General features: G+C 43.6%; 1 protein-coding gene across 2 annotated transcripts; it reads right to left on the minus strand.

Moving 5' to 3' along the window:
- Positions 1-9697: 9697 nt before the first annotated feature.
- On the minus strand, positions 9698-28455 carry Ceacam1 (CEA cell adhesion molecule 1). 2 transcript variants are annotated; one of them, XM_052712438.1, is made up of 9 exons: positions 28321-28455; positions 27144-27503; positions 25366-25644; positions 24639-24893; positions 22626-22901; positions 17674-17800; positions 16558-16610; positions 15932-15960; positions 9698-14764 (listed from the first exon to the last, which is right to left on the minus strand). In XM_052712438.1, the coding sequence occupies exons 1-9, from the start codon at positions 28382-28384 to the stop codon at positions 14645-14647; spliced, it is 1563 nt and encodes a 520-aa protein (XP_052568398.1). In that variant the 5' UTR covers positions 28385-28455; the 3' UTR covers positions 9698-14644. The 2 variants fall into 2 exon arrangements, with proteins under 2 accessions (XP_052568398.1, XP_052568399.1); XM_052712439.1 differs by lacking the exons at positions 9698-14764; positions 15932-15960; positions 16558-16610; positions 17674-17800 and having other exon boundaries at positions 22682-22779.
- Positions 28456-72089: the final 43634 nt, after the last annotated feature.

The following is a 72089-nucleotide window of genomic DNA, read 5'->3' on the forward strand; positions in this document are numbered from 1 at the left end:
GGAGACCCCAAAATGTTGGAGATGCCAGAGCCATGGGATACCTGCTGAGAAGAGCTGCTAACAGGGAGTGGAACCAGCTAAGAGAGAGAAGTGTGTTGTGGTCAACAAAGCTGAAAGGAGTTGGAGATCTGAAGAGCAGTTTGACATCAGATATGGAGATGCAGAGTTTGGAGTTTTCTCAGCTGATTTTCAGTCTTGCTTTGGGTCAATTTCCTCACTATGCTCCCTTCCCTATGTTTTGGAATGGTAATGTAAATCCTGTGCCATTATATGTTGAAAGTATGTGATTTGTTTATTTTTATTTTTATAGGTGATTACAGTTAAGAGATTGCATGAATCTCAGAAGAAACTTTGAACTTTGGACTTTAAAACATTGTTGAGTCTGTGATAGAGTTTTGAAGTTTGACTAAATGCATTTTGCATTATGATATTGTTACAAGCTTATGGGGCTTATGTGGAGGCCAGGGTGTGGAATGTGGTAGTTTGAATGTTATTAGCCCCCATAAACTCATAGGGAGTGGCACTATTAGGAGGTGTGTCTTTGTTGGGGTAGATATGGCCTTGTTGGGGGAAGTGTGTCACTGTGGGGGTGGGCTTTGAGGTCTCCTGTTGTTTTGGTATTTTACTCTTTTGGGGGGCCTGCTACTCAGCTTCCAAATAAATCACACATGGAGGCTTATTTTTTACTTATTAATGCCTGGCCTTAACTTGACTTAGTTTCTAGCCAGCTTTTCTTAACTTATCCCAGATACCTTTTGCCTCTGGGCTTTTCCCATCCTCTTACTTCTGTAAATCTACTCTTTTTTTTTTTTTTTTAAAGATTTATATATTTATTATGTATACAGTGTTCTGTTTGCATGTATCCCTGCAGGCCAGAAGACGGAGCCAGATCTCATTACAGATGGTTGTGAGCCACCATGTGGGCGCTGGGAATTGAACTCAGGACCTCTGGAAGAACAGCCAGTGTTCTTAACCTCTGAGCCATCTCTCTTTAATCTGTGGCTTGCTGTGTAGCTGGGTGGCTGGTCCCTGGAGTCCTCCTCCTTTTCTGGCTGCTAGATCTCTTTCTTTCCAGATTTCTCCTCCTATATATTCCCTCTGCCTGCCAGCCCTGCCTATCCTCTCTCCTGCCTTGCTCGCTATTGGCCGGTTCTTTATTAGCCTATCAGGTGTTCCACACAGGCACAAAAGTAACACAGCTTCATGGTGTTAAACAAATGCAGCATAAACAAAAGTAACACACCTTAGAATAATATTCCACAACAGTCTCCTTTGCTTAATCTTCCCTCAGTGTGACACTCAGACCACTTCCTGTTGCCTGCAGGTCAAGATGTAGCACTTTCAACTTCTTCTCCAGCACCATGTCTGCCTGCATGTCACCATGTCACACCATGATGGTAACTGACTAAACCTCTGAAAATGTAAACCACTCCAATTAAATCTTTTCTCTTTATAGGAGTTTCTGTGGTCATGGTGTCTATTCATAGCAATAGAAACCCTAACGAAGACAACAGCTAAATTTATACACCAGCTAGCTGGCACAGCCCTTATATAGACTTTCAGTTTTTTTTCTTTCATGAGTTTTATTGAGATATAGTCCATTTCCCATAGATTCACTCACTGGAAATGTGTGACTTGTAGAGCTTATGTCTAGGGCTCTACAGCTATCACCGCAACTGATTTTAGAACACTTGTGTTTCCTTTACAAGAAACCTCAATGCTCCTTATTGCTCTTCACCCTATCCTGCTCTCCAGACACCCCTGGGATTACTAACCTACCCTCTGTTCTAAGAACCTGTCTCTTTTAAATCCTGGATGCTGTGGCACTGGCTCATCATTCCAGAGGCATGAGCATCTGACATACAAAGTCATTTTCAGCTCCACGAGGAGCTCTGAGGCCAGCCTGGGCTACATAAGACATTGTCTCAAAAATAAATGAACAACAACAAAAAATGTGTACCTGTACACATATGGACACATTTGGACATGCACACATTTACACATCTACATACATCCAATAGCCAAACCTCATAAAAATGTGCCTATTTCTAGTATTTCATATAAATTTGATCATGTAAGATGTGGTCTTTGTGATTGGATTATTTCACACACTGTTGTATTGTAAAGTTCTTCTGTATTGTAGCAGATATCAGCACTTTTTTTTTTTGTCTTGAAATAAAGTCACAGTATATGGTCCAGAATGGCTTTGAACTCATTATACATGTTCCTCAGGCTGGCTTCAAATTCTCCATCCTCTTGCATTAGCTCCTTCTCTTGCTACATGAGACAGTCTCATGTAGCCAAGGTTGGCCTGCAACTCACTCTGTAGTTGAGGATGACCTTCAACTCCTAATCCTCCTGCCTCAGTTCCTCAAGTGCTAGGGTTACAGTCATGCACCATAACACCTAGCTTTATTACCTTGTATGGATGTAGTATATTTTGTTTATGCATTCACCAGACTTCTGGAGGGACCCTATAGGGGGTAGCTACCATAGAGGCAGCTAGGAGCAGTCTGCCTCTCAGAAATCCTGAAAATGTAGTATGCAGCTCAGGGTTGATTTGGCTGTGCTCAGTTCAAGTCCCATCTCTGCAACAAAGCTGAAAACACAAATCCAACAGACAATAGGAAACAACTGAAAAAGACATGCAACGACCTAATCGGGGAATCAAGATGAACTCAGACACGTGGTGGCCACCTTCATTCATACACCCAAACCAGAAGGACAATAGATCCTCCCCTCTCCCCTGGAGACTGGATCTCCCCTGGAGATCGCATCCAATCTCACCTTTTGTCTTACCAAATGTCTGGACTCTGAAACAGAACAGAACTCATTGATTGGCCCAAGTTTCAGAAGCACATTGGTTGGCAATTCTTACTTTCATTTTGTTTTCAATTTACAAATTGGGGAAGTTGCAGTCTGGGGTCTCTGGGCCTGTCAAGTCTGCTTTGGACTTGCTTCCTCTGGACCCTGTCTCCTACTAGCAACCTTTAATTTGTGGTAGCCTTGCTGTCTGGGCTCTCTAGGACCTATCAAGTCCACCTTGGACTTGCTCCCTCTAGGGCCTATCTCAGACCCCTATCCCTGAGTATGAGGTCCCTCAGGGATCTTACTGGGGCCTCCAAATGTTATGGAGTTTGTGACCCTTGGGGAAAGATCATAGACTCAATCCATTTATAATTAAAGATTTATTGACTTGCTGCTAGCAGGATAAACAGTCTCTGAGCCAAATTTGAGATTGCCATGAGACGGGTGTGTGTGTATGTGTGTGTGTGAGAGAGAGAGAGAGAGAGAGAGAGAGAGAGAGAGAGAGAGAGAGAGAGAGAGAGAGAGAGAGAGAGGAGAGAGAGAGAGAGAGAGAGAGAGAGAGAGAGAGAGAGAGAGAGAGAGAGAAGGATTTTTAAAGGCAAAAACTATAGGAAGACCTTCAGTATCTACTCAAGCAAGCAAAAATTGGTCTTTCTGCCAAGTTAAGTGCTTAAGGCAACTCAAAACAATCTTTGGTTATCTATGTAAGCAAGTAGTCATATCCTCACAAGTAGTCACAGCTTTACATTTTTGGATGGGGTTCACTGAGTCATGGTTACTGAGAATGTCTCTTACAGGGACTGAAGTCAGAGACCAATGGCTAGTGGGTACCAAGATGGATGTCTATTATAAAATGGAGTTTCTTTAGTTGTCAAAATGCAAGTAAAGTAGTCAACTGAGGAGCAAGGGTTAAATGTTCTATGTAAGACAGTGAAGGTACAATGGTCTTTTTCATTATTATTATTATTTTTTTGAGACAGGGTTTCTCTGTGCAGTCCTAGCTGTCCTGGAACTCACTCTGTAGCCCAGGCTGGCCTCGAACTCAGAGATCCGCCTGCCTCTGCCTGCCTAGTGTTGGGATTAAAGGCTTGTGCCACCACCGCCCAATGGTCTTTTTCTTTATTAGTGTAGGAAGATTCCGTGTCTTGTTTCTGCCCGTTTCTACTCTTCTCCTTTGAACCAAATAGGGCTTGTGGATGGAGCTATCTAGGAAAGCTCCTACTGGGGGTGCTGGTCTCCTCAAGCGCCTGTCAGTATTGCATTCTTCTTCAGTCCTTGTAAATTAGCATAAGGAAATTAACATAATAAAGTGTGAGGTATAGGAGGGTTCTCATCAGATTCTCTCTACAAATATATCATACCCAGATAAATGTGGGTACCCTAAAAATAGTTTTAGGAATAAATGTATCTATTTAATTTTTTTGTTACATTTATTTACTTACCTATTTGTGTAATGTAGAGATCAGAGGACAGACAACATTCCAGAGTTGGTTCTTTCTCTCTACCATGTGGGTCCCAAGGACCAAACTCAGGTCAAACTTGGTGGCAAGAGCCTTTATTCCCTGAGCCATCTTGTGGGCCTTCTAAACCTATTTAAAGTTCGTTTGTCAGCTGGGTGGTGGTGGCGCACGCCTTTAATCCCAGCACTCGGGAGGCAGAGGCAGGCGGATCTTTGTGAGTTCGAGGCCAGCCTGGTCTACAGAGCGAAATCCAGGAAAGGCGCAAAGCTACACAGAGAAACCGTTTCGATAAAAACAAACAACAACAAAAAAAATTTGTTTGTTGGTACCCAAAGAATTTTGACCATGTACCATGTAGGTTTACTAGTGTGAGATCTATAATAAAGCCAATTTAACTCATTATAATCATGCTTGAGTATTACTCGGGGCCTAATATTCTGTGTTTGTTGGTCTTCTTGATCTTGTTTGCTGCAGCTCCAAGCATGAACATCTCCGTTTTCCTTCTGAGCTCCAACTGTGGGACAAAACGATCACCACACAGCCCAGACTATGAAGGAAGGCTAGCATGCCTCATGAGACTTTGACCTTTAAACAGGCTGCCCTTTGAGTACATTCTCGCTAGCTCCATTTCTGCTTGTGGATTCCTGTCTGCCACCTTTTTCATAGCAAAGAGCTCCTACACTCCAGAGCTGAGGGATATAACCTTGACTTATTATATCAGTGATAACTTGGGGAGAAATGAGTAGAGGAAATTCTTTGGAGATCTGAGCTTCCTGGGCAGTTAGTTAATGATTTCCCAGTAATTCCTACTCTTGCAGAGACCAGGGCCGTGTTCCAGGATGTCTAGAGGCTCAGGCCAGAGGGCATGGTGTACACAGATGAACATGCCTCTGACCTCTTTTGCATCATCTTTAAAGTCTAGCAGTTTGTGGTTTTGTATCTTTCCAGTTCTCAGTCTTTGGGTCCTTATGTTTCTCCATTTCTAGTCTTGGGGGAAAATGAGAGTGTCTACTAGTAGGGAGAAGGAAACCTTGGAGTTTACAAAGCACAATTTCACAGAAAGCTGCCCTCCACCCCGCTCATTGCACTTCCCTCTCCGCAGCCATTTCTCAACTCCCAGAGTACCACAGTGTAGTGTCACCTGATAATCCAAATATATTTTCAGGGTTTCCTCAGGTCTGAAGATCTACAACAGTCTGGCTGACATCCTGCCCACCTTTGTCTTTTTGTAGAGCTGGTTTCATCTCCTGAACGTGTGGGGAGCCAGTGATCTAGAAATCCAGCCTCTCCTCCGACTCCATCGACTGATTTTTCTTTGAGTGTGAGTTTAGGTGTATCACATGTGTGTAGGTGCCTGCAGGGTCCAGAACAGACCATCAGATCCCCTGGAAATGGAGCTACAGGAGCTTCCATAAGTTACCATGTAGGTGCTAGGAACTGAACTCAGTCCTCTGCAAGAGTGAGCCATCTCTTTAGCCCAGATGCAGAAGGTGTTAAAAAAATTAAAAACCTTTTATTTGTTTGACAGCATTGTACCTATGGAGAGCAAGAAACCTTTCAGGGAAGAGAGCAAAGAGTACAGCTAGTCAGTGAGCATCCCTGGTGCACAGTAGCTAGACTAGGAAGGAAGGTAAAGGAAGCCCAAGAATGGCAGGACCCCAGCAGATAGCTGGCAATAAAGAAGTTGTGAGACAGCAGTTGGTGGTCCCTCCCTTGCCAGCTGGAAAGAGAGTTGCCATCAGGGCCTGTTATGGGTATGCACTTAGGCCTAGTTCTGGGGATATAGAGACAAATCAAATGAAAGAGAGCTTGGGGGAGCGGGAGATCCCAGCTGGATCAACAACAGAGAGGGAGAACAAGGAATAGGAGACCATGGTAAATGAAGACCACATGAGAATAGGAAGAAGCAAAGTGCTAGAGAGGCCCACAGAAATCCACAAAGATACCCCCACAACAGACTGCTGGCAATGGTCGAGAGACAGCCCGAACTGACCTACTCTGGTGATGGGATGGCCAAACACCCTAATTGTTGTTCTAGAAACCCCATCCAACTACTGAGGGATCTGGATGCAGAGATCCATGACTAGGCCCCGGGTGGATCTCTGGGAGTCCAATTAGCGAGAATGAGGAGGGTTTATATGAGCGAGAATTGTTGAGACCAAGGTTGGATAAAGCACAGGGACAAATAGCCAAATGAATGGAAACACATGAACTATGAACCAATGGCTGAGGGGCCCCCAACTGGATCAGGCCCTCTGAATGGGTGAGACAGTTGATTGGCTTGATCTGTTTGGGAGGCATCCAGGCAGTGGGACTGGGTCCTGTGATCATTGCATGAGTTGGCTGTTTGAAACCTGGGGCCTATGCAGGATCGCTTGGCTCGGCCTGGGGGGAGGGGACTGGACCTGCCTGGACTGAGTCTACCAGGTTGATCTCAGTCCGCGGGGAAGGCTTTGCCCTGGAGGAGGTGGGAATGGGGGGGGGGGGAGTTGGGGGGAAGGTGAGGGGGACGGGAGGGGGGAGAACAAGGGAATCCGTGGCTGATATGTAGAACTGAATTGTATTGCAAAATAAAAATAAAAATAAATAAAAAAAAGAAAGTAAAAAAAATGTAGTTTCTACAAGTTTTTAGTCTAACAAAGGAAATATGTAACCAATAAATGAGTTGAGGTTTTCGAAACACGTGGCACTGTTCTGGGTAGAAATGTCAGTAGCACAGGTGAAAGTTAACATTTATTATCCACCAACTATCTTCTAAGCACAGTGATTAACTTCTTGACTTTTGACACCACCCACCATAAGTATAAACGGCTGTGGTTCTGCTTCATATACGAATCCGAGGAGCAGAGACGTATAGAACTTGCTTGAGGTCTCTCAGCAGCTGGGTCTCAGGAGCAGGAATCCAGCAAAGGTGGTCGGTTCTGTGACCCATGCAGGTCACCATTGTGGCTGCAAGTAAGTCATGGGAAGGGTGGAGTGGTGGCATTTCTGCCCCAGCCTGTCTGCACTTTGGCTGGGATGCTCTGTGGAAAGGCCCTGGCCAGAGGGGACTTCAGTGATATCTTCTGCTCCATCTGTCCTAGATCACTCCCTGTCCTGAAGACTTGTATAACTTACTTAGTACTTTCATTTGGATGTCTGACTGTGTTGTCCACTTGTAGAGAGCAGGGACTTACAACTGTCTGGAAAAGTCAAGTAGTTCTGAATGACGTTACATTTGCTCATCTCTCCTTCTACAGTCATTGTTTCAGGACAAGCTTGTTTCTTCATTTGTGCTTTCTCTTCCTGTTCCCCTACCACATCTGGATTCTTAAAAAAGAGTTTATATTAATACGCACATGGGTGTTTTGCTTGCACATACTTCTGTGTACCCTGTGTGTGCTCAGTGCCTATGGAGTTCAGGAGAGGGCATCAGATCCCTCAGAACTGGAGTTACAGATGATTTTGAGCATCCATGTGTTGTTGGGAACTGAACCCAGGTCCTCTGCGAGAGCAGCCAGTGCTCTTAACCTCTGAGCCATCTCTCCAGCCCCAAAGATTTGTTTTTATTTGTATGTGCATGCACGTTTCCCCAGCAGGTATGCATGTGTATCATATGCCTGATGCTTGCAGAGGTCAGAACAGGGCATCATATCCCTGAAACTGGAGTTATGATGGTTATGAGCCGGCATGTTGGGCCTGGGAGTCAAACCTGGGTCCTGTGCAAAGTAATAAGTGCTTTTCGTCATGGAGCCATCTCTCCAGCTCCTCTGCCTTATTTTTTTTTTGACAGGGTCTTTCAGTGAACCCAGAAGTCACTGTTTTAGTCAGATTGTCTGACCAGTGGAACCCTCAGATCTGCCTGTCTCTACCTCCTCTCCTCACCTGCCCAGGTTATAGGTGAATGGTATCTGAACTCCGGACCTCATGCTTGCATGGCAGACACTTTACAGATCAAGCTGTCTCTCTCAGAATTGAATGTTGTTACCCTAAAGAAATGCTAACTGTTTGAGAATATGAACATGTTTAATTTCATTTGAATATTGTACAATGTATCAAAACATAATATGGTACTCCATTAATCTGTACAATTTTATGTCTTTGTATCAATTAAAAATAAATTTCATTTAAAAGAGCCCATGAGTTTGGGAGGGCAATGGAGGATTATTTAATTATATTTTAATTTTTAAAAATTGCAAAAAATTCACATGAAAGATATTTATTTATTTGTTTGTTTGTTTGTTTGTTTGTTTGTTTTGAGACAGGGTTTCTCTGTGTAGTTTTTGGTGCCTGTCCTGGATCTATAGACCAGGCTGGCCTCGAACTCACAGAGATCCACCTGGCTCTGCCTCCCAAGTGCTGGGATTAAAGGCGTGCGCCACCACTGCCCGGCTCACATGTAAGATTTAATAAAGAAAGACAAAAGTAATAAAAGTAAGCAACAAAAAAATTGCTGACACTTTGATTTTGTATCTCCTGAGCTCTGATGAGAATAAACTCAGTTGTTAGGATTAAGTTGTAACTCAGTGGTAGAGCACTAACCCATCATGTGTGAGGTCTTGTGTCCCAGCTCTAGCACTGTGAGTGGAACATGCACTCGTATGTACAGACTCTTTGATTCTTAAGTCTGCAGGTTATTTTGTTTGTTTTTGTTTTGAGACAGCATCTTGCCTTGTAGCTCAGGCTGGCTTGGTGTTGACTATGTAGGTCTGGATGGCCTGGTAGTTTTGGTAATACTCCTGCATCAGCCTCTCAAATACTGGGATCATAGATGAATAAAACTACACCCAGCTGTGTGTACGCTGGCATGGCAAAAGGACAGAGTGGTGACCTCCTGTCTCACATTACATCACTCAACTGTTTGGCTTCCTTGCCCTGTGTTTGCAGATCAGGACCCCGAAAGAGCTCCTTCAGAGCAGGGCTGTGCTGAACAGAACCCTCAGCCGGCCCCTCTGCTCAAAACTAGAACGTTGTGCAGATCCCACCTCATGTTCCTGATTAAATCATCTGTGCCAATCAGGATTTGGAAGATGTATTTGGGGTTACAAATTAGTCCATTTTGATTACTCTAGAAGAGATTGTCTGCATGGATACAATCTAATGACATAAGTTCTCCTTTGCTTAAATGGAAGCGACCATAGGTCAAGCAAGACCTTGAATGGGTCTCCAACTGTCATCAGGGCAAAGTCAGCCTCAATCTATCACTGCAAGGAACTGAACTGGTGAACTAACAAGTGTTATGTAAGCATCTACACATGGTCACATAGTGCTGGCTATGTGGCTCAGTGGGTAGAGGGTCAGCCTGGCATACCATAGACCCTGATTTTGATCCCCAGGACTATCTAAAATAAATGATGGAAGCTGAATGATAAGGAATTCAGGCTCATCTAGTTTCTAAATAATAAAAGAAAACATTGATCTAAATATAATAATTTATTACATAGCAATAGAATGTGAGTATTGGTGTTTTGTATCTGATAGATTGAATTAGGTAAATATTTTATCAGTAAAAATTGAGACAGGGGCTGGAGAGATGGCTTAGCCATTAAGTGTACAGGTGTGAACTGTTCTGCCAGAGGACTCCAGTTTGCTTTCCAGGATCCATATGAAGTAGCTCACAACAGCCTGCAACTCCAGATCCAGAAGCATGTGAGATTTCTGATCTCTGAAGGTGCCTGCACTCACATGCACATACTCCCCACCTCCACCACATACATACATAAATAAAATAGAGATAGAGGACCATCGAGCCTGATGACCTGAGTGGATCCCTGGAGCCCACATGCTGGAAGGAGAGTGCTGAGTCTCACAGCTGTTATTTGACCTCCACATTAATGCTATGGCAATGCACCCCACAATGTTTTTCAAATACCCAAGCCTAAGTCTCGTGAACATACTGCCTCTTCTCCCCCAGGAATGGAGTATAGGTTTATGCATGTTGAAATATCCCCACAATGATGTATAACCCTAGCTAAAAGCCATGGCCATCATCTGCCTGCTCCAGCAGGTGGCTTCTGTCTTGTCCACTGCCACAGTTTCTCTTCCTATTGCTGTGCTAACACAGAAAAGCAACTTAAGGGTTCATTCAGGCTCACAGTTCAGGGGCCCAGACCCTGACGGTGGGAGTTAAGGTGGCAGGAGCTTGAAGCCCTGGGTCAAGTCACATCCACGTCAGGAAGCAGAGAGTGATGAATGTACGCTGTTCCTCAGCTCTGTCTCTCCACATACACACTGCACAGGGAACGGGCTCCTCACAAGTAGTTGATCTTCCCACATCAATTCCCGTAGCCAAGACAATCCCTCACAGACATTCTCAAAGGTAGCCTTCTCAGATGATCTTGCAGGTGTGCCTGGAGGCAGTCTCCTAGGTGACTCTAGATTCTCTCAGGTGACAGTTAACCCTGACCACCACAACTGCCCAAAAATAGCATTGGGGAGGTTTAAAGTTATCAGTGTTTGCATTCCCTTGCAGACCAACTCAATTAGAAGTTGCGAATGGGGCCCGAGCATATCTAACAGATTTCTCAATGGTTCCATCATGTAGCCATATGTTCTGTTCTCCATTGGATTTCTCTGTAAACTCCTTCTTCAGTGCAGGGGATCAAACACAGAGCCTCACCCTCCTAGGCAAGTACTGTCACTGAGATGTCCTCTCAGCCCTTATTTCTCTGTCTTCTTGAGGTATTTGTCCCTTTCAAATTTGGTGTTGTTCTTTTTTTCCTGTATCTTCTGTCTTAGGGATTTATGTTCCCTAGAGGAAGGGCCCCATCTGAGAAGATACAGAATTTCTGTACTTTTCATGAATATATAAATTGGTCACCAGGAAAACATTGTCAACCATGCACAGTTGTGTCCTTCCTGAATCTAATGTCTTCACTTGAATGCTCTAGTGTTTGCTCTATGTGAAGTTGCTTTTGATGAAGGGTGATCACAGTGAAAGTAATGGAGAAATCCTGCTGCTTGGTATTCTTTTTTAGGTACAGCGTTGGGACTAAGAGTTATATGTGTACGTAGGGTAGAGGGACAGGCTGTGTAGGGAGACATATCTAATGAGAATTGGGAATTGGGAGTGGCAGAGAATGAGAACATGCTTGACATACAACATACACATGGATGAAAAATTAAAAAATACATTTAGGGAGCCTTTGTGGTGCTCATACATTTAATCTCAGCCCTCAGGAGGCACAGGCAGACAGATCTTTGTGAGTTTAAGGCCAGTCTGGTCTACATAGTGAATTCCAGGTCAGCCAGAGCTACACAGGGAGACTTTGTTTCAAAAACAAACAAACAAACAAACAAACATAAAATAAATGTAAAACCAAGAAATCAGTATGCTGAGGGTGATGAGCCTGTTTACATGAGTATTTATTTGGAGGCAGGTGCCATGAGTTCCAGGAAGAGGTAGGGGCTTGAAATATACATGTAGGAGCCATCTGCAGAGGCCTTTGGAGTTGAGCGAAGTGTGGGATAAGGGACCCACAAAACTCACTGGTGATGGTGCAGTATGTTGGTGGTTGATGCAACAGGAATGACCCAGAAAGAAGAGTTGCCTGTGGTTGTAGATGATGTAAAGCTGAAGTGTGTGGGTGACATATGTTTGAATCCATCCCAGAAGTGACAGTGATTTCATGATGCTTCCAGTGTCTTGGGTATGGAAATGGGATAGGGGAAGGGCAGGCTATACATGCATTTCCATTGCTTGCTAGTGAGGAAAATAAGATGATAGGGTAACACTTAATGGAATTAATACATGGATCTTATTCAGGTCACAGGTTTAAGAGGACAGACAGGGAATTAGTAACAAGGAAGGGACAGGTGGTGCAGGAGAGAGTTCAGTGTGAGGGAACATGCAGAGATTTTTGTGAGCTGAAAGCTGCATTGCTGCCTTTGAGTGTCTGGAGCCACTTGGGTAGGAGGAGCTGTTTACTGTGAGGGAGAGGACCAGAGAAGCCTTTTAATCCTGTAATCTCTCCCCTAGAGGGAGATAACCAGCTCTTTCCAGGCAGGTTAGGGCTTGGTTCTGTTGCTTGCACATATATTCGTTAGTGAATGTGCAAAGCATTTAGCTAATTCCTAGATGACTACATCAGAGAGCTACTGTATACTACTTAGCAGTAGGCTCACTCTGGTCCCCTGATCTAGTAGTTGTTGTCTTCTCCCTGTAAGGAAGACATTGTCTAAAGTGGTGTCAGCAGGGATGTATCTCAACGGTAGAGCACTTGCCTAGTGCATACAAGAAACAAACAAACAGAAAACCCCACAAAGTAGTATCAGGGATATATGATTTTTTAAAATTATGAACATAGGGTAAATTTATAAATAACTCAGATTTGGCTTTAATCAAGAAAAATTAAATAACCCAGAATAGTATGGCTGAAGGAAAATATACACAGGCTATATTTGGGTTGGAAATCCCTAAAAGAAATCCCTGAGTAGGAGAAGTCAAAAATAATTGTCTTAGAAGACCTTACACATGGCATGAGAACAAACTTTTAATATCCAATAAAACCTTTGCTTAACGGGCACAGAGGGGGTGTGCCTCAGAACAGAGGATTCCTGAGACAACATTTGCCTTTCTTTCTCCTGTTGCTGGGACTCATCCCAGGTGGGAAAGGTAGGTTCCAGAAGCTGCAGAAAGCCCAGGGCTGGGTAAGAGCACTCTGCTAATAGCCCACGTTCCCAGTGGGGCACCAGTGCCGAGCATTCTAGGCTGTAAACAATGTCTTTGGCTTGAGTGGCTGTGCTCCTGTAAGGCCACATTTCACATGGACCAAACACACAGTAGCAGAGGCCAAGGTTTCCTGAGAGTGTAGGGTAGACAGGGAATGCACAGGTAGCTGGGCCTGGTGGTCTGTGCTATAATCTCAGCAGGTGGGAGGTTGTAGAAGGTATTATTGTGAGATTGAAGCCTGTGCAGGCTACATGCTAAAACTCTGTCTCAAAAAAAAAGAGTCAAAAAGAAAAAAAAAAGAAAGGGGAAACAAATGCACAGGCAGAAACACGGCAGAAGGGTAGTTGGAGGCTGGTCCTAGATTTCCAGAAACCGAGTTAGGTCTCTTCCTGGTGGGAATGAGGAAAGCCCGTTGTTTTTATTTTTTAGAGCTGAGGACAGTTTTGCTAGAGTTTAAAAGAAAAACGAGGCAGACAAGCTGGAAATCTCAGTATCAGCCTGGGGGAGAGGGATATGGAGTAGAGGAGGAACGACCTTTGAGTCAAGCAAGAGGTCAGCTGGCAGCCTGCACAGGTGGGGGCGGGAGAGCTTCCAGGGAAGACCGAGAAAGCCCAAAGTGTCAGAGAAAGATTGTCTAGGCTCTGGCTGGTCTCCAAAAGAAAAGATGACAACATGGACCAAGGAAAAGTCAGGCTTTTCTGACTAATTCAGGAAAGCAGGAGGCTTGGCCTGACACTCAGCTGTGGCTCTGCGAGTGACTGCCTTGTTATTCATTTATTTATTTTTGGTTTGAACTCTTGATCAGAAGGGCTTGAGAGGCCTTTTGATCCTGGCCAAGGGAGCCAGAGGCTTTAGTGGCTTCTTGCCCCTAAGGTACACTGATCAGGTCACACAGCGAGGTAAGTCAGCAGCTACAGAAATTCAAATCGTTGATTGTCTTAGAAAGAGGAAAGCCCCGGTACCTCCAAATGTGACTTCTTTGAAAACAATTCCAATACTCCATGAAGGGCATCTCTCTGCTCCTTTTTCAAATTCCAGAAGTCTGTCAGTTCAAAGCCACCAGCCCTGCTTTTCTGGACACCTTCTTGGTAGATGTTAGAGACGTTGTCTTTGTGTCTGCACTCTGCTTTGGCAATGACCTGTGGATGCTACCAAAGAGCTTTTCTAGCTGCCTTGAGTGGGTTTTCTGGAAAAAGGCTCAGAGAGGGGCTCAGGTGTAAAGCCACAACGAACAGAGACCCTGATGCCACAGCTGGGCAAACATGACAGTTATCAGGTGTGTAGATTTCCCAGTGAACTACTGGCTCCAGGTGTGATCTTCCTGTGTATGGTGGCTTTACATCGGGTTTTAAAGAGATGGGAATGGCCATTTCCTGCTTTTCCTTTGTTTGACTCTGATAGGGCAGGACTTGGAGTTGGGGGAGGAACAAATGTGCTTTGAATAGATCAATTTAAAACAAGCCACGGTTAGGAAAGAGAATGGGTAGACAGTTTGATGTTTCTCTCTTAGCTAAATTTCAATTCCAAGAAAGGTTGGGTTTCCTGTAGGCTCCAGAACACACTTTTCCTTCTATGGGCACTGAAAGAGTGACTGCAGCCTGGAACTGTGTGTGTGTGTGTGTGTGTGTGTGTGTGTGTTCCCTCATGTCCAGAGTATGGAGATCTCCTAGTGAAAGGAGAGAATCTGGGAATGCATCCTTGGTGTAGCCAGCAGGATAGACTGTGATCACTTCTTTTTTACTTCTGAATAAACTTCCTCTGTGGCTCTTGGAGATGGGGAGGCTGAAGTTGGTGGTTTGGGTTGCTGGGCATGGAAGTCCAGGATGGAATATGTGACTTCATCCACCTGAAAATATGAGTGTTGATGAGTGACATCAGTTCCACAAGTCAGAGCCTCACCTTGCTGGTGATCTGGCACCACTGTGCTGTGGCCTCTGTGCACTGTGGGAGAGGACTCCTGTCACTCCCTGTCTGACAGCCTGATGTGTGATCACTGAGGAGACAGGTTGATACCATGGAACAGGGTGAGACGGCAATGGGAACAGGGCCGGAATCAACAGAGACATCCAGATGGGCTACAGAACAGTGCTGAACAAAAGCCAGATGTGTTGGAGGATTTGCACTGTCCTGACTGCCACCGCTCCTTGTAGGGAAGTGGCAGCAAAGTGTGTTGGGGAGGGTGGTTGTGAAATAACTTAATTTGCCTGCTGCTTACAAGTGTGTTCAACCCGAGAGAGTTCACTGTGAAAGTGTCCTTATGGTTTAAAACACTCCTCAGTCTACGTGCATGCTCTACTGAAAGTGTCCTTATGGTTTAAAACACCCTTCAGTCTACGTGCATGCTCTATCGAAAGGCTGCAATGCTAAGATTTTGGTAAAATTATTATAAAATGAAGGAATAGGTCTCAGACCCATTAAAATGGAACCCATCCTTTTATGGTCAGAGCAGGTTCAGATTGAAGAGTGATGTACTGCTGTCTTTGTGTGGGCAGTGCTGTGCACCTGTTAACTTGTTTAATCCCTTTAGTCTCTTTTGGAGGTAGTCAGAATGTCCATTTCATAGGTGACAAGACTGGGGATCAAAGAGTTCAAGTTCCTTGTCAAGGGCCACAGACTACTAGGAATCACAGCCAGGAATTAAACACAGGGTGGAGATTATTCCAAACACACACTCTTGCATTAGACTCATGGGGCTCATTAACCAATCTTCCTTTGCTGCAGCGCTGAGGAATATAGACCCAAACTGAATTTCACAGTTATGTCTCCAAGAATACCTCATTCTCAGCCTGGTGTGGCGGCATACTTTTGTCATCCCAGCACATTAGAGGCTAAGACAGGAGGATGGTCACAAGTTCAAGGCCAGTGTAGGCTGCATAGCTCAAGGGTAGTCAAGGCTGCATGGTGAGACCCTCTCTCTCGACAAACAAGCACACAAAGCAAAACAATACAGATACCCTACTTTCTTCAGAGACATTTCCATGAGCGAACATCCAGTGAAAGTGACAGTGCTTACCTTAGGAGAGTTGTCAGAGGGGCCCAGATCTAGGGGAGCAAGAGAGAGTTATCAGTGCACAGAAGTGCAAAGCTGACTTAAGGTTTTGTGACTTTTGGCAGGTGGTGGGGGTTGCATGGGAGAGGTGGCCACAGTCAGTTCAGGAATTAGCTTCCCACAGAGGTTGCTCAGACCCACTGAGTTAGTGTCAGAGGAGGAGCATGATTTAGCCATCTGTTTCCTCAGTTCACATGATGACCAGAATTGATTTTCAGCAGCATGCCCCAGTGGCAAGGAGGAACATGAGGCCACAGCACCCAGATATTCCATAAGACAAAGAAAGTCTCCCCCAGGGAGATGTCCACATCTATAACAGAGGCAGGAAGGAGGGATCAGGATGATTCCTGGAACCATGACTTATTTAGGCCTGCCTAGCCTAGGTGGAGTGAGCTTCTCCAGGGCTCTCTCAGGCAACTCCTCTGTAGCTAGGAAGGGTATGATGTATGGGATCCTTAGTGCTGGGAAGTGGAGATCCCTTCTGTAAAAAAATTGAGAAAGGAAGGCATGGTCTGTGAGCCAAGGATCCCCTGGCAGACCAGGAAACGTGGTAGAACACCGATTCTCAGTCTGTGAGTGGCTTTACTTACTGTGGTTGGAGGCTGAGGGTTTGTGCTCTGTGAGATCACGCTGGTCAGTTCTCCTAAATAAATATCAGACACTGTGACTACTATCCCCCCACACAGGGCCTTCACTCCTAGAGTTGGGGAGGATGCAGGGGGCAGCGCATTCCTGGGCTCCTTGCTGTCAATGATGCTCTGTCACATCATGCTTGGCACTGCCTCCCCTCCTGGGGCTTCATGCCCTAATCTAAGTGTGATTGATGCCTGCTAGTGCTCATCCTTTGTCTTCGCTGGACTCCACGTTTGCTCTACCTTGTCCCCTGGTGCTGGGACCACACCCACAGTCGATGCTTTGCTTCTGAGCTGCGTCCCCAGTGCTATAGCTCTCTTATCTTTCATGTTTCTGCACCTGTTCCACTTTATGCCTGTCCTGTTTCGTTTTCCATGGGTGGTTCTGTTTTTTTTTTCTACTCTTTTTCTTTTTCTTTTTTTGAGGGTTGTGGTGGGTTTGGATTGGTTTGTTTGTTTATTTATTTGTTTGTTTATGTTTTTCAGGATGGGGTTTCTCTGTGTAGCCCTGACTGTCCTGGAACTCACTCTATAGACCAGGCTGGCCTCGAACTCACAGAGATCTGCCTATCTCTGCCTTTTGAGTGCTGGGATTAAAGGTATGTGATACCACCATCTGGCTTTTTTTCTACTCATTTCCTTGACCAAGAGGACTTTAATGCTTCTATAGCTCCATCTTAGGGTCTCTTCTCCCCCTGCTGCCTCCCTATCCCTCCTGCTGCTGCTTTGGCCAGCAGTCTATGCCACCTGCATCCTCTTGCTGCTACTTGGAGTCCCTCACTTCTCTGTCATCTTGGATCTGGGCTTCATGACGGGGGTGGGGGTGGTGGTGCGGGGGGATAGAGAGGCATAATTGAATCGGTTCTCTAACTAGGTGGGAATGGACTCCAAGAGACAGGAGTACAGGGAGCATGAAGACAGGGCAGCTGAGCCGACATGGTCAGTGTTGAGAAGCAGAGGTTTAGGGGAGAGGAGGAAGAGATTCAGCTCAGATGCAAAGGGAGAGAAGTCCTTGCCCACTCCCAAACACAACGTTAAGACTTGGAGAACACAAAGGAGGAAAGACCATCCTACCTTCCAGTCTTCCTAAAATAAAGGAAATATGCCAGGGCTGCTACAAGAGTCATCCCAGCCACAGCTCCAACCACGATGCCGGCAATGGCACCTCCCGAGAGGCCAGCAGTTCCTTGGGTTAGGTCAGCTGTCAGGGAAAGAAAAGACAAGAAAGAATGAAGTGAAAGTGTTTTCTGGTGGTGTGTCCATAACATGAAATGATTTCTATTCACCCCTTTGGGGATGTATTTTCTGTGGGGAGACTGATTGGGTGAGTTGAAGTGTGAGGATCTTAGCTAGTGTCCTTTCCACCTCGCAGTGTTTCTAGGTTGGTTCTCCCTCTTCCTTCCAATCCCCGAATTCCATCAATTTCATCCAGGCAATCACGTGAAGCTGTGGGAATGTGAGACAGGGCAATTGTGACTTTGTGTGTTGAATATCCAGTGATCTCATGGCTATATCTTTTCCTCAGGGTCTCAGTTTTGGCAACCATGAATAAGTGGTCTTTTGTGGCTGTGTTCTAAGTGACAGAAGGCCCAGGCTATTGACTCTCAATGGACCAGCTCCTCTGCAGAGACCATGGTTTCTGCAGTGGGGTAGGAAAACAAGGCAGACCCTGTAAGACCCCATTCCCCTCTGCTTGGTTACTGTGGAGAACTCAGCCTCGACCTTGCAGAAACTCTGTTGGAACTGCTCTGCAATCTAAGACATGCCTCCTTCTCTGCCTCCACAGAGATCTGCATGTGTCCTGAGGGCTATCCCAGGCTCACCTTCACAAGTATATCCCTCCACTAATACCTTGCTAGTCTAAGCCCACCAAGGACACATTCTGGAGGATGAAAACTAGTAAATTACCAGGTTTGAAATTTTGCATCAGACCCCACCCTGCTTTTTTCTCTCCCATTTTCATTTAGTAGCCATGTTACAGTGGCTTCACCTTTTGGATAACATGTGTCTCCCCAAGCCCCTTATGTATCAATGCCGTCCTCACCCCTTTACTCCTTGTTGTGACTTTGGGGCTCAAACCTCACCAGTCTGCTCAAGAGTGATTATTAACGCTAATGTTGACCAAGGTGGTATGGTATTTATGATGTGGCTGGCCCTGTATTTGTATCTGGTTTCATCTATATGATGAGTCTGTCACATAGAAATTATTTCCATTCAGATAATGAAAAACTGGAGCTTAAAGTGGTTTTCAAAAAGTACTTAAATCTGTATGGTTAATCAGAGATAGACCTGGCTACCTGGCTTCAAGGCTAACACTAGTAGTAGGAATAATTGCAGCAACATTTTTTCTTCCTGTGTATGTGGTATTTTGCCAAAAAGGTTACCTGATTATTATATTAAGTCTTTAAAAACTACTATGATGCAGGTGAAGGATGTGATATAACCTAGTATCCTAGCATCAGAGGCAGAGACAGGAGGATTGTGAATTTGAGGCAAGTCTGGGTTATATAATGAGACCCTTGCCCCCCTAAAAGTTCCCCCATCCTAGTGGAAGGAGAAAACTAAAGATGAGGATGAAGATGAACAAAACAGAGACTAGAGTAACTGCAAGAAACGGATGCACCAAAAGTTGGTTCTTCAAAAACGGTTAACAACATTAGCAACCTTTTCCCAGATTAACTTTGAAAAAAGGAGATGGATATTAATACAATTTGAGACCTCACCATCCATTCTCAAGAATATGGAGAATTTCAAGAGCACTCAGTAATTATATGCTAACTGTTGGGTGGCCTAGATGCAATGGACAAATTCCTACAAACCTGGATTCCTTAGAGATGGAATCGTGAAAGAAACAAAATCAAATAGCTGTATAACCAATAAGATTGAATCAACACAAAATTGACAAAATTTCACAGACTTTGATGATAAAAACACTGAAACTGGATCGAAGTCCAGCTTAGTGTAGCAAAGGCCACACATGGAAACCCACAGCCAACATCATATGCAGTGGGGAGACTGACAGCTTTCTCTTTAAGATCAGGAAGAACACACAATGCTGCTGTGACCACTTCTGTTCAAGAGACACTTAGGAGTGCTACACAGAGCCATTAGGCTAGACAATGAAATAAAGAGTGCCCAATTACAAGGTCATAAAAGGTATATATCTATACCTGTATATGTATCTGTAGATGACAGGAACTTGTTTATAGAAAATCCTTAACATTATACAGAAAGTCCACAAAACCAAATGAGCAAAACTAGCAAAATTGTTGGCTCGAAAATGAACATGACCAAACGAGCTTTATTTCTGTATACTGGTATTGACCATGAACAATTAGATTTCCTTTTTTTCTAACAGTAGTGGAGCTTGAACCTAGAGCCTCAGGCATGCTAGGTAAGGGTTCAGCCCCTGAGTCTCAGCCTTAACAGTGAACAATTGGAAAGGAAATTAAGAAAGTATTTATTTATGAGAGCACCAAAAGGAATAAAATACTTAGAATTAACTCCACCAAGGAGATAAGAGACTTGCACCCAGCAAACTCCCACATAAGAGATGGTGAAAGAAGACAAGAAATGACAGCCATTGGGGTTGAAGGGGTGGAAGACTTAATCTCATTATTACTGTTGTTCTGCAGTACTGGGATTGAACCCAGGGCTTTGTGCACGGTAAGCAATGCTCTACCATTGAACTATACTCTAAGCTCTGCCTTCTAATTTTTATTTAGGAACAGGATGTCACTAAATCAATCAGCCTGGCCTTGAATTGACTGTGGTAGGCACTCTTCGAACTTTGGTACTCCTGCCTCAGCTTCTTTAGTGGCTGGAATTACAGGCATCAGTCAACTTGCCTGGAAGCCTTTTTTTAAATAGATGACAATGTCACTAAATGTAGTCTATCAGTTCTATGCACATCACATCAAAATCCCAGTGGCAGAAATAGAAAAGTCCATTCTAGCTGTCCTGGACCTCACTATATAGATCAGGTTGGCCTCAAACTCCCAGAGATCCACCTGTCTCTGCTCCCAAGAGCCGGGTTAGAGGCAAGCACCACCATACCTGGCCTTAAAAGTACCTTGAAAATAAAACAAGAATAAAATTGCAGGACATCCCACATGATTTCATAATTTTAGTAGAAAGCTGCAACAATCAAAATAGTCTACCACTGACATAAAGGCAGACATACAGATCAGTGAAATAGAATTAGAAAGCCCAGAACTGCTCATGCACCCTGGCTATGATTAAAGATTAGTGCATACAATAAATATGTGTTTTTATGGGGCACAGTTTTTTGCATATATATTATAATGTGTGTCAGATCTGAGCACTTGGCATATCCACCATTTCATCTGTCACTTTTTATGTTTGTTGAAAACATTCATCTCTGCTGGCTCTTTTGAATAACTTGGTGTGAAACAGAGTTGTCCTATTGAGTTACAGAACTTGGAAGGTCTTCTTACGGTCCATCTGACCCTCTGTGACCAGATGAGCTTTTGATCAGGCTGCTAAGATTGTTCAAGGATGGAGGAATAATCAGTTAAACAAGGGATGTTAGGAAACTGGGATATCCAGGTAAAAGAATGAAGCTAAGCCTTCACCTACCAACATATACAAATCAACTCTAAATGGATCAAAGACCTAAAATGGATCAGAGCTTAAAGCCATCAGACTATTAGGAGACAAGATGAAAGAATCATGAAATTGGATTTCGCATGGTGTCTTTGTTATGATGCCAGATGCATCATATGGGCCTTTTGGTTGCTTATATGTCTCTGCACCACATGCATATTTGGACAGAAATGGATGTTGAATTCTTTGGAACTTAAGTTACTGACAGTAATAAGGTGCCAGGTGAGTGCTGGGAATTGAACCCCCGTCCTTTGGAAGAGCAGCTAGGGCTCTTAACTATTGATTCATACACACACACACACACACACACACACACACACACACACACACACACTACTGCATACCACAAAAAACTAGTTATCAGATAAAAGAGTCTTGTGCAAGGAGGTCATGCTGTAAATGTCAGCATGAGAATAAGAAACTCAGTATATGGGCCACCAAGATGGCTCAGTTGGGAAGAGTGCCTGTCATACTCCCTCCTAGTACCTACCCCCAACTGCCACACAGAAATAAATGCACAAACAATGTGGGCCAGTGAAATGGCTTAGCAGATAACGGGCTTGCTCACCCACCTGAGTTCAATCCCCTGTCCCTGGAGAACTGGCTCCTACAAACTGTCCCCTAAACTCCACACATTGGTGTGGGACATGCACACAAAATGAATAGATATGCAAATGTAGTTAGAAACTCAATACAGGTCCTTTCTATCTATGGATTTTATATTTATGGATCAAAACCTTGGAAACAAACTACTTGGAAAAATATGTCTACAGTGAAATATGTATTGTTTCCTCCTATCCTTGTTCCATACTCAAAACAATAAGACTAGTGTCTATGCAGTATTCATATTAGGTATGGGAAGTAACCTAAAGAAGATTTGAATGTGTGGGAGGGTATGTAGAGCAACATGAATATTTTACTAGATTCTGAGGGTTGACTGTGTGTCTGACTCAGACACTAAACTCTTTGCATTTCTATTTGCTATATTGACATCTATTGTTGTTGTTGTTGTTATTATTGACAGGATCTCACAATGTAATCTGTGCTGACCCTGTACTCCTATTCCTCCTGCTTCGTGCTCTCTCTCTTTTGAGACAGGGTCTCACTATGTAGCTCTGGCTAACCTGGAACTGGCTACAAAGACCAGGGTGGTTGGGAACTCATAGAGATCCAACTGTCTCTGCCTCTGATGTGCTGGGGTTAAAGGCATGCAGCACCTCGCTCAGCTTGCTTGTTGTTTTATCATGAGATTTACATCCATCCATCACCAAGCTGGCTGTATTTGTATCTTGAACCATGTTTTTCTCCTTGTGACTTTTACCCATTCTGCACACTGTTGACAAAGAAACTGCCCCCAACCCCAACAACTACTGAGTAACAAGGGAGGAGAGGTCACTCACGTATTATGTTCAGCTGGATGGGATCACTCTTCTTGGAACTGACTGGATTGGAGACCTCACACTGATAGTCCCCAGAATCCTCTCTTCTGACAGGGTCTATGGTGAGGGTGCTGTTGTTCTGGGACAGCTTCATCCTGTCTGTGATCCTCAGACTCTGGCCATTGAAGAGCCAACTGATGGAGATTCCAGTGTCGTTTGAGTAGCAGGTCAGGAACACAGAGTCCAGTTCTTTGAATGTGGTGTTGATGACTTGGATGAAGGGCAGAGTCACTGGCTCTGTGGATCAACAGTAGAGGGGACCAGCTGATAGTCCTTCACCCTCAGAAATCCCAGCCAGCTCCCAGGACCCAGAGAATGAAGTGATCCTCTGCAAGATCACATGTTTGGGTTCAAGATATGGTTTGTAAGCAGAGAGCTGAATTTTCCTCCTACCCAGATCACCCAGAGTGACCCCTGACTCAGGGTATTTGTGAAGGCACCATACTGGGAGCCTCTTCATTCAGCCCAAGTTTCCAGAAATCTCAAGGGATGGGGGGATATATTTCCCATTGATTTTTATGCAAATTCTTGCTTTCATTTTCTGTGAGTGTGAACAGTCTGTTTCCCCCATTACAAAATGTCTTCTGTTTCTTTTTCATTAAATAATTTGCCATAGGGTTAAGATGGCCCAGCTAATCTTAAAAGTGTTAAAGCCTAAGACCTCAGGACTGGGAGAAATCCCAAACTAAAGAATTTCTGTTTGAAGAAAAATTTTATTTCCTGCCCCATGGATATGGATCAAAAACCACAGAGAAGTGAATAATCACAGTGCTGACCACAGTATGCCACTCTAATCCTCAGTACTGATATTTTTTTGAGACAGGGTCTCACTCTGCAGTCCTGGGTAGCTTGGAACTTGCTATACAGACCAGGCTTTCTACCTAAACTCAACCTGCCTCAGCCTCCTGAGTGCTGAGTGCTAGGACTAGAGGTCCACCATCCTTTGGATCTTACCACAAATGTCCCTTGGCACTTTCCTTGTCCACTCTACTACCTGGAGTCTCAACAGAGGAGTCCCTGGTCTCCAAGTCAGTGTCTTTCACTGTTCTCAGAGATCACCTCATGTTTTGGTGTCCAGAGTTCATATAGGTAGATCTTCAGACCAAGGACACAGTTGAGAGTCAATTAACCTGAAGTTCACCTTTGCACTTTCCCATTCCTGACCTCAAGGACTCTGATGTACATCAGGGACATTTTATTTTATTTTTGAGGAAGGGTCTCATTTACAGCTTTGGCTGACCTGGAGCTTGCTATGTAGACCAGGCTGGCCTCAAACTCACACTATCTACCTGCCTCTCACTCCTTAGTGCTGGCATCAAAGGTGTGTGCCACCACACTCAGCTGACATTTGTTTTTTGGACCTTGAGAAGAGTAAGCAAAAGAACATGATCAACTGTCAGTGACATGGTTCACCCTGATGCAGAACAGAGCTCCCAGGCACCTTCTCTACCCACTCTTCCCATCCTACAGAGTCAGAGCTGAGCCAGCCACCTGTGAGACAGGAGCAGAGCAAGCTGGGAGCAGAGCTCTGGACTGCTGGTCCCCATCTGTGGGGAATTCTCTCCCCCAATTTGGAGAAAAAACATGTGAGCACAGTTGGAAGCCCTGGGTGTTCCTTGTAGGTCATGGAGGTCATAAAAAGAAAATGGAGGGGACAAGAAGGCTTGTGTGAGTCACAAAAAGAAATCTTGACCTTAAGGCTCTCCCACCCCTGGGAAGTCCCTCACACAACCAAAGGCTTTCCAAGACTGGGAGAACCTCCTGCTCACATTCCAAGCTCCATCTCTATCAGCCAGGAGAACTCAGAGAAGCAGGAGATGATTAGACATAGGGTTGGAGCAGGAAGCTTGGGGGAGCATTGAGTTTTGCTTGTTCCCATAGACATGGGCTGGAAATTAAATGCTTCTGCATCTTCCCAGGAAGCTAAAAGACTCTATTCCAAACCTGGTGCTGATATTTCAGAGATTCACTTACCAAGGACTGTAATGTTCTTGACTGTGTTCTTACTGAGGCCAGTGACAGAGTTATAGACGAGGCAGGTATAGGATCCGCTATTATTAGTATTAATGTTGGGGATAAAGAACTCTTGGGAGGATGACTGGAGGTCTCCATTGACAAACCAAGAGTACTGTGGAGGTGGGTTAGCATCTGTGTGGCAGGAGAGGCTGAGGTTTGTCCTTGAATGGAAATAAATATTTGAGGGGGATATGATCGGGGCATCTGGACCATCTGGAGCAAAAAGAATAAAGTCACATGTGATGTCAGCAGAAGGAAGGGGAAATCCTGGTCTGTAGAAGGCCATAGTATCTCTTTGAGCTGTGCTTTAACCTTAGTTGAGCAGGTCCTACTCAGAGCTGGGGTGCAGGTTAGTAGGAGAGTACTCATATAGCATGCACAAGCCCTGATCCATCTCGAGTACAACACACAATCATCCCCACTACACACTCATGTGTGCACTGAGCCTGAGTCTGACATGTCTCCTGTCTTCATCATCCTGAGCCTCTCTAGGCAGGGGAAATCCCTCCAGCCCATTTTAGCTCAATGTTGAGCTGAGTGCATGTGCTTGGGCTGGGCCATGATGCCCTGAATCCTAGGTATCTGTGTGGTGGCTCTGAGTCATGACCCCATGGGGACCGATTATCCTAGCACTAGCCCTCTCTATTTAGGCAGTTAGAGTAAGGATGAAACAGAAAATACTCACAGGTAATGTTTAGAGTGAATGGGTCACTTTGAGAAGTGCTCACTTGGTTCTGGGTTTGACACACATAGGGTCCTGTGTCAGTCCTCAGGACACTGAGTAAAGTGAGAGTCCTGTTGCCCTCAGACAGCTTCAGCCTGTCATCTTCTGAGAGGCTTTGATCATTTATCCTCCACAGGTAGGTTGTATTCTGAGTCTCAGGCTCACACATTAATGCTACTGAGTCCTCATGCTCCATGGGATTGGAATTGTTGGTTGTGATGTTGGGCTTGGGTAGCGGTGCTGTGTGGACAACAGAGAGAAGATTGGATCTCTGATTCTTGCAAAGGCCTCTTTCAACCAGAGACAGTCTCTTAACTCCCCAACAACCCAGATCCTTAGAGAATCAAGATGGAAGCAAATTACAGGCAGATGGAGTGGCTGAGTGCTCAGAGATAATGGGGCCTCCGGTGCTGTGTATGGGAGTAGCAAGAGCTTTCTCATGAGAGAACTGAGCTGCAGTGTTTGGTGATGATCAAACTCAAGACTTGGACCTCATTTTATCTTCTGGTCCTCAGGGACCCATTGCCTGCCTTGAGACACAAGTTTTGAGTCCCTCCAGCTGCACTGACCTCCAATGCTGAGTGTAGACCAGCTCCCTCCAAGCCTTTGCTGTTCAGAGCTGTCCCACAGATGGGTCATGATTAATCTTCCCATTGAGCTTTTCTGAGAAACCTGACAGCTTGTCAGAATTCTCACACAGATCAGGATCAGGTTGGTATTCGGGTCAGGTTGGGTCACAGGTGGACCATTATTGTCAGGTGTTTGATGTTGATTGACATGAATCAGGGAACCCTCAAAGAATCTGAGTCTACAAAATGATCTAGAAGACTGAAGGTCACCTAGTATGGTCTCCATGGTGGGAAGGCTGGAGATGTGGCTGTGAACAGATGGCTTGTGCCACCCATGGCCTGTGTGACCCTGTCTCAGTGACTGTGTTTCCTGTCTCAGTTTCCTTATAATAGGACATATAGTAAATGATCATTGCTATGAGGGCAAGTTAACCTGACATGTGAACAATGACCTGACCTTCCACCAAGCAGTGTCTATTACTATTTGACTGCAGGAAATAATCCCTGGGTGGGAACACTTGAGGGCAAGGATCTGCCATTTGTACACTTTTTTTTTTCTATCTCTTTAGGGCTCTTGACCTTACTGCAAAGTCTCAGAACCATAAGAACTGATTGTCTTTCATATCTCTCCACCTATGCTGAGCACACTGAGTCTCAGGAGGAGATGCCCAGGTGACCTACCTCAGACATGGCTCTCAGAGGCTGACTGTCTTCAGGCTCCCAGCCTACAATTCATCATTGTCCCTTGTCAGTTCCAACATGAGATCAAATTCCAACCCAGTCTACAAGCTTCCCAGGATTCCTGGTCCAGTCTGGAAATGAGGTCTGGGGCAAGGCTTTTTTGGGTGCTCATCTCTCTGTGAGACTCTCATGGTTTCCTCAGCCATGACCGGCCTGAGGGTCTTTTTCAAGGCCATGTTCATGATGAGCATCTAAGACCCTGGACAGATTCTGACATGCCTGGGCTTAGTTACCTCACCCCCTCTTCTCTGAGGGTGGATTCAAGTGAGGCATCCTGATTTATTGCTGTTTTCTTCACTCTGTGTCCTTTACTGGATGCTTGAACCACATTGTGGGGACTGTAACATAGAGTCATCTAGGACTGACAACTCTATGTGTGAAGTAGGATTAGCTCAACCCAGGACCCAGAAGTTACAGTGAATTACTTACGGTGTACACAGAACTGCACAGATGCACTCTCATAATCAAAGTTTTCCATTATCATGTTTAGCATGTAGACTCCTGTGTCATTCTGAGTGACATTCCAGAAGAGCAAGGATCCATTGGGGTATATCATCTCTCTGCCACTGTATGCAGGCCCTGTTTTATTTGTACTACTGGATATTAGAAATCGTGCAATTTCATTACTATCAACCACAGTTTCTCCTTTGTACCAGTAGAAGGCTTGGACTTCTGCTGGCAGATTGTGGACAAGTAGAAGAACATTCTGCCCTTCAGCAACATGGGGTGGAACTGCTTCAACAGTGACTTTGGCAGTGGTGGGAGAGTTCCAGCAGGTTAAAAGAGAGACTAAGAGGGAAGAGAGAAAAAAAAAAAAACTATCATTATTAGGACCTTTGCATTTGGTAGCAATTTGAAATGTGAGTGTTTAACTCTCAGCCTTGGTGTGTGTGTCCTGTTGGGTGAAGTCAGCAGCATCACCCCCATTCATCAGTACCCCTGAATCTTTCCACTGTATGAAACTGGCTTCATAGTGTCTACACAGCTCACCCCTCACTGCCCTCAGATCCCTACTCATACTCAGAATCTTTGGTGAGTTTAGGCATGTCTTGTCTGACCTCCTCCTCTAAAGACTCTGTGCCTTCATTTTCTGACCTTTCCCTGCTCTGTTTCCTCTGAAGTGTTTGTCAACCCCTGGACCACCTTCTAGATGTCCTTGCTGCTCATCTTCCTGCCCAGTAGTAGCAGGGCTTTCTGAGGAGGACTAGTTGGATTTTGGTTTAAACCTCTCTACCTCAAACAGGCTCAGATTCCTGTGAGTAAATCAGTGTCCCAGAGCCTGGGGTTTATTTGCAGATTTCTCAGGGTCCTATGTAATGAGGCTGTGGTTTACTCTCCCCAGTTTGAGTTTTACTTGGAGAGTTACCCTGACAGAGGTGTGAATGTCAGTCTTCAGAATCCAGTGGCCAGTGCTGATAAATCTACAATGGAGAACAACTGAGTTTTTCTTCCCCACTTTCCAATTCCCATCCACTCTGAGCTTCCTGATGGCCTCAGGCTTTAAGCAGAAGCCAGATGTCCCTTCTCAGGCTCTTTCCTTCTCCCAGAAGACCCCATCCAGTCTCTGAACTCCCCAACTCTCTACTCCCGAGGAATGTCTCCTCACCTGTGAGCAGGAGTCCCCTCCAGGAGACCTGTCCTTTGTGCAGAGGGGCTGGGGTGAGCTCCATAGTCTCTACTGTAGGCTAGGCTCTTCCTCTGGAGAGGAGGTTTGTCTCTTAGGCTGCTGCCAAGCTGGACTCCTCTGGTGTCTGCTCTGCTTTTCTTCCCAGACCTCAGCCTCCTCCCAGAGGAGGGCACTTCCTGGAGTCACATGGGCTGGGGGTGGAGTCTCTGTGTGTGCATTGCTCTGTTCTTCTGTGAGTGCTGCCTCCTATCCTTCTATTCCTATGTTGTTCAGTGTTCGAGAACATACTTTGAGCCAAAAGGCTGAGAAGTGTCCTGTGTCCCGAGAGAACAGCAGCTCACCCCAGGGTATAGTCGAGAGTGTATTTCCTTGTGACACAAAACCTAGCAGAGCCCAGTCTGCCCTGTGATCTCAATGCTCAGGGAAGGTGGGGTTTATTCCCAGCAGAGATTGGCAGTCTGCTCTAGGGGCAGGAAAAGGTCCAGCTGAGTGATGCCTGTGGAGGGCCCAGACCTGTCATCACTAGTGTCACCAGTCAGGTGTCTGATCCAGGGATACAAGTTATCTCAGGGGTTCATATCCTAGTGCGCAGGAGGAGGTGACCTGTGTGTCCTAGAAAGAGGACCCTGTGCTCCAGATTCTTAAGGAGGGCATCAGGGAGGCTCCTCCACCCGCAGCTTCCTTCGCTGGCTGAATGTGATTCAGGTCTGCCCATGCCCTCCCTGATCTTCTGGGTTGCCTTTGCTCTCCTTGGTGATTGCCCTGTGATCTCCCTGTCTTTCTTCATGGATGATGAGAGGAGGGAGGGGACTACATAGGGTCTCCTTGCAGAGTGGGGGTCTCAGTGACAAAGGAAATGATCATGTGAGGGAGCTCCAGGTCTGTTGGAACTGGGTGGAAACAAGGCTGCAAGATAGGTTTACGTCTCAAGGAGTTTCCCCTGTTGATTATGTGGTTTATTTTCGCCCCCTGGTGTTCACGAGGAGACCTGCAGCTCATGTTTGGGCTACTACAAGGATGGTAGCCAAGCTTCAAATGCTGGAATGAAGCTGAGCACCAAGTTTCCCAGGAAGGTCCCAGTGAGCAGCTGCCTTTGAGGATCTGGGTAGATTTTTACTGCAGACTAGAATAGCTGAGGTGAGACTCACTGCCATTTTGATCTGCAGTTCCATGAAGACTGATGATGTTGATTCCCTTCCCCATGTGTTTATTAGCTTTTTGTACATCTTGTTCAGGGCAGGAATATCCAAGTCCTTTGCTCACTCTAAAATAGTTTTATTCTGATTTTTTTTTTTTCGAGACAGGGTTTCTCTGTGTAGCTTTGCGCCTTTCCTGGAACTCGCTTGGTAGTCCAGGCTGGCCTCGAACTCACAGAGATCCGCCTGGCTCTGCCTCCCGAGTGCTGGGATTAAAGGCGTGCGCCACCACCGCCCGGCTTATTCTGATTTTAAATTCTAAAGCAAAGTACATTCATTCACTAACAATAACACATTTTAGTCTTATAACATAAAATGAAAACAAAACCAAACCCTGCAAGCTTCGAAGTGTTGGTAATTACTCGTGTGTTAGTTGCAATTCTTATTTAAAGAATAATGCACCATAAATTGGTAGTACTTACAAGAACTGCATTGTAGAGGGACATTTAAAAGATGAAAAACATGCCGGGCGGTGGTGGCGCACGCCTTTAATCCCAGCACTCGGGAGGCAGAGCCAGGCGGATCTCTGTGAGTTCGAGGCCAGCCTGGGCTACCAAGTGAGTTCCAGGAGAGGCGCAAAGCTACACAGAGAAACCCTGTCTCGAAAAACCAAAAAAAAAAAAAAAAAAAAAAAAAAAAAAAGATGAAAAACATAACTTCAAATTTGGGCTCTCAGTAAGGTGGCAGCACAGAGTTACATGTGGATGTTGCTTGTTAAGGACCTGCTTTACATCAAAACTGTGTTCCATGTTGAGAGAGCGAACATTCAGAGGACCCACACACAGTACAGCATGTACGTGAACTCATTAGGGAGTATTTTGTCTCTTTAAAATTACCCTTTCATGTTCCTCTTCCTGTATATTGTACCATACCTCTGCATATTTAATTACATGTGTACATGCATACATTATATAGGCTAGGATCCACACACAAGAAAGAACATGTGGTTTTTCCCCTGAGATTGGGTGATCTCATTTAACAGTATACATTCTAAGTCTATCTACTTTCCTGTAAAATTTGTGATTTCATATTTCTCTAGAGATGAATAATATTTCATTTAGTATATGCACTAGACTTGCATTATGCATTAATATGCTGATGGACATCTAGATTGGTTCCATCTCCTTGCTATATTGAATAGACCAGCAGTAATCATGGTGTGCCAATATCTCTATGGTAGGGTAAAGGATCTCTGGGTATATTCCCAGTGAAACAGCTGAGTCCTGTGGTATTTCTAACGTTTTGAGGAACTTCCACAAGCTCTATATAATGACTGTATTAATTTTCACACCCACCAGCAGAGAATACGTGTTTCTCTTTCTCCACATCCTCTACAACATTTGTTGTCAGTTGTTTTGATTATAGCCAATCTACCTGGGGTGAGCTAGTATCTCACAGTAGATTTAATTTGCATTTCCCTGATGACTAGGGATCACTTTTTTCCTGAGTTGTATCAGTTATTTATTCTGAACACAAAAGTTGTATCATATATATGACTTACAAATACATTTTCTGTTCTGTAGGTTGTCATTTCAGTTTGTCATTTTAATTCATAAACTTACTATCTTAGGGTTACTATTGCTATGATGAAACACCATGATCAAAATGAATTTGTGGGGAGAAAGGGTTTATTTAGCTTACACATCCATATCCCTGTATATCATTGAAGGAAGTCAGGACAGGAACTCAAGCAGGACAGGAACCTGGAGGCAGGAGCTGATGCAGAGGCCCTGGAGAAGTGTTGTTTACTGGCTTGCTTCTCATGGCTTGCTCTGCCTGCTTTCTTCTAGAACCCAAGACCACTAGCCCAGGCATGGCCCTACCCACAATGGGCTGGGTCCTCTATTAATCACTAATTAAGAAAATATTCTTCAGGCTTGCCTACAGCCTTATTTTTATTATTATTAAAATTTTAAATTTGTTTTGCATAGAAACCACAGTTTTCCTTCCCTCCTCTCTGCCTCTTCCCTCCCCCAGTCCCTTTACCCCCTCCCATCCCATCTTCCTGTGTTCAGAAACGGGCAGGTCTCCCCTGGGAGTCAACAAAGCATGGCATATCAAATTGAGGCAGGACTTAGTTCCTCCCCATGCATCAAGGCTGGGTGAGGCATCCTAGCATGGGGAATAGGTTCCAAAGGACCAGCGGAAGCACCAGGAACACCTGATCCCACTGCTAGGGGCCCCACAAACAGACAGAGCTACACAACTGTCACCCACATGCAGAGGGCCTAGGTCAGTCCCATGCAGGCTCCCTAGCTGTTGGTCCAGAGTGTGTGAGCTCCCTCTAGCTCAGTTCAGCTGTCTGTGGGTCACCCTGTTATGAGTTTGCCCCCACTTTCTTGTCCAGTCCCTCCTCCCTTTCCTCACCTGTACTCCCAGAGTTTGGCCCAGAGCTTGGATTGATCTCTGCATCTGCTTCCATCAGTTACTGGATGCAGGCTCTCTGATGACAATTATGGTAGTCACCAATCTGATTACAGGAGAAGGCCAGTTCAGGCATCCTCTCCACTATTGCTAGGAGTCTTAGCTGGGATTATCTTTGTGGATTCCTTGAAATTTCACTGGCACCAGGTTTCTCCCTAACCCCCAAATTGCCCTCTCTATCAAAGTATCTCCTTTATTACTCTCTCCCTCTCTCCAGCCCCCACTTAACCAACCTGATCCCTCATGTTCCCATCTATCCTCCCCCTTCCCACTTACCTCACCGCCCCAAGTTTACCCAGGAGATCTCATCTATTGCCAAAGAAATCCATGTGTCCCTCCTAGGGCCCTCTTTTTTGCCTAGCTTCTTTGGGCCTGTGGATTGTATCCTGGTTATCCTTTGTTTACATCTAGTATCCACTTATGAGTGAGAACATATTGTGTTTGTCTTTCTGGGTCTGGATTGCCTCACTCAGGATGATTTTTTTTTCTAGTTCCATCCAATTGCCTGCAAATTTCATGATGCCATTGTTTTTTTTTTTTTACAGCTGAGTAGTATTCCATTGTGTATATGTACCACATTTTCTTTATTCATTCTTTTGTTGAGGGGCATCTAGGTTGTTTCCAGGTTATGGCTATTGCAAATAATGCTGCTATGAACATAGCTGAGCTAGTGTCCTTGTGGTATTATTGAGCATCCTTTGGGTATATGCCTACGATTGGTATAGCTTGGTCTTGATGTAGATTGAATCCCAATTTTCTGAGAAATTGCCATACTGATTTCCAGAGTGGCTGTATAAGTTTGCACTCCCACCAGCAGTGGAGGAGTGTTTCCCTTATTACACATCCTCTCCAACATAAGCTGTCATCAGTGTTTTTGATCATAGCCATGATCATGTTTCTGACAGGTGCAAGATGATATCTCAAAATGATTTTGATTTGCATTTCCCTGATGGCTAAGGATGTTGAGCAATTCTTTAAGTGTTTCTCAGCCCTGTGTCAGCTGTGGGGTTGATGAGGATCTTTTCCCATTCTGTAGGCTGCAGTTTTGTCTTATTGACTGTGTCCTTTGCCTTACAGAAACTTTTCAGTTTCAGGATGGCCTATTTATTAATTGTAGATCTCAGTATCTGTGCTACTAGTAATGTTTTGTTCAGGAGTTTGTCTCCTGTGCCAATTCGTTCAGGGCTACTTCCCACTTTCTCTTCTATCAGGTTCAGTGTAACTGGATTTATGTTGAGGTCTTTGATCTACTTTGACTTGAGTTTTGAGATTTGGATCTATTTGCAATCTTCTACATTCAAACATTCAGTTATGCCAGCACCATTTGTTGAAGATGTACAGCCCGATCTTATGGAGGCATTTTCTCAACTGTTGTTCCCTCCTTTCACATGACTCTAGCCTGTGTCAAGTTGACATAAAATTATCCAGCATACTTACTATGTAAATTTGACCAAAGCATGAAGGTAAATACTCATTCACAATTCAATTTTAGTTCTTTATAGTAAATTCTCCTAGAATTTAAAAGCAAATTAATTTTTCACATTTGAAAATCTTCAAAAATATTTTTAAAGACTTAAAAAATTTTATGTCCTTTAAAAAAATTTAAAAATATATTTTGTATCCTTTTCCTTCTCAGAAAGCCTTTAGGAGGTAGACCAGTTCTCTATACTTTTTTCTTTTTCAAGTTTTCAAAGGAAGGGCCAGAGGAAGCAATTTTGTGCTCTAAGTATCTTCCTTTTTTTTCAAAGAGTGAAGAGAATTGGAGCCACTTCATTGAAAACATATTTAAAATACAGTATTTGACAATTCCATACACATACAAACAAGCACACACATACAAATGTATTTTGGTCACATACAACCCCATTACTCTCTCATCACTTCCCAGTCCTGCTGACCTCTTCTTCCTAAAATGCTCCCCTCCTACATGTTTCATATGTGCATACATAATTTATTATTATTATATGTATACTTGTGTGTGTGTGTGTGTGTGTGGGTGTGTGGGGGTGTGTGTGGGTGTGTGTGGGTGTGTGTGGGTGTGCACCACTGTAGCTGGAGTTTTCCTGCCTGGACCACAGTCAGGACAAATCTCTCTCACCCGCCAGTCCCACAGCTGCTCAGACCCAACCAAGTAAACACAGAGACTTATATTGCTTACAAACTGTATGGCCGTGGCAGGCTTCTTGCTAACTGTTCTTCTATCTTAAATTAACCCATTTCTATTAAATCTATACCTTGCCACATGGCTCGTGACTTACCGGTATCTTACATCTCGCTTTTCATGGTGGCGGCTGGCAGCATCTCTCTGCCTCAGCCTTCCCCTTCCCAGAATTCTCCTCTCTGCTTGTCCCACCTATACTTCCTGCCTGGCTACTGGCCAATCAGCATTTTATTTATACAGAGCAATATCCACAGCACTTCCCCTTTTCTTTTTTTTTCAAAAAGGAAGGTTTTTAACTTTCACATAGTAAAATTACATAAAACAAAACAATTATCAAGCAAGAATTACAGTTACAATATCTAGTCTATTTATAATAACTAGTCTATTTGTATTTGGCAAAACTAAAGAAGATATCCTATGTATCCTATATTTGTGAGTCTAAGGTTTCATATCTAACTTAGCTCTTATCATAACTAAGGAAATTATAACTATGTAGTCTTCAACTACACCAAAGACCTCAGAAGGGTATACTATTACCTGAGAAACAGGAAAAGGATGCAAGCAACTTTCTGGAGTCTTTTTTTTTTTTTTAGATATATTATACAGTGTTCTGTCTGCATGCATGTCTGCAGGCCAGAAGAGGGCACCAGATCTCATTACAGATGGTTGTGAGCCACCATGTGGTTGCTGGGAATTGAACTCAGGACCTCAGGAAGAGCAGCCAGTGCTCTTAACCACTGAGCCATCTCTCCAGCCCCCTGGAGTCTTGTAAGAGTAGACAGAGACAGCTGGCAGCCCAGACAGTCATCCAAAGTTCTTTTGTAAAGTTGGGGCATCTGTCTTCAGCCCACAGGGCTAGAGTCTCTCAGTCATTTTTCTCTGTGTCCTGCAGAATGTCTGGCAGTTTCCTCTGCAAAGCAGGAACCTGAAGGACCATTTTGCCAAGCAAATTTCAGTGGTCAACTTCCTATAGGTCCTGCATGTCCAGTCGATCAAGCAGTCCAGGCAAGAATAGTTTCTTGCCCAAATGGCTATTTTTGCCAAGAAGAAGATAAACTCCATATAGAGTGTCTTCGATGCCCATCCTCCTCTCTGAAATAAATCTGGTGCTGCCAGGAGCAGATATGTCTCATTGTCCAGAAAGTCTAAATTTTAAAAACATTTTAAATGCCATATTCTGTAAGTCTTTGAAGTGTTTGAAGATTACCTATCTATCTGAAATATATCTATATACCTAGAAAACTTAAAATGACTATAAGTTTGACTATCATAGAAGACTAATTATTAATCTGTATTTTTAAATTATCTACTACAATCTAAATGAGTTTACATAAGCATAATACCTCCAATGAGAGTAGAAATATATGTACAGTATAAAAAAATTAAGTTTAAACTTGTATCAATAAACTAGAATCCATAGCAATGTAAAACATTTCTAAACAAGTTGTTACTATTTAAAAGTAGGTTCATTAATCTATTCATCCTATCTTATCTATATCATATCCCTTTTTGTTCTTTAGAAAGAGATTGCATTTATAATCAACTTGATTTAAATAAAAATATTGGGTTTTCTCTGTCCCACACCAGAGGGCTCTTCTGATATGGGACAATAGAATCTCTTAACCTTTTTTTTTTTAAAGCAATATGTTTGGGTTTAGAGAAGGAGTGAGCCAATTCCATCTCCAAAGCCAGCTTGGTATATTTGGGAATTTGGGCGTAGTTTCTGTTACTGCTTTCTGCCTGAGGAGGGTGCTGTATCTTAAGGGGACACAAAGAAAATTTTAGGATTATGGAGTAGTCTGTGAGGGTGTATTGTCTGAGCTGGTTGCCTTGAAACCGTTCTGGATGTTGGATCATCTGGGCCATGGTGTCACTGGAGACCTTTCAGGGGGGTCTTGGCTGGTCAAACCTGATGTATCTTAATCTGGAACAACTCCATAGCCTCTGGGTTTCTGTGGAAACATATTGCTTAAAAAAAAAAAAAAAAGATTAAGAGATTCTATTGTCCCATATCTCTCCTCTCCCCTCTCTCCTCTCTCCAGGAAAAGCAGGGAGTAGGTTATGGCCAGGCCTCTCGGGACTCTTGGTGTAAGTTCTGGATTCTAGTTTCTAGGTCATTCATTCACTGTTTTTTTTTTTTATTAATTCATTCCTTTCTTCCTCCATCATAAAGTATGGAGTGCTGTCTACACTCTTTCCCGTGCAGGTTTCAGGGTTCCAGTGGGAGAAAGCAGAGTCCTCTCCTCCATCCTCCAGCAGGACTAGCACAGCACAGAAGAAACACGGGATTTGTAGTCAGTGAGGGAGGCTGTGCGTAAGGGGATGTTGTGGAGTCAGGTGTTCTGTTCTAGAATCAAAATTGATTGTTCACTTGCTTTCACTTTTGGACCAGACGTCCCTTCAAGCTGCTGATGCCCAAGATTGAAGTCTCCAAACCCCTAACTTCTCTCTGGTCCTGAGACACCTAATAAAGCTCCCAGGGTGGAGAAGTTGGGGCTGCTGGGGTGTGGGAGGGGTTTCAGGTGACACTTGGTTTGGTTCCAAGCAGCCTTTTGGGTCTGGGACCCTGGCGTCCTGGGAGCCATTTAACCCGCCCCCTCGCTCTGCTACTGTCATATCCATTTATGCTGTTGCTGCTCCCTCCCTGCCCCTCATCTCCTCACCTCTTTTTTCAGATAGGTCTGGCCCTGCCCTGTCCAGCTCACTGTTCCCTTACTTTCCCCACATGAATTGCTGCTTGTCCTGGTCCCTTCTCACTAACACCTAGGTGCAGACCCTCTTCTCAAGGAATAGTGAAGGGCACAGAAATCAGTAGAAACAGCTGCTGCCCTGAGGCTCCATAATGTGCCAGGTTCCCCCGACTATGTGAGAATTTCCACTATGTTGAGTCCAGGGCTCTTGATTTCTGCAGTGGTGGCATTTGGAATAAGACAAGCAGAGAAAGACACAGAGATTGTAGCATTCAAAGTCCCTGGGACTTGTTCAGCTTTGTCCCCTTCAAGCCTGGCTGGGCCCCTCATGGTTTTCCTGGAGGTGACCTGGGCCTTCTTTCCCTTTATCTCCTTGCAGCAGAACTGAACTTCCCAGGCCTCAGTATTCAGACTGTGATAGGCACTGTGACTGGGGTTCCTGTCAGTGTGACTCTAGCTTCCCTGGGCTTCGTCCTGTTCCTCACAATAATGGTAGGTATTAAGGCTTCTCTCCATATGGTCCTCCCTAGATAGCTAGGCTAGGAATGAAGGAGACACTATCCATGGACTGAGGACCTAACTCCCTGATCCTGGACTCCCAAGGATGCTTCCAACTGTCACCTCCAGCTCCTCTCTAATTGGCTGGTACCTGTGAGGCTTCCTCAATGGCTTCCTAACAGATAATTTAGATTACAACTAGGGACCATCTGCTGACTTCTGACTTGGTTTGCATACCTGCACACAGCAGACCTGCAGCATCCTGAGAAGGAGTTGGTGCTCAGCATCTGGCATCCCCCAGTACTTCTTTCAATCCATCTATTCAGTAAGGGGATTTCACCCAGGGTCTGAGTGTGGTGCTGGCTGAGGTTACTAGAAGGAGCAGATATGCCTGGACAGGCTTGTGGGGAGCTGCTCAAGTCAGCAGCATCTGTTACCATTTACCTGCAGAGAGAATTCCCTGGGCTGGACCCTGAGGTAAAAAAAACTGCCTGTCTTCTCTGTCTCTCCTCTTGGGGACCCTGACCTTCCTGTGAAGTCTCCTAAGACCATCAGAAGAGTTGGCTTACATCCTGGCACCTGTCCACTGAGACTCAGGAGAAGGAGATGCCTGGGTGACCTATGAACTGCAGATGTCATGGAAGTGCACAGCTGGTTCCACATTCTGTGAGTCTTGGAGCCAGCTCTAACAGGAAGTCAAATTCTAGCCCTGGATACAAGCTCTCCATGGTCACCTGGAGTTGAATCTGGAACAGAGGTCTGGAGTCAGGCCTTACAGATTCTCACCTCACTGTGATAAAAACATAGATCTCCCAGAGAGACCCTTCTTGACTCCCACAGGTTCTTTCTGAGGGCCATGCTGGTGAGGGAACCCCAAGGGTCTGGCTGAAGATAGTCTTCCTTTTGAGTTACCATTCCACAGGTCCTGCTCTCACTGGATAGATTCTCGTGGGGGTTCTGATCTTTGCAGTTTGTCTCCTAAGTGACTGGAGTCTGTGGCACCTGGGAAAAGTCTAATCATGATTAAAATATTTATTTCTTAGCTGCTAGAAGGACAACAATTTCTGAACCAAGCTTGAGATTGACGTGAGAAGGGAGGTCAGGGAAGGATTTTAAAAGATGAACAACAGAAGAAGGCCTTCAATATCTACTCAAGCAAGCAAACAGCGGTGTGTTCTGTCGAGTTAAGTAGTGAAGGTGATCCAGAACAATCTTTGTGTGTCTGCATAAACAAGTTACAGAAGCCAGAAAATCATTTAGTCATAACAAGCAGACGGTCACAGCTGTACATTTTGGCGACAGCGGTGGTGGTGGTGGGGTGTCACTGAGACAGGGTTCCCAGGAAATTATTTTCCAGTGACTGAAGTCAGAGACAAATGACTACTGGGTATCAAGATGAATGCCTAGCATAAAATGGAGTTTCTTTAGTCACCGCAACACTAAATGCTCAAACCCCAACATGGGAGCACAATGCAAGGAGGAATTGGGCAATGTCCAAGCTGTCAGTCTTGTGTGTGAGGTGGAATTAATCCAGCATCTAGACGTCACAGATAGTCATTCTTGGTGGTGTACATGAAACTACAAGGTGTCTCTTGATCAGTGTGTATAGTATGTCCTCCTGGATGACATTCTGGAGCAGCATGCATTACAGAATGTTGTTTCTCTCCCATTGTGTGCAGGTCCTGGATTAATTGATGAGTAGTTTTTAATAATATGCAATTTCTTGTCTGATGCCTAGAATTTTCCCTTTGTACCAGTAAAAAGCATACACATCTCTGGCTGACTGTGGACAAAGGGAAGCATGTTCTTCCCTTCAGCAACATGATGTGGCATTAATTAGTAAGGAGCAGGGCAGCAGTGGGAGAGGTCTGTTAAAAGTAAAATTAACAGTGAAAAAAAGAGAAACCTGTTGTGGCAGTTCGAATGTAGTTGGTCCCCATAATCTCATAGGGAATGGCATTATTAGGAGGAGTGACTTCGTTGGAGGAAGTTATTCACTTTGGAGGCAAGCTTTTGGGGGGGGGGGGTGTCTCATATATGCTTAAGCCATGCCCAGGATCTCAGACCACTTCCTGTTGCCTGCAAGCCAAGATGTAGGACACTCAACTACTTCTCCAGCACCATGTAGCCTGCACTTAACTTGTCCCACCATGATGATAATGGACTAAACCCCTGAAAGTGAAAGCTACCCCACTAAGTGCTTTTCCTTGATAAGAGTTGCATGGTCATGGTGTCTCTTCGCAGCAATAGAAACCCTAAGACAGCCATCAACATCAGGGCCTTTATATTTGTTATAAAGATGGACTGCAGGTTCTAAGCAGGTATGTTCATCACTCAGCTTTGGTGTGTGTGTGTGTGTGTGTGTGTGTGTGTGTGTGTGTGTGTGTGAGTGTGTGTGTGTGTGTGTGTATGTGTGTCTGTGTCTGTGTATGTGTGCATTTGCATGCTACTAGGTTGAAATCTGTGGCATGGCCTCTATCCCCCCAGTGCCTTTGGTCTTGTAATTTGTTCGGAATGGAACTCTCTCCTTAGATGTCCATATAGCTCAAACCCTCACTATCTTCAGATCTCTACTCACACTCAGAAGGTTTGGGGTGTATGTAATTTGGGGGTACCTTCCATGACATTCTCATCTAGACCCAGGGTCTTCACTTTTGACCTTTCCCTGCTGTTCCTACCATGGCATTTCTTAACCTCTGACCCCCTCTAGATGTCCTTCCTGTCCTGTCTTCCTGTCTCCTGGAACTCTGGCATGTGAGGAGAGGACTAGTCTGATCTTCACTGAAGCTGCTGCCTGGACCAGGTTCAGACACCTGTGGGTGAATGAATGAGTGGTCCAGAGCATTGCTAGTAGCCAAGGACAGTGTTTAAGGTCCCAGGTTGTTTTTATGTGGAGAGTTACCCAGACACAGCTGTGAACTGTGTCTTCAGACTACAGAGGCCAATGGTGATCTATTAGAATGGGATTACTTATGCTTCTCCTCCTTGTACTGGTCAGTTCTTTGTTGTTGTTGTTTGTTTTGATTTTGTCAACCTGACACAAGCTAGGTTCATCTGGGAAGAGGAAATGTCAACTGAGAAAATGCCTCTATAAGATTGTCCTGTAGGCCAGTCTGTGGGGCGTCTTCTTGACTTCAGTTGATGTGGGAGGGAGGACCCAGCTCACTGTGGGTGGTGCCACCCCAGGGCACATGGTCCTGGATTGTATAAGTAGTCTGAGTAAGACATGAGGAGCAAGCCAGTAAGCAGCACTCCCCTGTGGTCTCTGCTTCAGCTCCTGCCTCAGCGCCCCTCAATAGACTCTGACTTGAGATATATGAGCCAAATAAACCCTTTGCTCCCCAAGCTGCTTTTGGTTATGGTCTTTATCACAGCAAAAGAGAGCCAATGAGGACACTCCCTGCCCACACCAATTCCTGTTCAGGGAGAGCTTGTTGAGCCTCTGTCCCTCTGATTCTCATTGATGACCCAATGAGAAGTCCTGTGTCCCCTCTCAGGCTCTTGTCCTCCCCAGGAGACCCAGCCAGTCTCTGTGCTTCCTTCTTCCCACCACTCCCAGGATATGGTCCCCTCTCCTGTGAGTAGGAGCCCCTGCCAAGGGACCACCAAGAATACCCGTGCACGATGGGATTGTAAGGAACTGCAAAGTCTCTCTTTCTATGAAGAAGAGCTTCAACCCCAGCATGGCTCCCATGGCCTGCTGCTCTTGTGTCAACTTTGTTGTTCCTCCTTGAAGCTGAACTTCTTGGCAAAAGGCAGCACCTTTCAGAGTTGTTTTGGCTGAGGGCTAGGTCTGTGTCCCTGACTCTGCTCCATCTCTTCTCAGCGTTTCCTTCCATTCCTCTCCCCCTTTCTCTCTTTATGGTTCAGTCTTTGAGTAGAAAGACTAATCAGGAACTATTGACCTGAGATAACAACAGCTTTCCCTAGGACTGACCTCTCCCATGTCCTGTCCCCGTCCCTGTCAGAACCGGAGACCCTGTGCTTCCTAAACCCAATGGTGTATTTCCTCTTGTGACACAGAAACACACTGAGCCCATCTGCCCTTTGTTCTCACTGCTCTGGGAAGGGGGGATTTACTCCCAGCAGGAAGGTGACAGAGATGTCTGTGAGGGCTGGAAAGGAACCAGCTGAATGATGACTGGGGAGGGGATGGAACCACTGTCACTGGTGTCACCAATCAAGTGTCTGATCCAGAAATTAGGAGTTTCATGTCCTGGGTGTGCAGGAAGGGCTGACCTGTGTGTCCTAAAGAGAGGATGTGGACTTTGTCATTCTATGAATAGTCTCAAGGAGACTCGCTAACTTCCTGTGTGGGTTGTGCTGTGGCTGTGGTCTGCCCATGTCCTCTTGACCTTTCTGGGATGTCATCTGTCTAGGTAACTCCCCTGTGACCACCCTGTCTTTCCCTCTGAGTGACACCAGAAGGGAAGGGACTGTCAGGAGGTAAAGTAGCATCCTCAGAGACATGGGAAGAAGATGGAATGTTAGAGTAGGCTTGTGGGAGGAACCACTAGGTGTTGGGACTGTTCAGAATCAGGTGTCTCAGTTAGCTTTCTGTTGCTGTGATAAACACCATGACCAAAGTAACTTGGGGAGGAGGGGGTTTCTTTTGTCCTATGGTATACAGTCCTATGATGGGAAGTCATAGAAGGAAATGAAACAGAGGCCATGGAGGACTGAGACCACCATCTCAGGGGTGGCATTCCTCACAGTGGGCTGGGCCCTTCCACATCAATTTTAAATCAAGAAAATATTCCACAGACTTAACTACAGGCTGTGGGGGTCTCTGCAAATACCATGGCCCTCAGAGTAATGATCAATGTGAGGCAAGAAGGAAATCCTGTTCAACGGGACTTGGTAGTCTGTGATGGTTCAGAGTTCAGGAGTCTGACTTGAGGCAAGTTATTTGAGAATGGTTAAGTACAGCATAATTTGGAAAACAGTTTATTAGTGTATCATAATTCCATATGCACAAGGAGACATAATTACATCGAAACTCTTCTCAAAGCACATGTCACTTCTTCCATGAAATTGAGCTCTGTAGATAGGCTACATGTGTTATCTTAAGGGCTTAGGAGAGGATCTGGTGTGCTCTCCACTATACTAAGAGCACAGCGGTCACCTAGGTTATTAACCATCTCTGGTTTTATATGTGGGTGCCTTGGGGAGCCCTTGGCCATATAGATAGCACAGAGGTCATCTATACTGTTAACCACTTCTGGTCCTGCTTGGAGCTTGTGGGAGCCAGTTATGGCCTGGCCCTACAGATCGTGCAGAGGTCACCTAGGCTATGGACCATCTCGATTCCCAACCTTCTGGGCAGAAAGCAGGTTATAACTACCCAGCATTCCTGGTTTTTCTAGTGCTTATCTGTGAGTGCATGGACCTTTGTGCTCTCTACAATAGGCTAATCTGATGGAGGCACTTTCTCAATTGAGGTTCCCTCTTCCCAAAATACCCTGTATTATGTCAAGTTGACAAAAAATAAAAAAGCACACCTGACTTTGAGATTGTGTGTCTCGGTGAAATATTCTTCTGTGTGTCCCAATGTCTCCATCTGGCCTTCACTATGAGATCTGCAGCTCATCTCTGAGGTGTTGCAAGGAGGCTCCAGATGTGTGGGAGCCCACAGAGGCTATCTAGTGAGAAGTTACTCATGGCCAGAGAATCTGGGCTTCCTTTACCCAGCAGGGCTGTATAAAAAGATGATTTAGTCATGGGCTTGGTTAGCAGGTGTTTGGAAGTGTCTACACTTGGCTGTATGGTGTGCTTTGATCTTGCAAGGGGGGAGGTCTTTTGCCTCTCCCTTTGGCATATTATAAAAATCCCTTTTCAATATTGGATGAGGCTGTGAGGTATTGACCTGCCTCCCCCCCCCCCCCCCGGAAACTATCCTCTGTTTCTGTCTTTATTCTTGTAGGCTAGCTCTCTCTTTCTATCTTTTCTATCTCTCTTTCTATCAGATATTTCTTCATTCCTCTCTCCTCCTTAGGAACCCTTCAAAAGCTGGACTCCCATACAGATATTGTGTTTCTCTTTATAAGTTCCCTGTAAGTTGCCCAGGGAACCTTTGAGTATCTATCTAGCTTTTCATTGGAAATTGGTATGGCAGTGGAGATGTCACTGTGATTTTGGTATGTATTTCTACAATGATTAAAAATATTAATTTTTTCATGCACCATATGTATCTCCTCTTTGGAGGTATGTCTGAGTTCTTTGTCCCCTTTATTTTATATTTTGATGTCTTTTTTTAAAAACTTTAATTCTTTTCTCATACATTACATCTGAAGCACAGTTTTCCCTCCACCCAGCCTCCTCATCCCTCCCCCATCTCCCTTCTGCTTCAGACAAACTCCTCCTCTGTTTCCCTTTTTTTTAAAAAAGAAGCAGGCCTCCTAGGGATATCCAGAGAACATGGCTAACAAGATACAATAAGACCGGACATGAATCCTCCTATCATGGCTGGATGTGGCAGCCCAGTAGGAGGAAAAGTGCCCCAACCACAGGCGAAGGAGTCAGACACCCCTCAAGTCCACGAGTCCCACAAGAACACTAAGCTACAGAACTGTAACATATTTAGAGGACCCAGCTCAGACCCCCACAGGGTCCATGTTTTATACTTGAGTCTCTGGAGCCCCTATGAGCCCTGCTTAGTCGATTCTGTGGACCTTGTTCTCATGGTGTCCTGGACCCCTCTGGGTCCTACATCCTTCCTTCCCCTCTGGCTCCACCTAGTGTATGACTGTGGGTCTCTGCATTTGCTGGGTGATGCTTCTCTGATGACAAGTGGCCTTTGCCCATTTTAAAACTAGATTTTGTTTTCTTGATGAATTGTACTTTGCTTTGGTGTTCTTCTCTTTCTCCTATTCTCTAACACTGAGACTAGGTGTTTCTGTTGTATCCCCAAACTCCCATGTCAAGTTCATATTTTTGGTTAATTAAACATTTCCTGAATGATCCAATTTCTCTACTTGGTCTTCCATCCCCAGCTCTCTATTTTCTACTTGCCCCATTATGTTGATGAAGCTTTCCAAGGAATTTTGTTTTGTTTCATTTCATTTTGTTTGGAGACAGGGTCTCACCATGTAGCCCTGGCTGTCCTGGAACTTATGTAGACCAGGCTGGTCTCCAACTCACAGAGATCCTCCTGCCTCTGCCTCGAAAGTTTTGAGGTCAAAAGTGTGCACCATCATGCCTGACTCCACTGAGCTTTTTAATCAGAGTTTTTCATTTCCAGCATAATTTCTGATTATGTTTTCTTAAACTCTATTTTTATGTCTTGTATTGACTTTGTTATTTCACTGTTCTTTTAGTCTTTGACTTTTTTGAATTGTGTGACCATGGTTATAATGATTCTGTTGAATCATTTGGGAGTTCTTCCAGGTCATTTTCAATAGGGGCTGTTATTGTGGGGTTTGTATATATATATTTTGGTAGAAATGTGTTATTTTGGTTATTTTTTGTTGTTTTCATTTCCAAGTTGGGATTTGTGCATCTGGAGTTGGTTATTGGTTGAGTTTATTTTTTTCTGTTTTGTTTAAGGCCCTCTTCTTTTTGCCAGAGGTGTTTACAGTGTTCAGGAGGGAGCTGATTCACAGCAGGTTAGGGTGTCGATTTTTTCTGTCTGGTATTGGGGCTACAGCCTCTATCCCAGGTTTTCTGGTTGTCAGCTATAATCTAAGGTCTGCATCAGTTTGGCTGAGAAAGTTGGAAGAAGTTTCTCTGGCAGTGTGAACTGGTCCTGGGTCTCAGGCTGGGTAGGAAAACTAGAGGGCCCCAGTTAGACAGCTGACAGGGCACTGGTGAGTCCCAAAGATAAAGTCACCTGGATCTCCCAGCCAGTGTGGTAGTTGGAGAGTTCCTTGTGGGGAGCAGGCTGAGAACTGGTGAGTCTCTAAGGGAGAATAGGGGCCAGGAGGAGGTAGCAGCTCCTAGCAAGCAGCTGTGGGGCAGTTGAGCACAGCAAAAAGGAAGGGTCCTGGGAAGTGGAGGACAGGTCCTCTCTCTGTCTCTCTTCTCTTGTGGGCAAGTTCTCCATATTGATTGTGTGTGTGTGTGTGTGTGTGTGTGTGTGTGTGTGTGTGTGTGTGTGTGTGTGTGTATGTGTTTGACACAGGCTTTCTCAGTGAACTTGGAGGTAGGTAAGAATCACCTGACAGTTGTCATGTACACTTTTGATTCACACTTCCCTGGTGGATAAGAACACTGAATTTTTCATGTATTTACTCTCCATTTGCACTTCTTTTCAGACTCTGCTCTGTACCTTTATCTATTTATTGCCCAGATGATTTGAGGCTCTCTTGCTATCTGATCCACTTTTTGAACTTTCTATAGACTACGTGTTAATTCCTTGTCAGATACCCATTCTGGCTGACTCTTCACTCTGTTGTTTCCTTTGCTGTGCAGAAACTTCTCAATTTCATGCGATCCCATCTGCCAATTCTTTTCTTTCTTTCTTTTTTTGGTTTCTCTAGACAGGATTTCTCCGTGTTGCCCGGCTGTCCTGAATTCATTCTGTAGATCAGGCTGGCCTCCAACTCACAGCTATCCTCCTGCCTCTGCCTCCTCAGTGTTGGAATTAAAGGCATGTGCCACCACTGTCCGGCTTCATCTGCCAATTCTTGTGGTGATTTCTGAGGCAGTGGAATCCATTCCAGAAAGTCCTTGCTGCTGCAGGTTGTTGAAGTTTCTTCCTTCAGCATTTTCAGAGTTTCAGGTTCACATGGATGTTTGTGTGAATGACAAATAGGGACCTAGTTTTGTTCTTCTATTCAGTTTCCCCATGAACATTGGTCAAAGAGGCCATCTTTACAATAGGGTCATTTAATTTCCTTTCACAACTTTTCTCTTTCAAGGTACATACCAGGGCCTGAGATTTATTCTGTAAGCTACATGACTGAGGAACTCAGGCCTAACCTTGGGTGTAGAAACACGATTGCTTTCTTTAGCCATCAGCCTGTTTTTCCACATGAAGGATCCATGGGTCTATAAAGCATGAGACTTCCTTGTTTTCAGGTACCATCCTCTGCAAATCCCACAAAAACCAAGGGGAAGGTGACTTCTAGCCTATTTTTGTCTTTTTTGTATATCTTATTGGATCAATTGGCAGAATAACCCAAACTATTTCCCTAATCATCTTCACTCCTTGTCTTAGTCACTTGTATCTTTTAGGCTGGCTCAGAAATTTCAGTCAAATCATTGATCTAACTAAGCAGCATTGCTCTTATAAAAATCATCTTCATTATGATCTGCAAGTAAGTTGCCCAGTGAGGAGTGGGATTTTCCCAAGAAACAATCACATAGTAATCATACCATGTCACACACAGCAGGAACACAGCAGCAGCAGCAAGGGGGCATTCTGGAGACTATTCACCCCAGGTGGGCAGGGATTTGCCTCTCCAGCATTTAGCTTTGCTATTTGGTGAATTGAACTTCATAAGCTTAATTGCTGACTGCGGCTCCTCTGACATAACCACCGACAACATTTGAACCCAACTGTGACCCTTCTAGTCTCCTGTGGGTACTCCCTTCACATCATGATGCTTCTCTCCATTTCTTCCCATTACTCACCCCTCCAGCACACACTAGCTTAGCCCCTGCCTCTGAAATTTTTTATTTTATTCTCTGAAGGTGCTCTTTGCCCAGTGCCAGGCTTCTCATGTCTACGGTCCTGACTGATTTGCTTTCTGGCAGGAAGCATCCATTAGAGCATCAATTCTCAATCTGTGGGTCTTGACCCTGTTAAGAGGGGTTATGAACTACCCATTCACAGGGGTCACATATCAGATATCCTGCATATCAGATATTTACATTATGATTCATAACATAAGCAAAATTATAGTTATGAAAATAATTCTATGGCTGGGAGGGGTCATCTCAGCATGAGGTAGTGTATTAAATGGTTGCAGCATTAGGAAGGTTGAGAACCAATCCTCTAGAGGGCAGACATGCTCCTTTTTGAGATCATGTGACCCTGTCATCCCTGAGACAAGTATGGCTGCTCTTCTAGCCACAATCTCAGTTCACAGGCAGGCCTGGAGTGAAACTTCTGGTACAGTCGCTGGCCCACAAGGGCCTCATGTGGAAGGTGTGATGGCATGACCTGGTGATGGGGAATCAAGGCAGGACCCAGATCACTTGGAGAGATAAAGGTCTAGGCACAATGGCTAGATACTCAGAGCCCAGTTCTTCTGTCCGTAATTGTGAAGCTGTGCCCCTATGGGCTCAGTCACTTCAGATCTATGTACATGGGTCTTGAAGGGGATGCTGTGGAACATTCTAGACAGTATCTTAAACAGCGGGAGCAAGGTCTTCCCAATGACTTGAAGTAGCACTCTCACCTGGAAGATCAGGAGGGTGTGACAGCCACATTGGGACAGATGCTACCTGGGCCTGAGGGAGCAGATGTCTCCTGGGTTCCAGGTTCACCCTAAAGTGGGGTGTGGTGCTGCACATTCCTCCTCAGCAACCCTATTATTGTTGTCTATACTATTGCTGGGTCTCCCACCACCCCACTGAGGGCCGAGGAGTGGGATCTTCCCAGAGTCATACAGTAGAGAACGCAGGTGAGTGTTGGCAGGTGGAGCTGAGGAGCAGCTGCAGGTCCTGGTGGTGGAGCAGCTGGCTGATGGTCACCAGGAGGTGATGCACAGGCTGCTGGGTACTGTAGAGTGAGTCTATTGGCAGAGTGGCTCCTCTGAGAATACAGTCTTGTGCTACAACATTAAGGAGCCCCTTCCTGCTAAGTGCTCTGGTTAAGGATCCCTGGCTTTATTCTGAGCTTCTAGGTACACATCCCCCAACAACTGAGGCCCCTTCACAAGCCACTTGTCCCCATCACACCGTGTGCTGTGGTTGATGATTACCTTTGCTAGGAACTTTAGGTCTTCATAATGGCCATTGTCTTGCCCCTCTCCCTAGCAGGATGACTGACTGGCTTGAGGCCAATGTGGGTCAAACTCTTAGGTCCTGTGTCCTTGTGGTAGTCTGAATTTAATTGGTTCCCTATAAGCTTATTGGGAGTGGCACTATTAGGAGCTGTGGCCTTGTTGGAGGAAGTGTGTCACTGTGGAGGTGGGCTTTGAGGTATCCTATGCTCAAGGTATACCCAGTGTCTCAGACCACTTCCTGTTGCCTGTGGATCAGCTTCTTCTCTAGTACCATGTCTGCCTGCACACCGCCATGTTCCCCACCATGATGATAACAGATTAAAGCTCTGAAATTGTAAGCCACCACCTCAATGAAATATTTTCCTTTAAAAGAGTTGCTATGGTTATGGTGTCTCTTCACAGCAATAGAAACCCTAACTAAGACAAAAGTTGATACCAGGGACTGGAGTATTGTTGTGATAGGCTGGACCATGTTTTTATTTGGAGTAATATGGAGTTTGTGAGTTTGGGTTAGGAAAGAAGTAGAATGCTTTAAGCACTGCATAATGGGCCAGACTAGTAGAACCATGGAAGACATTGGTGTTGAGTTATTTGAACTGTGGGGGCCTGGTCAAGAGGTTTCAGAGGAGAAGAATTTTAGTAAGTTGCCTAGAGATTGTTCTGTGATGTTTTGGTGAAGAATGTGGCTGCTTTTTTCCTTGTCCAAAAAAATCTGCCTGAGGCTAGTGTGAAGAGTTTTGGATTAACTCCATTGTTAATCTTAAGGAAATCTCAAAACAGCTTAGTATAGACTCTATTGTGTGGTTATGACTGGCCACTCTTATACAGATTTATAATGAAAAAGAGGAAACTGAGCAAGGAAAAAATACAAAATGTACAATTTGAGGAGAAAGAGCACCAGGAAGTGGAATGGAACTAATTTTTATATTTAAAGAGATAAACAGATGAAGAAATGGAATACAGGGAGTGGTGATCTCAGGGCAACATCCTACCAAGCTAAGTTTCCAACTTGTGAAAAGGAACTAAAGAAAAGTTTAAAGTCGGGTGGAGTGGTTCATGTCTTTGATCCCAGAACTGAGAAAGCAGAGGCAGGCAGATCTCTGAGTTTGAGGCCAGCCTGGTGTACAGAATCAGTTTCAGGACAGCCAAGCTTACACAGTGAAGGAAACCATCAAAAACAGAAAGTTGGTGAAGATGTAATTGAACTAGTGGGCCTCCTTGACTAAGGAAAGCAACTGAGGCTGTGTGTGCGTGTCAGGAGTGTTTCTGAATTTAGGCCCAGAGAAGCCATCTTGGGAAGCTGTGAAGGTGAAGCCTGATTGCCTTGGAGCCCTGAGATTTTAGAAATGCTGAAGTCATGGCATACATACCAAGAAGAGCTGCTAACAGGGAGTGGAACCAGCCTGAGAGAGAAGTGTGTTGTAGTCAGCACAGCTGAAAGGAGTTGGAGATCTGAAGAGCCGTTTGACCTAAGGCCTGGAGATGCAGAGTTTGGAGTTTTCTCAGCTGATTTTCAGTCTTGATTTGGTCCAGTATTTCCTTATTATGCTCCCTTCCCTACTTTTTGAAATGGTAATATATATCCTGTGCAATCATATGTTGGAAGTTTGTGATTTTTTTTATGTTTTATTTTATATGAGTTTACAGTTAAGAGATTGCATGAATCTCAGAAGAGACTTTGACCTTTGGACTTTTAAACATCATTGAGACTGTGATAGACTATGGAGACTTTTGAAGTTGGACTAAATATATTTTGAGTTATGATAGTGTTATTAGTTTATGGGGGCCAGGAAGTGAAATGTGGTGGTTTGAATGTAACTGGCCCCCGTATGATCATAAGGAGTGGCACTATTAGGAGGTTTGGTTTTGCTGGGGTAGTAGATATGGCATTGTTGGAGGAAGTGTGTCACTGTGGAGGCAGATCTCCTATGCTCAAGCCATGCCTAGTGTCTCAGTTTACTTTGTGTTGCCTGTGGATCAAAGACATAGAATTCTCAGCTCCTTCTCCAGCACCATGTCTGCCTGCATGCTACCATGTTCCACCATGATGATAATGGACTGAATCTCTAAGCCATAAGCCCTCCCATTAAATGTTTTCCTTCATTAGAGTGTCTGTGGTCATGGTGTCTCTTCGCAGCAATAGAAATCCTAAGACAGTCCTGATTATCAGTCATCCTCCAAGAGGTAGCAGCACTGGGACAGGACCCAATGTCAGACATGCTGTGGCTGCAGATCAGCCCAGGGAATGCCTGAACTTGCTCAGTGAGAAGGTGGTGGCTTGTGTTGTGAGAACCTGAATTATAATGGGAAATGTGAGGTTGTTTTCTCTTATTTTAGATTTGCTTTTATTTTTCCTGTCTCTCAGTCTGCCTCTCTGTCTCTGTATCTCTGTCTCTCTGTCTTCCTGTCTCTCTGTCTCTGTCTGTCTGTCTCTGCAATACATGTGTGCACATATACAGAGGCCAGAAGAGGGTGTTTCTTCCTCTGGTACTGGAGTCACAGGTGGTTGTGAACTACCCGACATGTGTGCTGGGAACCAAACTTGGTCCTTTTTTTTAATGAAGAGATTTTCTATTCATTTTAAATATCAACCATGGATTCCCCTGTTCTCCCTCCTTCCACCCCCACCCTCCCCTCCAATCCACCCCCCATTCCCACCTCCTCCAAGGCAAGTTCTCCCCTGGGGAGTCAGCAGAGCCTAGTACATTCAGTTGAGGCAGGTTCTTCCTGTACCAAGGCTGAGCAAAGTGTCTCAGCATAGGCACTAGGTTCCAAAAAGCTGACTCATGCACTAAGGACAGGGCCCGGTCTCAGTGCCTGGGGTCCTCCTAAACGGTTCAAGCTAAACAACTATCTCACTTGTCAGGAGGGCCTGGTCCAGTTCCATGGGGACTCCTCAGCTATTGGTTCACAGTTCATGTGTTTCCACTGGTTTGGCTAGTTGTCTCTGTACTTTTTCCAATCATGGTCTCAAAATCTCTTGCTCATATAATCCCTCCTCTCTCTCGTCGATTGGACTCCTGGAGCTCTGGCTGGGGCTTGGATGTGGATCTCTGCATCTGTTTCTGTCAGTCACTGGATGAGGGTTCTATCATGACATTTAGGGTGTTCGGCCATCTGATCACCAGCGTAGGTCAGCTCAGGCACCCTCTCAACCATTGCCAGTAGTCTAGAGTGGAGTCATCTTTGTGGATTCCTGGGGACCTCTCTAGCACTTTGTTTCTTCCTATTCCCATGGTATCTTCATTTACCATGGTATCTCTTTCCTTGTTCTCCCACTCTGTTCCTGATCCAGCTAGGACCTCCTGCTCCCCTAAGCTCTCTTTACCCCGATCATTAACCCCCTCACATCCAATTTGCTTATGTAGATCTCATCCATTTATCTGTAACTGGGGGATCCCTGTGTCTTTCCTAGGGTCCTCTTTACTAGCTAGGCTCCCTGGAGCTGTGAGTTGCAGTCTGGTTATCCTTTGCTTTACATCTAGTATCCACTTATGAGTGAGTACATACCATGTTTGTCTTTCTGAGGCTGGGATACTTCACTCAGGATGATATTTTCTAGTTCCATCCATTTGCCTGCAAACTTCATGCTGTCATTGTTTTTCTCTGCTGAGTAGTATTCCATTGTGTATATGTACCACATTTTCTTTATCCATTCTTCAGTTGAAGAGCATCTAGGTTGTTTCCAGGTTCTGGCTATTACAAATAATACTGCTATGAACATAGTTGAGCATGTGTCCTTGTGGTATGATTGAGCATTCCTTGGGTATATGCTCAAGAGTGGTATAGCTGGGTCTTGAGGGAGATTGATTCCCAATTTTCTGAGAAAGCACCATATTGATTTCCAAAGTGGCTGTACCAGTTTGCATTCCCACCAACAGTGTAGGAGGGTTCCCCTTGCTCCACATCCTCTCCAATGTAAGCTGTCTTCAGTGTTTTTGATCTTAGCCATTCTGACAGATGTAAGATGGTATCTCAGAGTCATTTTGATTTGCATTTCCCTGATGACTAAGGATTTTGAGCAATTCCTTAAATGTCTTTCAGCCATTTGAGATTCCTCTGTTGAGAATTCTCTGTTTAGCTCTATAGCTCATTTTTTTAATTGGACTGTTAGGTATTTTTTTTTTTTTTTTTTTTGGTTTTTTGAGACAGGGTTTCTCTGTGTAGCTTTATGCCTTTCCTGGAACTCACCTGGTAGCCCAGGCTGGCCTCGAACTCACAGAGATCCACCTGGCTCTGCCTCCCGAGTGCTGGGATTAAAGGCATGCGCCACCACCGCCCGGCCGACTGTTAGGTATTTTGATGTCTAGTTTTTTGAGTTCTTTATATATTCTGGATATCAGCCCTCTGTCAGATGTGCAGTTGGTGAAGATCTTTTCCCATTCTGTAGGCTGTCATTTTGTCTTATTGACTGTGTCTTTTGCCCTACAAAAGCTTCTCAGTTTCAAGAGGTCCCATTTATTAGTTGTTTCTCTCAGTGTCTGTGCTACTGGTGTTATATTTAGGAAGTGATCTCTGGTGCCAATGCATTCAAGACTACTTCCTACTTTCTCTTCTATCAGGTTCAGAGTAACTGGATTTCTGTTAAGATCTTTGATCCACTTGGACTTAAGTTTTGTGCATGGTGACAGATATGGATCTATTTGTAGCCTTCTACATGTTGACATCCAGTTATGCCAGCACCATTTGTTGAAGATGCTTTCTTTTTTCCATTGTATAGTTTTGGCTTCTTTGTCAAAAATTAGGTGTTCATACATGTGCGGATTAATGTCAGGTTCTTCAGTTTGATTCCATTGGTCCACACGTCGGTTTTTATGCCAGTACCAAGCTGTTTTTATTACTGTAGCTCTATAGTAGAGCTTGAGGTCAGGGATCAAGATGCCTCCAGAGGTTGTTTTGTTGTACAGGATTCGTTTGGCTATCCTGGGCTTTTTGTTTTTCCATATGAAGTTGAATATTGTTCTTTTGAGGTCTGTGAAGAATTGTGTTGGGATTTTGATGGGGATTGCATTGAATCTGTAGGTTGCTTTTTGTAAGATAGCCATTTTTACTATGTTAATCCTTCCTATCCATGAGCATGGGAATTTTTTCATTTTCTGATATTTTCTTTGATTTCTTTTTTCAGAGACTTAAAGTTCTCATTTGCTTAGTTAGAGTTACCCCAAGGTATTTTATATTATTTGTGGTTATTGTAAAGAGTGATGTTTCTCTGATTTCTTTTTCAGCCTGTTTGTTATTTGTATATAGGAGGGCTACTGATTTTTTTGAGTTAATTTTCTATTCTGCCACATTACTAAGGGTGTTTATCAGCTGTCGAATTTTCCCTTGGTCGAATTTTTCTGGTCACTTATATATACTTTCATGTCATCTGCAAATAGTGAAAGTTTGACTTCTTCCTTTCCAATTTGTATCCCCTTGATCTCCTTTTGTTGTTTTATTGCTCTAGCTAGAACTTCAAGTACTATGTTGAATAAATATGGGGAGAGTGGACAGCCTTATCTTGTTCCTGATTTTAGTGGAATCGCTTTGAGTTTCTCTTCATTTATTTTGATGTTGGCTGTTGGCTTGCTGTAGTGGCATTCCTGCTGAGCTCCTGGCTTGGCTCCAGAGAGCAGCACCTAGCCCTAATCCTTTCTTCCTTTAACCACACCTTTTGTTTCTCTTACCTTTTGTTTCTGTTATCACCCTATGTGAATCTTATTTGAGAGTCAAGGATCAGAGTCCCTCAAGGATCAAAGGCCTATGCAAAACTTGGTCCAGGAAACCCAGAAAACTGAGGTACCTGATAATTCAAGTAATTTGCACCTGGCATTTGGTCTCTGGGAGCTCCTTTTGGGTTGCTTTGAAGGTACGGAAATTAACTATCTAAAAAAGAGTAAATAAATAATGCCCTAGGTGAAGGATTAGTGTTTCAGTCCTTTGAGGCTGGACCCCTCTGCAGCCATGATAGTCTAGATTCATTCTTAAGATGCCTCTGTGTCTTCATTCCATGGACCCCTGTGAACCCATACACTCTTGTAGCGACCACACAGCTACAGCTTGCTGTAAATTGCCTTTATTATGTTTAGGTATGTTCCCTGTATTCCTGGTTTCTCCAAGACCTTTATCATGAAGGGGTGTTGGATTTTGTCAGAGGCCTTTTCAGCATCTAATGAAATGATCATGTGTTTTTTTTTTCTTTCAGTTTGTTTATATGGTTTATTACATTGACCGACTTTCGTATGTTGAACCAACCTTGCATCTCTGGGATGAAGCCTACTTGATCATGGTGGATAATTGTTTTGATGTGTTCTTGGAGTATGTTTGCCAATATTTTATTGAGTATTTTTGCAACAATGTTCATTTGGGAGATTGGTCTGTAATTTTCTTTCTTTGTTGCATCTTTGTTTGGCTTAGGAATCAGAATAATTGTAGCCTCATAGAAGGAGTTTGGTAATGTTCCTTCTGTTTCTATTGTGTGGAACAATTTAAAGAGTATTGATATTAACTCTTCTTTGAAGATCTAGTAGAATTCTGCACTGAAACCATCTGGTCCTGGGCTTTCTTTGGTTGGGAGACTTTTAATGACCATTTCTATTTCCTTAGGGGTTATTGGTCTATTTAAATAGTTTATCTGGTCTTGATTTAACTTAGGTATGTGGTACGTATCCAGAAAATTGTCCTTTTTTTTTAGGTTTTCAAGTTTTGTGGAGTACAGGTTTTTGAAGTATAACTTGATGATTCTCTGGATTTCCTCATTGTCTGTTGTTATATTTCCCTTTTCATTTTTGATTTTGCTAATTTGGATGCTCTCTCTCTGCCTTCTGGTTAGTGTGGATAATGTCTTGTCTATCTTGTTGATTTTCTCAAAGAACCAACTCTTTGTTTCATTGATTCTTTGTATTGTTCTCTTTGTTTCTATTTTATTGATTTCAGCTCTCAATTTGATTATTTCCTGGCGTCTGTTTCTCCTGGGTGAGTTTGCTTCTTCTTGTTCTAGAGCTTTCAGTTGTGTTGCTAAGTCACTAGTGTGAGATTTCTCCAAGTTCTTTATGTGGGCATTTAGTGCTCTGAATTTCCCTCTTAGCACTGCTTTCATAGTGTCCCATAAGTTTGGGTATGTAGTATATTAGTTTTCATTGATCTCTAGGAAGTCTTTAATTTCTTTATTTCTTCCTTAACCCATTGGTGATTCAGTTCATCATTATTCAGTTTCCATGAGACTGTAGGCTTTCTGTAATTTTTGTTGTTGTTGCAATCTAACTTTAAACCATGGTGGTCTGATAGAATACAGGAGGTTATTCCAATTGTTTTGTATCTATTGAGATTTGCTTTGTGACCAAGCATGTGGTCTATTTTAGAGAATGTTCCATGGGGTGCTGAGAGGAAGGTATATTCTTTTTTGTTAGGGTGGAATGTTCTGTAGATATTAATTCCACTTGAGTCATAACATTAGTTAAGCCCCTTATTTCTCTGTTAAGTTTTGATTTGGCAAATCTATCCAGTGGTGAGTGTGGGGTGTTGAAGTCTCCCCCTATTAATGTGTGGGGTTTTATGTGTGATTTAAGCTTTAGTAATGTTTCTTTTACATATGTGGGTGCTCTTGTGTTTGGGGCATAAATGTTCAGAACCGAAACTTCGTCTTGGTGGATCTTTCCTGTGATGAGTATATAATGTCCTTCTTGATCTCTTTTGATTGATTTTAGTTTGAAGTCTATGTTGTTGGATATTAGGATAGCTACACTAGCTTGCTTCTTAAGAATATTTGGTTGGAAAGACTTTTCCCAGGCTTTTATTCTAAGGTAGTGTCTGTCATTGAAGTTGAGGTGTGTTTCTTGTATGCAGCAGAAAGATGGGTCCTGTTTTTGTATTCATTCTGTTAACCTGTGTCTTTTTATAGGTGAATTAAGTCTGTTGATATTCAGGGATATTAATGACCAGTGATTGCTCATTCCTGTTATATTTTGGTGGTAATGTGTGTGTATTTCTCTTCTTTGGGGTTTACTGCTGTGGTGTTATCTATTGCCTGTGTTTTCTTGGGTGTATCTGACTTCCTTAGGTTGGAATTTTCCTTCTAGTGCTTTCTGTAGGGCTGGATTTGTGGATAGGTATTGTTTAAATCTGGCTTTGTCTTGGAATGTCTTGTTCACTCTGTCTATGGTGATTGAAAGTTTTGTTGGGTATATTAGTCTAACCTGGCATCCTTGGTCTCTTAGTGTCTGCAGTACATCTGTCCAGGTCCTTCTGGCTTTCAAAGTCTCCATTGAGAAATTGGATGTTACTCTGATGGGTTTGCCTTTATAAGTCACTTGGCCTTTTTCCTTTGCTGCTCTTAATATTCTTTCTTTATTCTGTAGGTTCAGTTGTTTAATTATTATGTGGCAAGGGGACTTTTTTTTGGGTCTAGTCTGTTTGGTGTTCTATAGGTTTCTTGTGTCTTCTTAGGTTATTTCCTTCTTTAAGTTGGGAAAGTTTTCTTCTGTGATCTTGTTGAGTATATTTTCTGTGCCTTTAAGTTGGTATTCTTCTCCTTCTTCTATCCCTATTATTCTTAGGTTTGCTTTTTCATGGTGTCCCAGATTTCCTGGACCTTTTGTGTTATGACATTTTTGGCTTTGGTTTTTTTTTTTTTTTGACTCATGAATCTATTTCCTCTGTTGTATCCTCTACACCAAAGATTCTCTCTTCTCTCTCTTGTATTCTGTTTGTTATGCTTGCATCTGTGTTTCCTGTTCATTTACTCAGCTTTTGTATTTCTAGCATTCCCTCTGTTTGTGTGTTCTTCATTGTTTCTATTTTTCTTTTCAGGTCTTGAAGTGTTTCCCTCCCATGTTTAATTGCTTTTTCATGGTTTTCTTGGCTTTCTTTAAGGGATTTATTGATTTCTTCCAATTTTTATTTGTATTTTACTCTATTTCTTTATTGATTTCTTCCAATTTTTTGTCTTTTCTTCAATTTCATTTTTTCTTGAAAGGCCTTTAGCATCTTCATGATGCTGTTCTTAAGGTCACTTTCTTCTGCTTCTTCTACATTGTGATGTTCAGGTGCTTGCTGTTGGAGGAGGGCTAGGTTCTGGTGATGCCGTATTGCTCTTTATGTTGTTGTATATATTTTTGCCTTGACGTCTGCCCATCTCTTCCTCTAATAGGAATAAGAGGTGCCTGTATCTGAGTGAGTTGCTATTGTCCCACTCTGTGCTTGTTGTCTGTGTCTCAGGGGACCCCTCTAGGTTCAATCTTAGCTCTTGGTCTAATTGGAGCAGGCAGATTCTGTGTCTCAGGGAGCTCTTCTTGGGTCAACCCAAGCTAATTGATTCTGTGACTCACGGAGGCACTCTTGGTCTTATCAGGGCTTTTGGTCCTGTCAGAACTGACAGATTCTGTGTTTCAGGAAGCCTCTCTTGGTCCAATGAGAGGTGGCAGATTCTATGTCTCAGAAAACCACTCTTGGTCTATTGAGGGCTGGCAGATTCCCTGTCTCAGGAGGTTACTTTTGGTCCAATGAGAGCTCTTTATCCAATGAGAGCTGGCGATTTGTTTTCCATGCCTCAGAAAGTTACTCTTGGTCCAATGAGAGCTGGCAGTTTGGTTTCCTTGACTCAGGAAGTTGCTGGGGTCTTAGGTGGATGGGTATGGGGGTGGGGCATGTAGATTGCAGGGTCCGGTGAGGGTTTTGGTGAGGGGGGAGCCTTCCCGCAGGAGTTTACCTGCTGGCTGGCAACTGGGACAGAGTTGGATGGAGTTTCTCGAGGTTTGTTTTTGTCCCAGGAATGGGTGCTAGGGGCAGAACTCAGTGGGTATGATCAGATTCACTCACCTCTTGGTCCATTGAGAACTGGTGGTTTGGTTTCCTTGGCTCAGGAAGTTGCTGGGGTCTTAGGCGGATGGGTATGGGGGCAGGGTGTGTAGATTGCAGGGTCCTGTGGGGGGGGGGTTGGTGAGGGGGGTCTTCCTGCAGGAGTTTGCCTGCTGACTGGCAACTGGGACAGAGTTCGGTGGGTTCCTGGGGACTGGTTGTGTCCCAGGGATGGGTCCTAGGGGCCCCAAACTTGGTCCTTTACTAGAGCAGCAAGTATTCCTAATTCTGGGGCCATCTCACCACTTCCTCATCTTCTGTTTCTTGAGATCAGATTTTGCTTTGTTTAGGATGGCTTAGACCTTCGGGGCTCAAGTGCTCAGGCATGTGCCACAGCACCCAGGATTCATACATTTTGTTTTACACAGTTATCTATTTTTTTTGTTTTTTTGAGACAGAGTTTCTCTGTGTTGTTTTGGTGCCTGTCCTGGATCTTGCTGTATAGACCAGGCTGGACTCAACCTCACAGACCTGCCCGAGTGCTGGGATTAAAGGTGTGCACCACCACTGCCCGACCACAGTTATCTCTTTAATAATAGATGAGTATTTTATACTATGGACACATGATGGGCTGTTCAATTTCTCTGCTGATGGATTTTATAAATTATTGGTTTGTCATGAATTATGTTGCTATGTACATTCACGTACAACTCTTTGTGTGTATGTTTATGAGTTTTTTAGATAAATATCTAGTGATGAAGTGAGATGCCTGGGTTGTAGAAGTGCTTGTTTGACTTTATGAGAAACTATCAAACTTTCCTCTAGAGTGGTTGTACCAGGTACATATTCATAGCACCATGAGTGTTCTAGTCATTCCCATGCTCACAACACTTGGTATCATCAGTCTTTTCAAACATAGCTGTTTGTCAACAATTTCTTCCTGAGGACCTTTCTGTTTGCACCTTGTAGAAATAGCTCACTCACGTTATGCCCAGCATTGCATGCTCTTTCAGCCTCTAATTGTCTCCATCTTCTCTCTGCTTCAGGTCACTGTTTCCTGACCTGCAGGATGTGAGAATCACTTGGGAGTTTTCCAAAATACCCAAGCCTAAGTCTCGTGAACATACTGCCTCTTCTTCCCCAGGAATGGAGTATAGGTTTATGCAAGTTGAAATATTCCCACAATGATGTATAACCCTAGCTAAAAGCCATGGCCATCATCTGCCTGCTCCAGCAGGTGGCTTCTATCTTATCCACTGCCACAGTTTCTCTTCCTATTGCTGTGCTAACACAGAAAAGCAACTTAAGGGTTCATTCAGGCTCACAGTTCAGGGGTCCAGACCCTGACGGTGGGAGTTAAGGTGGCAGGAGCTTGAAGCACTGGGTCAAGTCACATCCACATCAGGAAGCAGAGAGTGATGAATGTACGCTGTTCCTCAGCTCTGTCTCTCCACATACACACTGCACAGGGAACGGGCTCCTCACAAGTAGTTGATCTTCCCACATCAATTCCCGTAGCCAAGACAATCCCTCACAGACATTCTCAAAGGTAGCCTTCTCAGATGATCTTGCAGGTGTGCCTGGAGGCCGTCTCCTAGGTGACTCTAGATTCTCTCAGGTGACAGTTAACCCTGACCACCACAACTGCCCAAAAATAGCATTGGGGAGGTTTAAAGTTATCAGTGTTTGCATTCCCTTGCAGACCAACTCAATTAGAAGTTGTGAATGGGGCCTGAGCATATCTAACAGATTTCTCAATGGTTCCACCATGTAGCCATATGTTCTGTTCTCCATTGGATTTCTCTGTAAACTCCTTCTTCAGTGCAGGGGATCAAACACAGAGCCTCACCCTCCTAGGCAAGTACTGTCACTGAGATGTCCTCTCAGCCCTTATTTCTCTGTCTTCTTGAGGTATTTGTCCCTTTCAAATTTGGTGTTGTTCTTTTTTTCCTGTATCTTCTGTCTTAGGGATTTATGTTCCCTAGAGGAAGGGTCCCATCTGAGAAGATATAGAATTTCTGTACCTTTTATAAATATATAAATTGGTCATCAGGAAAACATTGTCTACCACTGTCACGTCCACCTCGACCAGCAAGGAAGACGCAACACCAGGCTCTTCTCCAAGCAGTTTATTCAGGAACCTTGAACAATCTTCTGACCCTGGGGAAAGCCATCTTCTCTTCTCTGACTCTGGGAAAAGCCAGCCCACGCCCTTTATAGCCACTGGGCAACCAACCCCATAGTGCCACGTGGACAATGCCGATAGGGTCAGACATACACAAGCAAGCCAGATTCCATGCACAAGCCAAATAAAGAGTTGTTTATCCCAGAGAACACCTGCCGTCGGGAAGGCGGAAGCCGGACGCCAGCGCCATCTTTGAGGCGCGCCGTGCACGGCTCTCTACAGTTCCCCCTTTATTGTTTTAAGCAGCAGGCAAGAGCAGAGGTCTAGTCTCTGCCAAAATACAACTTGGACATTGTACTGGTGTTAGTCCAGGTGTCATCCACCCAGAGAACACTTGACCCGTCCGATACCCTTTTTTGCAGAGGTGGGAATTAGGGTATCAACCCACATGCAATTAGACTTGCTCTTCTTGGGTTTTGCAATACAGCTAGACCCAAGTGCAGTGCACTAGCCTCGCATCCTGCACGATCAAGCTTTTAATGCGGCCAGCCAGGCCTGGGGAGACTGTCCAGCCTCTATGGCTGTAAAGGCTTGGATAATTATGGCTGCATTGTGCTGCTGAGAAACCCTTAAACGAACAATGCACCACAGGCACATCAGGGAGACAAGTACCAGTAGGCCTGCCAGGGCACCTAATCCTGCCCACTCCTTTAAAAAGGTGATAGAATTTCGCAGCCAAGACATAGGCCAGGTGCACACGGGTGGAGTTGACCACAATGATCTCATTGCGCAGGATCTGGGTTCTGCTCCTGCAGCAAGTCAACTCAAAAATAAAGCAATACACTAGAATGTGATGTTATAGGTAAAGGGTATGGCCAGGCTTTTATAAGAGCCCAGAGTAGTCGATCCTCAGCTGCTCCCGCTGGCACGTTTGTCAGAATCAGGGCTATCAGGATCAGGCACATCAGCTTCTGGGGTGTCATCACGTCTCTCCGTCTGAGGGGCCCATCGCACCAATCGTTCAGGTACCCACATAGGGTCTAGCCGGTCCTGTGGGAAAACACAAACAGAACCTCCCGCCCATGTCTGCATGGGATCGGGGTCATGCCAGCTACCCGTGAGGATATCTTTCTCTTGGGGTTCGGTCACGGCCTATTCCCCCTTTTTGTTTTTGAAGAATTTCTTTGAGGGACCGATGAGCATGCTCCACAATGCCTTGGCCTTAACTACTTGGCACGCATCCGCACGGGAAAGGGAAAATTTAGCCTGCAACATGCGTGCATTCACGATCCCAGTAAGACCTCTTATGGTGGTGGAGGATCTTCCTATCAATAAACCCACTGTGCCTGGCTTCAAAGGGCCTTTAAAATCAGACTCCACTAATTGTACTCCCATCTGCAGAGTCAGTAATTTTAAACCGCACCGTTTTCGCTGTTAGCTCAGGTTTTTCTGTGTTGCATTGATTTTCCACAGATCTCAGCTATGGATGCCTTGTTGTGCTGGTTCTGGCGTCCACCATTCTTAGCTTCTTAGCGGCTTCTGGAACTTTTGAAACCATTCAGACTGCCTACTTTGCAGTCTACTGGGACACTAACCTTCTGTGTCTCAGGTTCTTTCACCACATACATTAAGCTTAGATTCACACTCAATATTTGCACTTTCACAAACTCACATATAACATGTGCTTAAGCATAAACTCACACTCAACATTTACACATTTTTACAAACTCACATATAACATTAACATCTACTTATTTATACTCTTTAATGAAACTATAGAACTACTTTAGCAAATATATTTCTTATTACTTCTTATATACTTCTTATATTCATTCCATCTCCTCCAGGGCAAGGACTCCCCTGGGGATTCATTCCACGACATCACATTCCTCTAGAAATCTTTCTAAAGTACTCTTCTTAATCTCTAATTTCTTTGAAAGGAGCAGCTCGTTAAGAGCCAGAAAAATTGGGTGTGAATCCCCAGGGGAGTCCTTGCCCTGGAGGAGATGGGATGGGGGGTGGGATGGGGGGAGGGTGGGGGAAGGGTGGCAGGAGGAGGGAGGACAGGGGAATCCGTGGCTGATATGTAATATTAAATCAAATTATTAAAAAAATAAAAATAAAGTAAAACCAGAAAAAAAGAAGGTATATTCTTTTGTGTAGAGTGGAATAGTCTGTAGATATCTATTAAGTCTATTTGAGTCATAGTATCTCTTAGTTCCCTTATTTCTCTGTTAAGTTTCTGTTTGGCAGACCTGTCCATGGGTGAGAGTGGGGTGTTGAAGTCTCCCCCTACTAGTGTATGGGGTTTGATTGCAATTTAAGCTTTAGTAATGCTTCTTTTATGAATGTAGGTGCCCTTGTATTTGGGGCATAAATATTCAGAATTGAGACTTCATCTTGTCAGATTTTCCCTGTGATTACTATGTAATGTCCTTCCCGATCTCTTTCGATTCATTTTAGTTTGAAGTCTATTTTGTTAGATATTAAGATAGCTATACCAGCTTGCTTCTTAAATCCATTTGATTGTAAAGTCTTTTTCTCAGCCTTTTATTCTGAGGTAGTGTCTGTCATTGAAGTTGAGGTGTGTTTCTTGTATGCAGCAAATGGATGGGTCTTGTTTTTATATCCATTCTGTTAGCCTGTGTCTTTTTCTAGGTGAATTGAGACCATTGATATTAATGGATATTAATGACCAGTGATTGTTAATTCTTGTTATTTTTTGGTGGTAGTGTTGTATGTTTTCCTTCTTTGGTATTTGTTGATATGGGACTAGCTATTGTCTATGTTTTCATGGGTGTATCTAACTTTCTTAGGTTGGATTTTTTTCCTTCAAGTTCTTTCTGTAGGGCTGGATTTGTGGAAAGATATTGTTTAAATCTGGTTTTATCATGGAATATTTTGTTTATCTATGTTGATTCAGAATTTTGCTGGGTATAATAGTCTATGTTGGCATCCATGGTCTCTGAGTGTCTGCATAACATCCGTCCAGGACCTTCTTGCTTTAAGAGTCTCCATTGAGAAGTCAGGTGTTATTCTGATGGATCTGCCTTTATTTGTTACTTGGTCTTTTTCCTTTGAAGCTCTTAATATTTATTCTTTATTCTGTATGTCTAGTGGTTTGATTATTATGTACTGAGGGGACTTTCTTTTCGATCCAGTCTATTTGGTTTTCTGTAAGCTTCTTGTATCTTTATAGGCATTTCCTTCTTTAGGTTGGGAAAGTTTTCTTCTTTGATTTTGTTGAATATATTTTCTGTGCCTTTGAGTTGGTATTCTTCTCCTTCTTCTATCCCTATTATTCTTAGGTTTGGTCTTTTCATGGTGTCCCAAATTTCCTGAACATTTTAGGTCATGACTTTGTTGGCTTTAGTGTTTTCTTTGACTGATGAATCTATTTCTTCTACCGTATCTTCAACGCCAGAGATCTGCTCTTCCATCTCTTGCATTCTTTGGTGTTCCTTGCATCTGTAGTTCCTGTAGTTCCTGTTCATTTACTCAGATTTTCCACTTTCAGCATTCCCTCAGTTTGTGTCTTCTTTATTGTCTCGATTTCAGTTTTCAAATCTGAACTGTTTTCCTCACTTGTTTAATTGCTTTCTCTTGGCTTTCAAAGGATTTACTGATTTCTTCCCAATTTTTGTTTGATTTTTTTCTTGATTTCTTTAAGGGAATTTTTCATTTCCTCTTTTAAGATATCTAATATATTCTTAAAGTCATTTTTATGGTCAATATCTTTTGTTTCTTCTGTGTTGAAATGTTCAGGTCTTGCTGGTGTAGGTTCTGATGGAGCCATATTGGTTTTTATGTTGTTGACTGTATTTTTGCACTGGCGCCTACCCATCTCTTTCTCCACTTGGTACAAGTGGTGTCTGTGTCTGAGGGAGCCTCTCTTGGTTGGATCAATACTCTTGGTCCAGTGGGAGCTCTTGGTCTAGTTGATACTGATGGACTCTTTGTCTCAGGGAGTAGCTCTTAGTCCAATTGGTGCTAGTGGGCTCTGTCTCAGGGAGTAGCTGCAGTCTTAGCACGTGGTAGATGGTGGTAGTCTGATCTGTCTGCAGGAGGTCTGCCTACCAACTGGCCTGAAACTGGGACTGCAATGGGTGGTGGTGTAGGGGCATAGGGTTATGCCCCTGGGACCAAAGCCTAGGGGCTGGAGTGTTCAGGTATGAGGATAAAGACTCACCTTTTAGTCCAATTGGGTGCTGGTGGGCTCTGTCTCAGGGAACAGTTGCAGTTTAGGAGGGTGGGTGGAATTTGAGGGAGGTGGGGCTTGGGTGACAGGGTCTAATGGGGGATGGTGGTAGTCTGACCTGTCTGCAGGAGGTCTGCCTGCCACACAGAGAGAATATCTAAATTAACAAAATCAAACAAAAAGGGAGACATAACAACCAACAATGAGGAAATCCAGAGAATCATCAGGTCATGCTGCAAAACCCGATACTCCACAAAATTGGAAAATCTGAAAGAAATGGACAATTTTCTGGATAGGTACCACATACCCAAATTAAATGATGACCAGATAAACAATTTAAACAGACCTTTAACTCCTATAGAAATAGAAGCAGTCATTAAAAGTCTCACAACCAGAAAAAAATGCAGGGCCAGATGGTTTCAGTGCAGAATTCTACCAGAATTTCAAAGACCAGCTAATACCAATACTTCTCAAATTGTTCCACATAATAGAAACAGAAGTAAAATTGCAAAACTCTTTTTATGAGGCTACAGTTACCTTGATAACCAAACCACATAAAGATGCAATAAAGAAGACAATTACAGACCAATCTGTCTCATGAACATTGTTGCAAAAATATTCAATAACCTACTGGCACCGAATCCAAGAACACATCAAAAAAATCATCCACCATGATCAAGTAGGCTTCATTCCAGAGATGCAGGGATGGTTCAACATACAAAAATCTGTCAATGTAATCCATCATATATACAAATTGAAAGAAAAAAACCACATGATCATCTCATTAGATGCTTAAAAAGCCTTTGACAAAATCTAACACCACTTCATAATAAAGGTCTTGGAGCAATCAGGAATACAAGGAACATACCTAAATAATAAAAGCAATATATAGCAAGCTGAGAGCCAACAGGAAATTAAATGGAGAGAAAATCAAAGTGATTCCACTAAAATCAGGAATAATATAAGGCTGTCCACTCTCCCCATATCTATTCAATATAGTACTTGAAGTTTGAGCTAGAGCAGTAAGACAACAAAAGGAGATCAAGGGGATACAATTTGGAAAGGAAGAAGTCAAACTTTCACTATTTGAAGATGATATGATAGTCTAGATAAGTGACCCCAAAAATTCTACCAGGGAACTCCTACAACTGATAAACACCTTTAGTAATGTGGCAGGATACAAGATTAACAAGGAAAAAAAAAAAAAAACAAAAAAACGCCGGATCAGAGGTGAGTGACTGGGGTCATGCCCAGGGAGGCCTGCCCCTACATCCCATCCCTGGGCCCCAGCCATTCCTGGGGGAAGACCCGCCCAACTCAGCCCCAGTCACCAGCCAGTGGGCAGGGCTCCTGCAAGAAGGTTCCCCTTCTCCAAGACCCCCCAGCAGACCCTGCAATCTACACGCCCTGCCCCCAAACCCATCCAACCGAGACCCCTGCCACTTCCTGAGAATTGGAGACCAGCCCCCAGCTCCTCTCTGACCCAGAGCTCCCATCTGGCCCAGAGAGCTACCATCTAGCTGAGAGTGCCCCCATCCGGCCCAAGAAAGAGAGAGCTCTCATTGGAGAAAGAGCCTTCATTGGACCAAGAGTAAACTCAGGAGACAGGGAATCTGCCAGCCCTGATTAGACCAAGAGTGGCTTTCTGAGAAGTAGAATCCACCACCTCTTATTGGACCAAGAGAGGCTTCCTGAAATGCCAACTCTGTCAGCTCTGACTGGACCAAGAACCCTGATAAGATGAAGAACAAATCCATGAGAAGATGGGCAGACATCAAGGTAGAAGTAAACACAACAACATAAAGAGCAATACAACATCACCAAAACCTAGGCCTCTTCCAACAGCAAGACCTGAACATCACAGAGTGGAAGAAGCAGAAGAAAGCACCCTTAAGAATAGCATCATGAAGATGCTAGAGGCCTTTAAAGAAAAAATCAAAAATGAAATTGAAGAAAAAATAAACAAAAAAGTGGAGGAAATCAATAAAGAAAATGAAAAGTCACACAAAAAATGGGAAGAACTCTATAAAAAACTAGAGGAAAAGACAAATAAAGCAGAAGAAAACAGTAAATCCCTTAGAGAAAACCATGAAAAAGCAATGAAACAGGTGAGGGAAACAGTCCAAGACCTGAAAAGTGAAATAGAAACAATGAAGAAGACACAAACAGGGAATGCTGGAAATAGAAAAGCTGCGTAAATGAACAGGAAACACAGATGCAAGCATAACCAACAGAATACAAGAGATGGAAGAGAGAATCTCTGGTGTAGAGGATACAATAGAAGAAATAGATTCATCAGCCAAAGAAAATACCAAAGCCAAAAAAGTCATAACACAAAATGTCGAAGAAATCTGGGACACCATGAAAAGACCAAACCAAAGAATAATAGGGATAGAGGAAGGAGAAGAATACTAACTCAAAGGCACAGAAAATATATTCAACAAGATCATAGAAGAAAGCTTTCCCAACTTAAAGAAGGAAATAACCTATGAAGATACAAGAAGCCTATAGAACACCAAACAGACTAGACCCCAAAAAAAGTCCCCTTGCCACATAATAATTAAACAACTGAACCTACAGAACACAAAAAGAATATTAAGAGCATCAAAGGAAAAAAGGCCAAGTGACTTATACTGGCAAACCAATCAGAATAACACCCAATTTCTCAATGGAGACTTTGAAAGCCAGAAGGACCTGGAAAGATGTAATGCAGACACTAAGAGACGAAGGATGCCAGCCTAGACTAATATACCCAGCAAAACTTTCAATCACCATAGATGGAGTGAACAAGACATTCCAAGACAAAGCCAGATTTAAACAATACTTATCCACAAACCCAGCTCTACAGAAAGCACTAGAAGGAAAATTTCAACCTAAGGAAGTCAGATACACCAAAGAAAACACAGGCAATAGATAACACCACAGCAGTAAACCCCAAAGAAGAGAAGCACACACACAGTGCCACCAAAAAAAAAAAAAAAAAAAAAAAAAAAAAAAAAAAAAAAAAAAAGAAACAGGAATGAATAATCACTGGTCATTAATATCCCTTAATATCAATGGACTTAATTCACCTATAAAAAGACATAGGCTAACAGAATGGATATGAAAGCAGGATCCATCCTTCTGCTGCATACAAGAAACACACCTCAAATTCAAAGATAGACACTACCTCAGAATAAAACCTTGGGAAAGACTTTCTAATCAAACAGTCTTAAGAAACAAGTGGGTGTAGCCATCCTAATATACAGCAAAATAGACTTCAATCTGAAATCAATCAAAAGAGATCAAGAAGGGCATTACATACTCATCACAGGAAAGATCTACCAAGATGAAGTTTCAATTCTGAACATTTATGCCCCAAACACAAGGGTACCCACATATGTAAAAGAAACATTACTAAAGCTTAAATCACATATAAAACCCCACACATAAATAGTGGGAGACTTCAACACCCCACTTTCACCACTGGGCAGATCTGCCAAATTGAAACTTAACAGAAAAATAAAGGACTTAACTGATGTTATGACTCATATGGACTTAATCGATATCTACAGAATATTCCATCCTAACAAAAAAGAATATATCTTCTTCTCAGCACCCCATTGAACCTTCTCTAAAATCAACCACATACTGGGCCACAAAGCAAATCTCAACAGATACAAAACAATTGGAATAACCTCCTACATTCTATCAGACAACCATGGCTTAAAATTAGATTTCAACAAAAACAAAAACTACACAAAGGCTACAATCTCATGGAAACTGAATAATGCTCAACTGAATCACCAATGGGTTAAGGAAGAAATAAACAAAGAAATTGAAGACTTCCTAGAGATCAATGAAAATGAATATACCACATACCCAAACTTATGGAGCACCATGAAAGCAGTGCTAAGAGGGAAATTTATAGCACTAAATGCCCACATAAAGAACTTGGAAAAATCTCACACTAGTGACTTAACAGCACAACTGAAAGCTCTAGAACAAGAAGAAGCAAACTCACCCAGGAAGAATAGATGCCAGGAAATAATCAAATTGAGGGCTGAAATCAATAAAATAGAAACAGACAACAATACAAAAAAATTAATGAAACAAAGAGTTAGTTCTTTGAGAAAATCAACAAGATAGACAAGCCCTTATCCAGACTAACCAAAAGAAAGAGAGAGAGAGCATCCAAATTAACAAAATTAGAAATGAAAAGGGGGACATAACAACAGACAATGAGGAAATCCAGAGAATCATCAGGTTATACTTCAAAAACTTCTACTCCACAAAACTGGAAAATCTGAAAGAAATGTATAATTTTCTGGATAGGTACCACATACCAAAGTTAAATCAAGACCAGATAAACTATTTAAATAGTCCAATAACCCCTAAGGAAATAGAATCAGTCATCAAAAACTCCCAACCAGAAAAAGCCCAGGACCAGATGGTTTCAGCACAGAATTCTGCAAGATCTTCAAAGAAGAGTTAATACCAATACTCTTTATATTGTTCCACACAATAGAAACAGAAGGAACATTACCAAACTCTTTCTATGAGGCTACAATTACCCTGATTCCTAAGCCAAACAAAGATGCAACAAAGAAAGAGAACTACAGACCGATCTCCTTCATGAACATTGATGCAAAAATACTCAATAAAATACTGGAAACCAGGCTCCAAGAACACATCAAAACAATTATCCACCATGATCAAGTAGGATTCATTCCAGGGATGCAAGGGTGGTTCAACATATGAAAGTCCGTCAATGTAATACACCATATAAACAAACTGAAAGAAAAAACCACATGATCAATAGATGATGAAAAGGCATTTGACAAAATCCAACATCCCTTCATGATAAAGGTCTTGGAGAGATCAGGAATATAAGGAACATACCTAAACATAATAAAGGCATTTTACAACAAGCCAACAGCCAACATCAAATTAAATGGAGAGAAACTCAAAGCAATTCCACTAAAATCAGGAACAAGGCAAGGCTGTCCGCTGTCCCCATACCTATTCAATATAGTACTTGAAGTTCTAGCCAGAGCAATAAGACAACATAAAGAGAATAAGAGGATACAAATTGGAAAGAAAGAAGTCAAGCTTTCGCTATTTGCAGATGACATGATAATATACATGAGTGACCCCAAAAATTCAAACAAGGAACTGATACAGCTTATAAACACCTTCAGCAACATAGCAGGATACAAGATTAACTCAAAAAAATCAGTAGTTCTCCTATATACAATTGACAAACAGGCTAAGAAAGAAATCAGAGATACATCACCCATTAAAAGAGCCACAAATGATATCAAATACCTTGGGGTAACTCTAACTAAGCAAGTGAAGGACCTATATGACAAGAACTTTAAGTCCCTGAAAAAAGAAATTGAAGAATATGTCAGAAAATTGAAAGATCTCCCATGCTCATGGATAGGCAGGATTAACATAGTAAAAGTGGCAATCTTACCAAAAGCAATCTACAGACTCAATGCAATCCCCATCAAAATACCAACACAATTCTTCACAGACCTGGAAAGAATAATACTCAACTTCATATGGAAAAACAAAAAAATCCAGGATAGCCAAAAGAATCTTGTACAACAAAATAACCTCTGGAGGCATCTTGATCCCTGACCTCAAGCTCTACTATAGAGCTATAGTAATAAAAACAGCTTGGTACTGGCGTAAAAACTGACATGTGGACCAATGGAATCTAATTGAAGAAACTGACATTAATCCGCACATGTATGAACACCTAATTTTTGACAAAGAAGCCAAAACTGTACAATGGAAAAAAGAAAGCATCTTCAACAAATGGTGCTGGCATAACTGGATGTCAACATGTAAAAGGCTGCAAATAGATCCATATCTGTCACCGTGCACAAAACTTAAGTTCAAATGGATCAAAGACTCAACATAAATCCAGTTACTCTGAACCTAATAGAAGAGAAAGTAGGAAGTCGTCTTGAATGCATTGGCATAGGATATCACTTCCTAAATATAATACCACTAGCACAGACACTGAGAGAAACAATCAATCAATGGGACCTTTTGAAACCAAGAAGCTTTTGTAGAGCAAAGGACACGGTCAACAAGACAAAGTGACAGCCTACAGAATGGGAAAAGATCTTCACCAACTGCACATCTGACAGAGGGCTGATATCCAGAATATATAAAGAACTCAAGAATTAGACATCAAAATGCCCAACAGTCCAATTAAGAAATGGGCTATAGAGCTAAACAGAATTCTCAACAGAGGAAGCTCAAATGGCTGAAAGACATTTAAGGAATTGCTCAACATCCCTAATCATCAGGGAAATGCAAATCAAAATGACTCTGAGATACCACCTTACACCTGTCAGAATGGCTAAAATCAAAAACACTGAAGGCAGCTTATGTTGGAGAGGATGTGGAGCAAGGGGAACTCTCCTACACTTTTGGCGTGAATGCAAGCTTGTACAGTCACTTTGGAAATCTATATTGCGCTTTCTTAGAAAATTGGGAATCAATCTCCCCCAAGACCCAGCTATACAACTCTTGGGCATATATCCATGGAATGCTCAATCATACCACAAGGGCACATGCTCAGCTATGTTCATAGCAGCATTGTTTGTAATAGCCAGAACCTGGAAACAGCCTAGATGCCCTTCAACTGAAGAATGGATAAAGAAACTGTGGTACATATACACAATGGAGTACTACTCAGCAAAGAAAAACAATGACATCATGAGGTTTTCAGGCAAATGGATGGATCTAGAACAAAATCAGCCTGAGTGAGGTAACCCAGACTCAGAAAGATAAATTGGTATGTACTCACTCATAGGAGGATACTAGATGTAAAACAAAGATGACCAGACTGCTACTCACAACCCCAGGGAGGCTACCTAGAAAACAAGACCCCAAGAAAGACACAGCGATTGCCCAGTGACAGAGAAATGGATGAGATCTACATGAACAACATGGACGTGTGTGGGGGTAATGAAGGACAAGATTTGAGGGAAAGAGAGCTTAGGGGAGTGGGAGATCCCAGCTGGATCAAGAACAGACAGGGAAAACAAGGAAAAAGAGACCATGATAAATGAAGACCCCATGGAAATAGGAAGAAGCAAAGTGCTAGAGAGGTCCCCAGAAATCCATAAAGATACCTCCACAATAGACTGCTGGCAATGGTCGAGAGAAAGCCAGAACTGACCTACTCTGGTGATAGGACAGCTAAACACCCTAACTGTCGTGCTAGAGACCTCAACCAATGACTGAGGGAACCGAATACAGAGATCCATGGCCAGGCCCCAGGTGGAGGGAGCTCCAGGAGTCCAATCGGTGAGAAAGAGGAGGGTTTGTATGAGCGAGAATTGTTGAGACCAAGGTTGGATAAAGCACAGGGACAAATAGCCAAACGAATGGAAACACATGAACTATGAACCAATAGCTGAGGAGCCCCCAACTGGATCAGGCCCTCTGGATAAGTGAGACAGTTGATTAGCTTGATCTGTTTGGGAGGCATCCAGGCAGTGGGACCGGGTCCTGTATTCAGTGCATGAGTTGGCTGTTTGAAACCTGGGGCTTATACAGGGACACTTGGCTCAGCCTGGGAGGAGGGGACTGGACCTGCCTGGACTGAATCTACCAGGTTGAACTCAATCCTCAAGGGAGTCTTTGCCCTGGAGGAGATGTGAATGGGGGGTGAGCTGGGGGAAAGGTGGGGGGGGGAGTGGGGAAAACAAGGGAATCCATGGCTGATATGTAAAATTAAATTAAATTATAAAATAAAATAAAAAAAATAAAGTCATGCAACACCT

Source organism: Peromyscus californicus, unplaced genomic scaffold (assembly GCF_007827085.1).
Source record: "Peromyscus californicus insignis strain IS unplaced genomic scaffold, ASM782708v3 Scaffold_4__1_contigs__length_199733344, whole genome shotgun sequence".
Classification (NCBI taxonomy): Eukaryota; Metazoa; Chordata; class Mammalia; order Rodentia; family Cricetidae; genus Peromyscus; species Peromyscus californicus.

Coding starts and splice junctions, on each gene's coding strand:
- Ceacam1 (XM_052712438.1), bottom strand. CDS start 28,384: ATGGAGCTCACCCCAGCCCCTCTGCACAAAGGACAGGTCTCCTGGAGG. Junction 25,645..27,143: donor TGTGCAGTTCTGTGTACACC/GTAAGTAATTCA, acceptor TTGTCCACACAG/CACCGCTACCCAAGCCCAAC. Junction 14,765..15,931: donor CCTCTGACAACTCTCCTAAG/GTAAGCACTGTC, acceptor TCATATTTTCAG/GTGGATGAAGTCACATATTC.